Source organism: Hemicordylus capensis, chromosome 7 (assembly GCF_027244095.1).
Source record: "Hemicordylus capensis ecotype Gifberg chromosome 7, rHemCap1.1.pri, whole genome shotgun sequence".
In the NCBI taxonomy this organism is placed as follows: Eukaryota; Metazoa; Chordata; class Lepidosauria; order Squamata; family Cordylidae; genus Hemicordylus; species Hemicordylus capensis.
Genome location: NC_069663.1, coordinates 15,752,490 through 15,824,578, shown reverse-complemented (window position 1 = coordinate 15,824,578; position 72,089 = coordinate 15,752,490). Strand labels below are relative to the sequence as shown.

General features: G+C 46.2%; 1 long non-coding RNA gene across 2 annotated transcripts; it reads left to right on the top strand.

The window, feature by feature from the left end:
* Positions 1 to 34,324: 34,324 nt before the first annotated feature.
* Positions 34,325 to 43,217, top strand: LOC128333068 (uncharacterized). 2 transcript variants are annotated; one of them, XR_008310839.1, is made up of 4 exons: positions 34,325 to 34,386; positions 35,074 to 35,124; positions 36,661 to 36,718; positions 40,836 to 43,217. It is a non-coding gene; the product is annotated as an uncharacterized LOC128333068 (long non-coding RNA). The 2 variants fall into 2 exon arrangements; XR_008310838.1 differs by lacking the exon at positions 40,836 to 43,217 and having other exon boundaries at positions 36,661 to 37,372.
* The last annotated feature ends 28,872 nt before the right edge of the window (positions 43,218 to 72,089 follow it).

Here is a 72,089-nt window from a genome sequence, read left to right as displayed (position 1 = left end):
TATAACTTTTTTAGAAGGCAAGGAAACTTGTACAAATCTGCTTGGGATGCACAAGCAACAAAAACCTGTGTACAACTCAGCTAAATTGAAGGGAATAATTTGCAGCATGTTAACCACTTATTTCAAAAGAAAAGCCATTTCTCAGTATGGTAAGACTGCACAACACAGGGATGGCAATACATTGCAAATGCAACATTTCTGGGTGTGAATTCTTACAACAGTTTTTTTGTTAAAGCACCACACAAGTTAAAGGCAGGCACTTTCCAAGTTTGAAATCCCACAAACCTTATAATTAGATTGCTTGACAAATATGCAGATAAAGATAGAGCTCTGTATAGAGAATTAAACAGCATATGAGTGAATATTTCCATTTTATTCCTTGCCTCTCCCACTCACCCTTCAGTTTTGTCAAATTTCAAGATATTAAATCAACACTGTCTTTTAAAGGGATGTTTTGTCCACTTACTTTTGTGCCATTTATATCGGTTTTTTAAATGCTCGGGTCCCTTGCCAACAACTTTGCATTCTTCTGACTCCCTAGAACAGGGAAAAATCTAGACTTGGGTCTCAAAGAGGCCATTTGAGCATGTGCGGTGGCCATTTTTGTTTTCAGCAACCTGTTTTTTAAATTTAAAAAAAATGGCCACCACACATGCTCAAGTGGTCCCTGTGAGGTCCTGTGCCTTGCCAGGCCTCGCAGAGGCCTTTTGAGCATGTGCGGCAACCTCCAAAATGGCTGCCACACTGATCTTTGTAGGCCCAAACATGCCTGAAAATCAGCCTAGGACAGGCTGCAGCAGTGATCTAAGAGGCTGGCAGGGGGAGGGGGGCTTTTGCAGATCTCCCCCTCCCTAAAGCCCTTAGGAAGCCCCCCAAAGGGGCTACAGGTAATTTTTTGAATTTTTTTAAATCCACAAATTGGGGTGGGGCAGCATGGCACTGGTGCCCCCCAGTGGTGCCTAGGGCATGTGCCCTGGCTGCCCCACCCTAGTTTCACCTATGCACATCCCTATCACTTACTCTTTGCTGGGCGGGTCGATTGCCCACCCAGATGAGCGGCAGCTTACCTGTGGCTCTCCTGTGCCTCGGCCAGCCACTCCAGGGGTCAGGTATAGGGAAGCGCTGCCGTGAGACGCTCCACCCCCCCAGAGCCCCAATAATGCACTGTGCGAGATGCCTTGCCCAAAGTCTGGTGATGCAAACAGTATGGAGCTTGCTAGGATGCAGTCTTGGCAGACCAGGAAAAGGGAGGTCTCCCTCTGCCCATAACCAGGGGTTGGGAAAGCACAGTAGAACAATCATCTGCAGGATGATTCCTGCATTTGCCCAGCTTCATCTGGTTTGCCAATTACGCCCTTACCTTGATTGGCAGGCACTAACGACAGTGACTCATGCCTTTGTCATCTCCCGCTTAGATTACTGTAAGGTGCTTTACCTTTGAAGATGATTGGCAAACTTCAGTGGAGGCAGAATGCAGTGGTTCGCCTACTTACGGGTGCCAAAAGATATGACAGGGTAACACCTCTCATGCAGTGGCTGCACCCATTTGCTTGCAAATTCAGTTTAAAGTCCTGGTTCTTACCTTCAAAGACTTGCAGGGCTTGCAACCTGTTTACCCATAGAACCACCACTCTTATCCAGTTACATCTTGTCCTGTTAGATCATTTCAGATGGCCCTTTTGTAGGTCCCTGGTATTCGAGAGGTTTGGAGATCTGGGACCCGCGAAAGGGCTTGTTCGGTTGCTGTCCCACTTCTTTGGAATTCTCTTCCCCTTCAGATTCGTCTAGCCCCCTCTTTACTGGTTTTTAAATCTTTACTGAAGACCTGTCTTTTCTGCTGGGCATTTGCCCTGTAGTTTACTCCACTTCCTTTTCATTATCCATTTTAGTTTGTTAACTTTTTTTAAAAAAATGATTTTAATTTTTAATGTTACCTTATTTACATGTCATTGTACACCGCCCGGAGTCTCTGGAGTGGGCAGTATATTAAATGTTTCAAATGAATGAATGAATGAATGAATGAATGATTCACAGCTTAACCACAGGTTCATCTACCTGAGGTTTCACGCTATGTCCGAATAGGCCTATAGAAACAATTCATTTGAGTTACTGTGTTCCTAAACTCGAGGGTTTTATTGCAAAATCGTAGGCTAGGTTACTATTTGTCATACAATACTAAATAAACAAACATAAGGGGAAAGAATTGCAACACCTGTATACTAAAGTACTCTTTTAAATTATCCTTTCATTGCACCGGTCCATCAAGTAAGGCAGATATCAGATACAGGGAAGCCTCTGAGAGAAACAGCATCAGGACAGCTTTTAAGTGACCTTACAAGATAAAAAGGCAGAAAAGCATATGATCAATCAATGCTGGTACACAGAATACAATAGGCTGACTACAGCTATGGGATTAATCTCCTTTTAAAGCTGTGATGGAGAAGGGCTTTCTAGAGTTATTTCCTGCAAATTAAACAAGAACAAAATAGTAGTAAGAACTGTTGTGAAACAATGTTATGTCTGGCCCACCAAAATATTGAGGGGAGAAACAAAGATACTTGCAGGTGGCGTGTGTGTGTGTGTGCGCGCGCGCGTACGTGCGTGCATGTTTAGCAGACTGGTGCCAGGGTGCATTTGCAGGGCTTTGTTAAGAAATGTTCTCTCTGCCCTCCCTTTTTTCTATCATCTTGTAGGATTTGTTTTAAACTTGATTTTTGATAAGCCAAATCTTCTTAGGGCATTGTGCACCGAATAAGATCTATAGACAACCACATTGTCCCTAAAGTGATCTGCACATGGAAACCAGTTTTCTGATTTTGGATCAATAAACTGCTGCGGGCAGGGAGAAGCATTCAGCAAGTTACCGTAGCACAACTGGCATTAGAAGGTTCAGTCTTAACATCCTCTCCATAGCAGATCACCACTGAGAGTCTCTGCAAGAAGCACATTCCCCTTGTTATTATAACCCTTGCTAACCTTCTAAAGTTGTGATTATCTTACATTTAGCAGGTGGGGAGCAGGTCGCTTTATCTACCCCTAGCACAGCATATCCTAGCTTATGTTTCTTTTTAGAAGCTGTTTTGGGACAGGGAACCATAGTGTTTGTTTCTTTTCTGTGTTATCCACGTTGGGAACCTTTGTTGGAAAACGGTATATGAATATTTGTAGTAGTAGTAACTATCTGTTATGGGGGGTGAATGGAAAAGAAAGATCCTCTTTTCCTAAACTACTACTGCTGAGGAGGGTGGATGAGAATTGCAGTGCAATTCTATACTCAGTAGTAGTAAGTCCCATTGGCCGCCTTCAGATGTAATGCGGAACTGCAAGTCCAATTGACCCATGGTTCTGAGCGCCCGCCTCCCATCCACTTTCAGATGTTCAGGAGATCTGCCTCTCTGTAGTCAGTGAGACTGCAGAGAGGTGGAGGGGGGCTTGCTGTACAGGCTTCCTTCTTGATAAGACAGCCTGCACAGCCAATCAAGCCAGAGTGTGGGAGGAGCTTCCTCCCTCAAATTTAGTTCCATAGGGCCCAAACTTCAGTGCCAGTGTTCGGATGTAACACTGGCGCTGCAGAACGAGAGGTAAGGGCAGCGAAACTCCACTCAGTCTGAAGGTTCAGAGTGGAGTTTGGAAAGAGAAACTGCAGGCCCCTTCTCAGCTTAACTCCAGTTTCATCAGTTCAGATGACAAAACTGGAGGTGAACCATGGGAAAGCAGAGGTGAAGAGACCTTTGGTTTCCTAGTATGTCCGAATTCAGTGATTGTGTTTAACAGGGCTTTTCTACTAGCAAGTGCACAGTATTTAGGATTGCAGACTGTGTACAGGTCTTCCCTTTGCTCAGTTCCCATTCCATGAACATGGAAAATACCCAATGTGGCAGTCTGGTTACTTGCTATGTTCAGCCAAACTTGAACATATGTTTGGCTAAACATAGCAAGTCATTGGATTGCCACATTGGGTATTTTCCATGTTTATGCATTTGGCATGCTTATATCCATGTGTTGATAACATCTGTTTCTCACAAGCCACTCAGAACCTTCCCTTTAATATTTTGCTTAATCAGTCTGTTGAAAGTCCCTGGAGTGTTTCAAAACTGCAACACAGGTCACAGACCCATGTCCTACATCAGAAACTTGAGTGAAGTATTCTGAGAAGCAGCCAACCGCAATGCTCTAACTCCTGTGTTATAAGCCTAATATAGCCCCATCTACTATATGGGAGGAGTGCTGGTCTTGTGGTTGCAAGCAAGAATTGTCTCCTTTGCTAGCAGGACCCACCCTGGTTGCCATTTGAATGGGAGACTACATGTGTGAGCATTGTAAGATCTTCCCCATAGGAGATGTGGCTGCTCTGGGAAGAGCATGCAGAAAATTCCAAATTCTTTCCCTGGCATCTCCAAGATAGGGCTGAGAGTAGAGGTGTGTAGCACCATTTTGACCAGTTAGAACTCGAACTTGCCTCAAAAAAAGCAGCTGGTCTGGGTTTGACCCAGTCCATTATGGAGCAGTTCAACAGTCTGAGGGTTGATGCTAATCCAGTGAGGATTCCCCTTTACAAGCAAAGGGGTATGCTCCCTTTAAAAGGTTTCTTAGGGTGGCCGGGGGTGGGGAGGGGTGGTGATAGGGCACCTTTGACCAGATTTGATTGAATAGACCAGACTGCTGGCCGGTTCAACTGAACTGGCTCACGGACCAGCAGATCTGTTCAAATTCATTTTAAATTCAAACTGAACCACCAAAAACGGTTCTGTGCACACCCCTAGCTGAGAGAGACTACTACCTGCATCCTTGGAGAAGCTGCTGCCAGTCTGTGAAGATAATACTGAGCTAGAGGTACCAAAGGCTTGTTTCAGCCTCCAGGCAGGGGTCTTCTCATGTGTTGCTGTGCCGCGGCAGCACACAACCAACGAAATGGGGTTAGCGGAGCACTCACTCCACTAACCTTGTTTAAGGGGAGGGGTCGTTTTTGTGGTTTGCTGCCGGCAGCCACGCAGCTCCCGTGGCAGCAGACTAGTAGGGGAAATCGGGCTAGGCTCCCTTAGCCCAATTTCCCCTGGTCATGAGAATAGCTTCGGAGAGTGTGTCCCCCTTACCTTTTGCTGGCCTCATGTCTCCTAAATATCAATTGACCTTTGCGTCAAACAATTATAAACTTTTGCCTGATGCTGATGTTCTTCTGGATTGTTCTCCTTGCATGCTCTTTCAAGAGAGACCATCACACACATGAAGGAAAATAACATTTCACCAGGTTCCTGGAACACAGCAAGGCATCGCACGTGTTGTTTAACAATCCACAGAGCTATCTTTTAAATACACTTCTTTTAAATGGGTTACTACAGACTTTCCGTCTTCCCAGTTGTTTTCCTGATCTAATTAGTTGTGTAGAGAATCAAAACTCAGCCTTGGAAGACCAACAAACTCCCCTTGAGAGTACTTCAGCTATAATGCTTTTTAAATATGAAACAGCTCCTGTTCTCAGCTAAGGAGGTATAAAGCAAAGAAAGTAGCAATTAGAAGTAATTAAGAATTGTTGCTTATTGTCAAATATTACCAGATTACCATCTTTGGAAGGAAATGATGTCCACGTTCTCTGAACTCTGTAGAGAGGTCTGGAAAGTAACACCATGGTTCTGTGTGGGTACAGCTAACATTCAAACACTTATTCTAATGTGAGAACAACCTGGACGTTCATAGAGGGAAAGAGCTCCTCCCTTTAGCAATGGAGATTTTGCCTACATTTCAATATAGGAAGTCCTAAATAGAAATAATACTTTCTTTCTTTCCCTCTCAGCTACTTTTGGAAATCATAAGAACATAAGACAAGCCCTTCTGGATCAGGCCCAAGGCCTATCTAGTCCAGCATCCTGTTTTGCACAGTGGCCCACCAGATGCCTCTGGGAAGCTCACAGGCAAGAGCTGAGGGCATGCCCTCTCTCCTGCCATTGCTCCCCTACAACTGGTATTTAGAGGCATCTTGCCTCTGAGGCTGTAGGTGGCCTCAGACTAATAGACCTGTCCTCCATGAATTTATCTAAACCCCTCTTAAAGCCATCCAGGCTGTTGGCTTTCACCACATCTTGGCTGAGTTCAGATGTACAGGATAACCACAGTTATACAATCATCCCTCACCAACCGCAAGGGTCTCATTCTGGGAAAACCTTGCGGTTGGTGAATTCGTGGTAGATGAGCCATTCAAATCAATGGCAAACGGTGTTGGGGGAATCGCAGTCGCAAAAAGACTGCAAAATACAGTAAAAAATAGAACACCCCCCCCCCAATCCACCCAAATCACCAGGAGTGAGTAAGGGGGACCCCCAAAATGACCTCTGACCCTTGAAAATGACCCCAACCCCCCAAATTGATCCCCTGATCCCTAAAAATCACAACCCCACCCCCAAATTGCAAAAGACTCTTGCCAAACTGCAGATACCCAGGTCACGGTTGCCGAGACCTACCGCAATTTCCCAGGCCTGGATACTCAAAAATGTGATTAGGAAACCTGCGGTTGGCAAGGGATGACTGTAGCTGGTCAAGGTTGTAACTGCAGTATGTCCAAATGCGTGAAACCATGTTAGGGGCCAAAAGCTAACTCCAGTTTGCCTTGCCAAACTCCATTTGCAACCTTTGGTTATCTCTGAGTTTCACCACCAACTGAGATTTTGCTGCCAAAGCATTACGCCCAAATGCTGACTCAGCTATAACCGCGTTTTTGAGCCTATTCCAAACTCCAATCATAGAGATGGCCAGGATGTGCCTCGGTGCCTGGGCAGCAGGCAAGGGCTCCCCTCTCCTTCAACTGGACTTTGGCTGGCCATGGCTTGGTGAACATCTGCGGTGCGATAGGCCTGGGCTAGATAAGCCTTGGGCCTCATCCAGCAGGGCTTTTCATATGTTCTTATGCTAAGCCATGCTTAACTCCAGTTAACTTGTACATCTGAACAGGGTCCTTGTGGCAGAGAATTCCACAGAGAACACTTGGAAGGGGGAAACTGTGCCTTGGAAAGATTTATAGGGATTTGAAATATGGTTTTTTGTTTGGTTGGGTTTTTTTGCACCCATCTTTAGTTAGGAGGCATAGGGCTCAAGGAATGAAGTTAGAATGTTTATTTTCTGTTTCTTTGGAGCATTGAGAGGGAAGCATGCATCATGAGGAGCTTAAAACAAACCACCAGACTTTTACTGCTAAATGCAACCAGAGAGCCCAGGCTCTAGATTAACCCAACGAGCAGCTTGAAAGGAGGCCTCTGAGCAGCTTTATATGGCAGTAATATGAGGTGCTTTTTCTTCTATATAGTCTCAGCAACAGTCAGTAGTAAAAAAAAAAAACATTGTAGGGCTAAAACAAATCTAACATTAAAAAAAACGCCAACACCACAGCACACAAACTCCGAAACGGCTGAGGTGATGCTGAATGGGAACTCAGGATTGCACCGGAATGAGAATGTGGTGTGTGAATGCAGTATTGCACAGGAGGAGCAGGACATACACATTTTAAGAAAATAAACGAAATGCCGTTCATACGACTGCAAGGGAGTAGGCTAGGGAGAAGGCAGGAGCCTACCTGCCTTACCCCAGACGACCAGAGCCTGATCAGGGCTCTGCTGTCCTTTCCCCACTTTGGAGCACCACTTTTCTCGTTGCTGTGCTGAACATGTGGGCATGCCCACATGTGCAGCGCTGCGAGGGGAGAAGTGGTGATCAGAAGAGGGGAAAGGAAGCCAGGTATTTCACAATCCACAACACGAGCAGAAAAGCTTCCTTCTGCCTTGCTGCTCCTTCCTCCGAGCTCTCTGCCCAGGAGCAGCTGCCGGAAGTGCGATGACCCACGTGACCAGGGAGTGAGGTAGGAGATGCACGTTTCTCCGTGTACCTCAGTTTTAGCCTGGGTTTAAGTTCAGGGTTACCTGGAGGGTTTTCAGACAGCAAGCTTTACTGTGGGTTTACTGCGAGGCTTTAAAGCAAGTTCAAAGTTGCCCCGCAAAAAATCAATGCAAAAAGTGGATTTTTTTTTACCCTGGAAATAAATCGGGCTACACTCTCATGCACAATGAAAAACCCAAATTGTGTGTGAAGTGCTCCCCAGTAGCTCGCAGGGACTTCAGGGTAAATCTGGCTGATATGTGAATGCACACCCTCTGTTTCGGAGGAGATGTGAGCTAAAAGCCCTGTGTGGAAAATGTCCTGGGGGACAAGTGACAAGATTGGAAGCAAGCCCGGTACTTCACAAAACCAGCTCTGTCCTTCAAAGTAGAGCTGGTCATGTGAATGACCTCAATGCCTCTTTCAGCCCAGCTCCTCTGCTCACAAACCAGCTCCCATCCTGCAAAGCAGAAGGGGAAGAAAAACTGAAGGACGCCATCATGGGAGCCCCCAAACAGTGTCCCCTCTGATTTTTTTTTCATCTATGTGCAGAATGCGTTTTGTTCTGGGTGGCAGTATCAAGGCAGTTCGTGTGCACGTGTGCATTCAGAGTGGGGACTTCCTGATTCAACCTGAGCAGGATCTAAAGGTAACTGAGTGGACATAAAAAAATGTGTGAGTGCATGCATATGTGCATGCCTTAATTAGAACACTGCTCCCAAACCTCAACTTGATTTAATAATCATCTTTAGTATTTTGTACAGCACGTTTCTAGTGTTCAAGCGCTTCCCATGTATTATCATGATGTAATCCTTATGATGGGTTACTTTGGAGAGTACCTCCTTCTGCATGATCCCCACCACACAATAAGATCATTGAGAGAGCTCAGTCTCCATATAACACCAGCTTGTCTGGTGGTGATTCAAGGCCGGGCCTTCTCTGTAGTCACAGGCTGTGGAATGTGCTCCCTATAGATATTTGTGTTTTAACATCTTTACCAGCATTCTAAAGAGCCCTTAAGACACTTTTTTTTAGCCAGGCTTTTAGTAATCTTTGAATGTTTTAAATTTTTAATTGCTGTAATTTCTGAAGGTTTGACATTTTAAAATTCCTGTTTTTAAAAAGTTGGTTTTGTTGGTTTTTTGGTTTGGTGAACCTCCTGGAGCCTTTGGAGTCAGGCGGTATATAAAATAAATAAATGAATGAATGAAATAATATCTATAGTGGCTGTAGAAGTAGATGAGAGAAAGAGTCACGACAACTCCAGGAGTTGCTCCAGCTCCCCTCACCCTCAGATGCCCATTTTGTAAACAACAACAAAACATCTTACAACCACACAGGAACATGATCCTCCAAAAAATTCATGAACAGACTGGATTAGGCAGTTATACAATCAGGGAAACAAAACAACCACCTCGAGTATTTCCAGGCTTTCTCTTTTGCCTCCTTGAATTACATTTCACTTAATTTTTAATTTGCTAACCATGCGTCAGCTGAGAGAGAAACCATCCATCAGTGAGCACAACTCCCAGTCAGACTCTCAGTGTTATGCATGGTGGTGTGAAGCCACCACATCAGCCACAGTTATCTGCATGACAAGGAGAATTATTAGATCAGTATATCACCCAATTATCAGTGATTGCCCTTAATTTTCTAAGCAAATCTTTCTCACTCTGGAAATGGGGGAAGAGGCAGTCTAGGGAAAGCAGCAAACAGAAAATCCAGGCTTTGGGTGATAATGAAAGTGAGATACTGCTGACCTGTGAGCTTTCTCTTTTTTTCCTGCTGGGTAATTAAAAACGAATAACTGTATAAATCTTAGTTGTTGCTTTATTTCCTTCCGTTCCCAAGAAATGGATGGCTTGGCTATGTTTCTCTTCCGTAGGCTTGAAGATGGTTTTAATTTAAATTCCAGCTTTTATGGTTCCCTCTTGCTGAAGTAAATGCAGCTTCCCCTCCCCTCCTTTTTAAAAGGTAAAATAACAGACTGCTAAGAATTTCGTTAACTTGGTCTTTGTTGTATCATATAGTAGTCATGTGGTCCGGCACTAGAACAGAAATGAATTGCCTGGCCAGATGAGACCATAGCCCAGTATTCTGCCTCTATTAAAGGCAAGGGTGTAGCTAAGCGAGAGGGGGCCCGTATTCACCCCTCTCCCCGGCAACCCCGTAGAGTGAGGGAGAATGAAGAAAATAAACTAATGACAATGGGTACAGCAGCCAGCCTCAGAACTGATGATGAAGACATTGAAGTGGTGGCAGAGGCGGAACTAGGGAAAATAGCACCTAGGGCAGCCCTGCTCAACTTAGGCCCCCCAGCTGTTTTTGGACTACAACTCCCATAATTCTCAGCCACAGCAGCCAATAGCCAGGAATTATGGGAATTGTAGGCCAATATCTGCAGGAGGGCCGAAGTTGAGCAGGCCTGGCCTAGGGCAAGCACTGAAATTGCGCCCCTGTCCAAACAGGAATGATGGGACTTTGAGTCAGCAGTATCTGGAAATCCCTGTTAAAAGGAACACTGTACCATCTAGACATAGTTGTTGATCAAAACCTGAAAACATGAGCCATCTCTGTAAAAGACTTAGAACAACAGTCAGGAGTTATGCGAGGATTCCAAGTGTCATTTTCTCTGTCTCATCTCATTCTTTTTAAAAAACATGACTTTGTCCTAGAGGATCACCTGCCCAAATAGCCACTAGCAAAATAGGGGAAGAAGAAGGTGGTGGTGGTGTCTATAAACCAGTGAATGATTCCTGCCAGCCTTTGTCTTATGATGACTGTTGGCTTATGATGGGGTATATGTGCATTCACCACAGCAGTGCTTACTTTGACACCAAGAGGGAGGAGGATACATTAGTTTGCCACACTAGACAGAGGCATTTGCAACAGGAGCAGACAGCCAAATTCTGCCAGGGCCAAAACCAGCCCCTGCCAGACTAAGAAATCATTGTAATTTGCCCCTTCCTGTCACAAGCAGTGTGCTGTTCTTTTATTATTGACTCTAACTCTCAGATATCCCAGTCATGGATGGATAATTCAGGGTCAATTTACAAGAGACACATTTTCTACATGGAAGTTTCTTCTGTGCAGGTGTTGTGCAGAAACCCATGTGTAGTGACCGCCAGGGGCATAGCAAGGTCGGAATGGGCCAAGATGAGATTTTAAAATGGGCCCCCAGCGCCTCAGTCCAGGGCCTCCACACAGTCCAGGCCTCCAAGGATTTAAGTCTGATATTTCAAAATAAGTATGCTGCCTGGAAATACATTTCACTGAATACACACATGCACACTTCACAGTATATAGTGATATACATTGAGTACTATATATTTGTGCTACTTTTAATGCCTAGAACACACTAGCAACGCTAATTATTAAAATGGCCCCCTCGCTGCAGATTAGCAAAGGAGACTTTCAACCATGCAGGGTGAGCCTATGTTTGTTTTCTCAGAATTCTGAACAAATTCAGTAAAGTTTGATTCCAGGAGGTTTTTCACACGAGGCTTTTAAAGCCCTTTAACACACATCTCCGCTGGAATGGAGGTGCTGCATTCACATGTTGGCCAGATTTACCCTGGAGTCCCTACAAGTTATTGGGGAGCAGTTCACACATAAGAAAAATAAAATAAAATAAAATAAAACAAAAGTACAACACATGCTTCACAGTTCTCACTCAGACCTTCTGGGTTGCAAAACAACTTGAACATAAGTGCATTTATGAATGAATGAATGAAAATAAATAAAATATACTTGTTCCAGAAGTTTTTGTAATTTTCTGCCCTGAAACAAGCCACTTATAGGCCTTTTTAGATAGTTTTTGTTTTTAAAGGCAGCACATTTTTCAGTCTGTTTTAAATTAAATATTCAGAGACTTCTCAGTCTCACCCCACCCCACCCATATCAAAGCCCTATGGCAAGCAGATTCCTATGGGGTGGGGGGTCCACAAAAAGGAATTCACAGCCTACCTGGCAAAAGCTGTGCTGGATGGTCTGGGCAGAGGGTCTGCTGCTGCAGAGAACTCTGCCTGCTTCCTCCTTCCTGGCTTGCTTGGGGCCTGCCAAGTACAGGCTTCAGGGAGGCCTACTTGGAGGCCTCTCTGTAAGCCCTGCCCACCCATTGATCAGCTGAGAGGTGGGGAGAGAAGAGCTCTGCAGTTTGCAGGCCTTGCTGATCCTAGGCCTCGCCGATCAGCCGGAGCTGGAGGCAAGTGGCTGAGGGGCCCTGGGGCTGGGCAGGTGGGCAATGGGGTGGGGGTGGCAGGAACTGGTGTGGCGCCCCCACCTCAGTGGTGCCTAGGGCATGTGCCCTGCCTGCCCCCCCAGTTCTGCCTATGAGTGGCGGATAGCTTCTGCCTTTTAGGATCGACCATCAACATGATCTGGCAGTCAAGAAATACACCACAGACTAGCAGTTGGTAGGGTCGCAATGAAGGCCTTGAAAAGGATATTCAGATGCCATGATGTGTCTATGCCTGCAAAGATTAGAATTGTTCAGACAATGGTTTTTCCCTTGACACTATGGATGCGAAAGCTGGACTTTGAAGATGAAAGAGAGAAAATGTATTTACACTTTTGAACTTTGGTGCTGGAGAAGACTTTTGAGGATACTGTGGACAGCCAGGAAAAAAACAAACAGATAATAGAACAAATCAAGCCAGAATTTCACTCGAGGCACAAATGACCAAGCTCAAACCATCATACTTTGGACACATTATGCAAAGACCCAGCTCCCTTGAGAAGTCCATAATGCTGGGAAAATCCATGTTGAAAACAACGTGTGGATAGTGGTTATGTGTTTTCAGTTTTCTTAACTCTCTATATATGTGCATATCAAAATGATATTATAGAACTGGTAAAGATGCAGAAGAGGGTGACTAAGATGATCAGGGGTCTGGAGCACCTTCTTTACGAGGCTTCTTAGTTTAGAAAAAAGATGAATATGGAGAGTCATGATAGGGAATTATAAAATTATGTGTGGTGTGAAGAGAGAAAATTTTCTCCCTCTCTTACAACACTAGAATAAAAACAAGCACTTTCTCACACAACACATAATTAATCTATGACATTCTCTGCTGTGGGATATGGTGATGGCCACCAGCATGGATGGCTTTAAAAGGGGCTTGGACAAATTATTAATGGAGGGCATGTCTATCAATGGCTACTAGTTTTGATAGCGATAGGCCACCCCAAAGTTCAGGGGCAGGACACCTCTGAATACCAGTTGCAGGGGACCAACAGTAAGAGAGGAGGCATGCCTTCATCTCTTGCTTATGGGCTTTCCTTTAGCATCTGGTGGCCACTGTGTGAAACAAGGTGGACTGATCCAGCAGGGCTGTTGTTCTGAAAGGGTGGAAAAAATGGCAGGGAAATGGAAATTCAGAAGGAATGGAATGCAGGCTGGAATGAACAAGAGGAATACTAAAGCAGGGGTTCTGAAACTAGATGTTGGACTACTACACTATGACAACCAATATTTATATACCACTTTTCAACAAAAGTCCCCAAAGCAGTTTACATAGACATAAATACATAAATAAAATGGCTCCCTGTCCCCAAAGGGCTCACAATCTTAAAAAAAGAAAAGAAACATAAGATAAACACCAGCAACAGCCACTGGAAGGCTGTGCTGGGGATGGAAGTGCTGTATGGAATGCTAAAGGAAAGCCCATAAGCAGGAGATGAAGGCATGCCTCTTCTCTTACTGTTGCTCCCCTGCAACTGGTATTCAGAGATGTCCTGCCTCTGAACTTTAGAGTGGCCTATCGCTATCAAAACTAGTAGCCATAGATAGAGTGGTCCTCCATTAATAATCCCTTGCTAACTTGGCAAAGAGGCACCTTTTAATGTGGTGATTCTCTTTATTTAGCAGGGGGAGAGTAACTAACTAGCCCTATCCACCCCCAGCACAGTACCTCCAGTGACTGTTGCTGGGGTCTATCTTATGCTTCTTTTTAGATTGTGAGCCCTTTGGGGACAGGGATCCATCTTATTTATGTATTATTTCTCTGTGTAAACTGCCCTGAGCCATGTTTGGAAGGGCGGTATAGAAATCGAATAAATAATAATGAATAATAATAATAGGGCCAGTTGCTTGCCCCCTGCTCAATAAAGAGAACCACCACTTACAAAAGGCGCCACTTTGCCCAGTTAGCAGAGGGTTAGCAGGGAATACAACTCCCACCATCCCCAGCCCCAATGACCTGGGGTGATGGGAGTTGTAGTTCAACACCATCTGGGGACCCACATTTGAGAACCCTTGCACTAAAGGAATAGGATGGGAGAAAATATCTTATCTGTCATTTTTGGATATGTTCTGAAATTTCTCTAGGTCTCAGTGGCATGCTGCCCGGTGCTATCTTCTGTAGTCTGATGGCACCAACACTGTCAGCCTCAGTATTGGCTAGTGACAAGAAACAGAAATGTCACAAAACACAGCTCAGATGACCCTTCTTGAAGGCAAAGGAGAAAATCAATCAAGTTTCCACCTGCTCTGAAAACTCATACCAATGAATAGAGTGACAACGGAAAATGTGTCCCTTGGAACGCTATGAATCCTGTTAGATGTACATGATTTACCACAAAGGAAATATCTCCACATTGTTCAAGGGTAAGCGGTGAGGCTTAATCAATTATTATTTGTGAGATGCCTCAAGTTCCTCCGAGGCTAGGGATGAGCTAAATATTATCAAAACTGCCACTCCAGCTATAAATACCCAGCCTAGCCCCTGGGATGGCAGCTTCATCCACATAATACCAGGTCTTTCGTGTGCGGACGGGGGGGGGGGTCTGCATTTGCTGCCCTCCTGCCTGAAGATGGCACTGGAGCCTCTCATAAGTCAAGATCTCATTTCACAGAGCTGCCAGCAGAGCTGTACTGCTAATAAGAACAGCAGCAGAAGTGAAAGCCAGACAGAACGACTCTGGGGGCTTCACAATTTGCTCCGTGCAGCATTTTCCAAGCACATGAATGGGGAAATCCATCCTGATCACTGCAAATTACCCAATGTGCAGCTTTCTTTCTTGCATGGTTTGCCAAGGCTGGGGTATCTTGGTCCCCTGTAATGTATTAACCAGGTCCAAGTTCCTCTGCTGCTTTAAGTCTGCATAATAGTTCCATCAGCGGCTCACAGAGCAACATCAAAGCACATAGAGCGAATATCAAGGGGGGAAATGAGATGGGGAGGAAGCGGGCAAACAGAGTCACTTTTATTCAAGATGTTATTTTAATGTGGACATCAAGGCTCAGTTCAAGCAGTTACCTGAGCGGCAACACTTTCTTCATGGTGGGGGAGTAAAGTGATGACTATGGGGAGACATGGTCGAGGTGCATAAAATTATGCATGGAGTAGAGAGAGTGGACAGAGAGAAATTTTTCACCCTCTCTCACAATACTAGATCTAGGGGCCATCCCATGAAACTGAAGGTCAGGAAATGCAGGACCAACAAAAGGAAGTACTTTTTCCACACAGTGCATAATTAACCTGTGGAATTCTCTGCCACAGGATGTGGTGATGGACACCAGCTCGGATGGCTTTAAAAGAGGATTAGACAAATCCATGGACAAGTCTATCAATGGCTACTAGCCTGGTGGCTATAGGCCACCTCCAGCCTCAGAGGGAAGATGCCACTAAATACCAGTTGCAGGGGAGCAACTGCAGGAGAGAGGGCATGCCCTCACCTCTTGCCTGTGGGCTTCCCAGAGGCGTCTGGTGGGCCACTGTATGAAGCAGGAAGCTGGTCTAGCCTGATCCAGCAGGGCTCTTCTTATGAGTGCCTGCACCTCCTTTCCTCCACCGTGCACATTTCTTAATTTGTCTTATCTATTTACTACATTTACATCCTACATATTCGGACCCTGAAGAGGCAGGACCAGCACCATCTCTGGGCCCTGAGGGTAGCCCAGAGCCTCAGGGAACCCCAGAATATGACCCTGAAGAGCCTGTACTGGGCACAACCCCAGGCCTGATCCAGAGGCCTAGTGTTTAACCCCGAGGAAGGAAGACCTGAACCATCCCCACTGGAGCTGCTGGGAACTCCAGGGGTGGGGCCCCATGAGGCGACATCCTCTGAGCCTGACCCTCCAAGTGATCTAGCCCCTCCATCATCTCCCCCAATATTTGTGAGTCAGCGTGGACCAGGCCGGAACAACAAGAGAGGAGGAGAAGTGCCAGAAGAAATTGCCTTCTAGCCAGAGAGCGGGAGTCCAACGGGCAGATTGGGGTACTTCAGGGCTCAGTCTGCCTCTGTCTACTGTGGGGTCAACACATCCCATGACTCTAGCCATGGTGGTACCTCGCGGACTTCTTGAACCTTGCCTGAGCCTTGCCTCACCTTGCTGCCTGAGCCCTGCTGCTCTGTCTCATTCATTCATTCATTCATTCATTCATTCATTTTTACATTTTCTATCCCGCTGTTCCTCCAAGGAGCCCAGAGCGGTGTACTACATAGGTTTCTCCTCACAACAACCATGTGAAGTAGGTTAGGCTGAGAGAGAAGTGACTGGCCCAGAGTCACCCAGCAAGTCCCATGGCTGAATGGGGATTTGAACTTGGGTCTCCCCAGTCCTAGTCCAGCACTCTAGCCACTGCACCACGCTGGCTCCTACTTGACTGCCTTCACTGGCCACCAGACCCTGTGGGCCTTGTTCAGGACACTCACAAGGTTTGCTCAAGGCTGGCTGCAGCACCACAGACAGCTCCACGGGACAAGCAAAAGCTGCCAGAAGTAGACTGATCTTTAAGGATCTCTGAGCTCTGGCTGCATCTCCTGGAGACCATGGAGGAGTCCAGGGAAGAGAGAGCTGGGAGTAGGGCTGTGCACGGAACTGCGGAGCTGCAGTCCGGCACTGGGGTGGGGGGTTCCTTAAGGGCGGGGGAGGGTTTACTCACCCCTGCCGTGCTTTCCCAACTCCGGTGCCCATATTTCCTTTAGCAATCGGGTGGCAGGATACCTCCCTGCCGCCCCTTCGCCCGCTTGGCTGCAAAAGGCAAAGCCTCCCTGCAAAAGGCAGGGAGGTATCCTGCCGCCCGATTGCTAAAGGAAATACAGGCGCGCGCGCAGCCAAACAGGCGAAGGGGCGGCAGCAAAGTATCCTGCTGCCCTGATTGCGAAAAGAAACACGGGTGCCGGAGTTGGGAAAATGCGGGAGGGGTAAGTAAACCCTCCCCCGCCCTTAAAGGAAACCCCCACCTCAATCCACCCGAACCCGAACCTCCCATGTCTGGACCGGTCCGGAGGCGTGTAGAATGGCCTCCGAACCGGTCCGGGCACATCACTAGCTGGGAGGCGACTTAAAAGGAGGAGAGCTGATCTTGTGGTAGCAAGCAAGCATGACTTGTCCCCTTTGCTAAGCAGGGTCCACCCTGGTTGCATATGAATGGGAGACCACATGTGTGAGCACTGTAAGATATTCCCCTTAGGGGATGGAGCCACTCTGGGAAGAGCATCTCAGGTTCCAACTTCCCTCCCTGGCATGTCTAAGATAGAACCAAGAGAGACTCCTGCCTGCAACATTGGAGAAGCTGCTGCCAGTTTGTGTAGACAATACTGGATCAATGGTCTGACTCGGTATGTGGCAGCTTTCTATGTTCCAATGTTTGTTTGGTTTTTATACCACCTCACCCAGATGACTCTAGGCAGTTCACAAATATCAAAACAGATTTTTAAAAACCCCAAATGGATAATGCATTAAAACGAAATCAAAACCAGCTTAAAATCATTTCAGTACTATTCTATCTCTTCTGTCAGTTACCTGGTACAATCTATGTGTACAGTAAATTGACTTTCACTTTTGCCTCAAGTAGCTGGAAATGAAACAAGGGAAGAAAGAAAAGGATATAAGCTGATTGAAAACAAGTTTTCACCTTTGCCGCCAAATGGACAACCTGTCATCAGGTGCTTTCTTTCAGAACCGTGTAAACAGTGTTGTTTCCACTTTCAGTTCTGGTGGCCCGAACTCTTCAGATGTGGTTATGACAAAATTGCCAGTTTGTTCTGTGGATGGTATGTAATTTTGCGCCAATTGAACACCGTTAAAGTGTCAAGCACCCTGACCCAGACTTCCTAGAAGTGACATTGTTGTCTGAAGGTCTTTAGGGGCATCTCTCAGCAGTATAATGGCCTGCAATTTGGGCCGTCAGTCCATCAGAGCTGGGGCCAGCAGGCTGTGCATGGAGCCAGGAGAGAAAGGCAGAATTCAGCTGCAGCATCCATGCACAGGTGAATGGCGCTACAAGTCAGTTCCACAGGAAACAGAATAAGGGTTGTGTGAAATTGTTATTCCTATTTCTATGGATATTTTGTACCATCAGATATTTCACAAATGAAACATGCTTCTAATGATTGCATAGGCAGGACAGCTGCTAGAATTAATGCCTGGCATAGGAACATAGGATCAAGTCAGACCATTGGCCCATCTAGCTCAGTATTGTCTACACAGACTGGCAGCGGCTTCTCAAAGGCTGCAGGCAGGAGTCTCTCTCAGCCCTGTGGAATTCTCTGCCTCAGGATGTGGTGATGGCCACCAGCTTGGATGGCTAAAAGGGGCTTAGACAAGTTCATGGAAGACAGGTTTATCAGTGGCTAGTGGTCTTGATGGCTATAGACTACCTCCAGGCTCAGAAGAAGGATGCCTCTGAATACCAGGGGAGCAACTTCTGCTTGGCAGCTTCCAAGATGCATCTGGTGGGCCACTATGGGAAGCAGGATGCTGGACTAGATAGGTTTTGGGCCTGATCCAGCAGGGCTGTCTTTATCTTCATAGTGTAGCACTGGTGATCTTGCACTTTTGTGCAAGCGTGCAACTTCTTCCAAAGGAAAGAGTTATGGTATGCAAGGACAAGGCAGTGGAGTGGAATCATGAATATTGATAGTTTAATGAAATAGATGTTATGTACAGAGAGGCCAGTGCAGAGTGCTTTTCGGTGCTCTTGCTGCTGGCTGTTTGTTAGCTCCGCCTCTACTCCAGGCCTGGAATACAAGTAACGAAATCCCCATTCAAATGCTGGCCTGGATCCAGGAATAGATTAACCAAAAACACCACAGGGCATAGGGAGCTTTCTGGCAGCCTGGGGATAAGCTGCATCAGCTTAAGCTCCCCCCAATGCTGCTTGTGTTCACAGTTGTGAGTGTGTCTTCACACACCCTGCATCATGGCCAGCACCCAGGAGTGTTCGCATGCTCACAAACCATCGGCTTTATCCATCATTTTCCTGCTACTTTCTAGCCAGTAAAGTTCTTTCTTTCTCTTTTCCTTCCTTCCTTCCTTCCTTCCTTCTCTTTTCCTTCCTTTTTCTTTCCTTCTCTTCCTTCCTTTACTTCTTTCTTCATTTCCTTCCTTTCTCTGTCTGTCTCTCCCTCACTATAAGCAAGGGAGAGAAAGAAATGGGGGGGTTGCTTCTCTTTCCCACTTTACATTTTATTTATTCTCTCTCTCTTTTTAATACTTTATTTTTTTATTTTTTTCTAGAAAATTAAAGATTCATCCATCCAGCACTTTGTTCACCAGCTGGATGTAGGAGGAGGCCAAAGGGGTGCCCTGGGGGAAGAGGGGGGATACTGTGCTGACCCGCCCAACCCCAGTGATCCAGCGATCCAGTCTCCTCCAGTGGTGGCTATGACACTGACTTCCAGTCATCCACATTCTAGAAGAGCTAGTTGGCTTGCCCATGGTCAACAACCAATATATTGCCATCCTCTCTAACTCACACTTCCAGAGTCCAGGCACTGTGCTAGAAGTATATGTGATCTTGTGTGAAAAGAAAAAAGAAGGGCAGGCACCAAAATACGGTCCCCCCAAATGAAAAGCAATGAAGTACCTAGCTGCCAATGAGAGATATTGTAATATCAGTAGAATGAGAATATATACAATGAGTAAAAGATAGAACTGCAGAATAAGTGACCCAATGAGTAATGGTTTTTCCCGTGACACTCTATGGATGCGAAAGCTGGACTTTGAAGAATCAAGATAGAAAAAGCATTGATGCTTCTGAACTTTGGTGCTGGAGAAGACTTTTGAGGACACCATGGACAGCCCGGAAAACAAACAAATGGATCATAGAACAAACCAAACCAGAATTTTCACTCAAGGCACAAATGACCAGGCTCAAATAATCATAGTTTGGACATATTATGCGAAGACCCAGCTCCCTTGAGAAGTCAATAATGCTGGGGAAAGTTGAAGGAAAAAGAAGAGGATGACCAGCAGCAAGGTGGATGGACTCGATTATGACAGCAATGAATGCACCACTGAGAGACCTTAAAGGCCAAGTTGAAGACAGATCATCCTGGAGAGAATCTATCTAGTTGCTAAGAATCAACACCAACTTGATGGCACTTAATCAATCAATCAATAGGTAATGATGCAATTGACAAAAACCTGAGACTTGTAGTGGTCAAAGTTTTGAAAACCTCCTTAGTCAAATGAAATATCCAATATTCTAGTCACTATATTGTTAGTTATAGCTGTGAGCATATCTCAAAGTCTTTCTCAAATCCAAAAGTGAGCTAATGTTCTTGAAGTCAGTTTATTCACATTGTCTCTCTCAATCTTCTGATGAGGTAGGTAGGTAGTCATTCTTTCAAGTGGACGCTTGCAGCTTAAGGATATACAAGATACCAATGTAATAATTTTAAATCCAAAAGTACAAGCACAAACAGTGATCATAATTCTTTTTGCCAACACTTACTGTGTTGTCTTCTCAAGAAGCAGGTCTTGATAGTACCTTGCACCACCAATGGCTCTTCATTTACCATATACTAAAAAACAAAATGCACTTTTTCAAACCACCAGCTATGCTTTATTATCCTTAAGCAATAGTTGAACTTAGTAGTCAGTTCTTTCAAGAAACAAACTTATTATATTGGCACCACCTGCATTATGCTACACTGGATGTCAACCAGTGTTCCCAACATATTTTGTTCCATAGGAATCAAGGCAATATTCTGTCCCTTTATAAGCTGCTCAGCAACATTGCCGTGACCTCTAACAAAATTGAACAATTCAGAAGATCCATCTGAAAACGTGTCGTGAACACCAATCCTGCCTGCTGTCCTGCCTGTGCATTTGTTGTGAGTTCTTACAGCTGTCTTTGCTCCTCTTCTTTCATGGTTGCAAAAGACGTGAAACAGGGATAAAAACGAAGAGTAAAAACAGGGCTAGATAACAACAATTAGGGAAGGTCTGTAATAAAAATATGGACAGTTCAAGTATAAGATATCCCCACCTTGCCAGAAAATGACTTGGGAACATAGGAAGCTGCCTTGTACTAAGTCAGACCACTGGTCACTGCAGGTTAGTGTATATAATACTGTCCATCTAGTTCAGTATTGTCTACACCAGGGCTGCTCAACTTTGGCCGTCCTGCAGATGTTGGCCCACAACTCCCATAATCCTTTACTATTGGCCACTGAGGTTGGGGATTATGGGAGCTGTAGTCCAAAAACAGCTGGAGTGTTGAAGTTGAGCATCTCTGGTCTACACAGACTGGCAGCAACTCCAAGGTTTCAGTCAGGACTCTTTCCCAGTCCTACCTGGAGATGCTGCCAGGGAGTAAACCTGGGACCAAGGAGATACTCTACCACTGTGCTACAGCTCCATTCCCTAAGGGGAATATCTCAAAGTATATGAACATAGGAAGCTGCCTTATACTGAGTAAGAACAGGGGGATACCAGGGAATGAACCTGGAACTTTCTGCATGCAAGCAGATGATCCATCACTGAGCTATGGCCCCATCCCCAAGGAGAATATCTTGAAGCAGAGAGTACTCACATGTGGTTTCCCATACAAATGCAAACCAGGCCATACCCTGCTTAGCAAAGGGAACAATTCATACTTGCTAGCACAAGTCCAGGTCTCCTCCCCAGTGCTCCAGATATTTATCCTTAAAAGCTATGTAATTTATTATTGTTGTTGTTTTGCACAAGTGACATTTTCCAAATGGTGAGTTGGCATATTCGTTTGCAACATGGAATACATTCATATCATTTCCTAATGTGTTTGCACCTGGCACAATTGTGATTGGTGCTATTGCAATTGCTATTGGTGCTATTGCAATTGTGCAATTGCTGCCTTAAGTGGCGCAGCGAGGAAATGCTTGACTAACAAGCAGAAGCTTGACGGTTCAAATCCCCACCGGTACTATATCGGGTAGCTATGCTGGCCTTGGGCTGAAATAAACAAATACATACATATATTGGGCAGTAGCGATATAGGAAGATGCTGAAAGGCATCATCTCATACTGGGCGAGAGGAGGCAATGGTAAACCCCTCCAGTATTCTACCAAAGAGAATCACAGGGCTCTGTGGCGCCAGGAATTGAAATTGACTTGACGGCACATTTTATCTTTACTGGTGCTATTGCCATGTGCAATTGCTACTGGTGCTATTGGACATGGTGCTGTGCTGTTATTTCCAGCTGTTCCATCTCAAAGTGCTAATTAGCTGATTATTGCACACAGGGATCAAACTACTGTATGAATGCTATTTGTATTGCTCTTCCTCATTCTTTGCCATTGGCTCAAATGCACAGGATCGTGCACAAGCCACTTGCTTTTGGTTTCATTTTTTGTGGATCATTAGTAACCACTTGGAAACCTGTTGTTTCATTTTGGACACATATTGCTACCGTGAAGTGCAAAAATGTGAACTTCCCTTCAGGAAATGAAAACCATGGATGTTGGTTGCATCTCTGCTGAAAGGCATGGACAGAAATTCTGCACATGAACAGCCTTGTCAATGGAAAGAGTGAATCATCAATATCAACGTGAATATCTCCATGGGGCCTCACTTATTAACATAAAAAAAGTTGTTTGACCTTTTGTTTGACAAAGGTGGCATGCTTTGTGTATCTGTGAAGGAATTGGTCAAAAGATATTCATTCCATAGCCTTTGTTCCTCTCCACACCAGCTACCCTAGTGCATCAAGAAATCTGATTTAAAAAAAAACTTCAGAATAGAAGAATTGTTCCACCACCAGTCAAGAAAAATTGAAAACTGGGAAGCAATTGTGTGGGAAGGGTCCATCATGGTTGCTCAACAACCAAGTAGAGCGGCTGATGCTGGTTGCTGAGCAAACCACAATGGACTGAGCAAACACAGTGGACCTCTGCACTGAACAAACATGGTGTCCTCCCCCACATGGTCACTTCCCCATCCTTTTCGCCACACAGATGACCAGCAATTGGGAGCATGTATACCTCTTCCTTGTGCTGCTTCCCAACATTCTGTGGCACAAAAGAATGGGGAGGAGAGTTGGCCTTGTGGGAGCAAGCATGCATTGTCCCCTTTGCTAAGCAGGGCCCACCCTGGTGTGCATTTGAATGGGAGACTGCATGGGTGAGCACTGTACATAGGAACAAACATAGGAACATAGGAAGCTGCCATATGCTGAGTCAGACCATTGGTCTATCTAGCTCAGTATTGTCTTCACAGACTGGCAGAGGAGATGTCAGGGAGGGAACTTGAAACCATCTACACTTCCCAGAGCAGGTCCATCCCCTGAGGGGAATATTTTACAGTGCTCAGACTTATAGTCTCCCATTTATATGCAACCAGGGTAGACCCTGTTTAGCTAAGGGGACAAGTCATGCTTACTACCACAAGGCCAGCTCTCCTCTCTGCATGCTTGTATGCAGAAGGTTCCAAGTTCCCTCCCTGACATCTCCAGATAGGACTGAGAGACATTCCTGCCTGCAGCCCTGGGGAAGCCACTGCCAGTCTATGCAGACAATATTGAGCTAGATGGACCAAAGCTTTGATTCAGTGTAAGGCAGCTTCATATGTTCCTAATTTTGGTCACCAGATCACGAGAACTGGCCCAATCTAGTGTCATAGGAACATAGGAAGCTGCCATATACTGAGTCAGACCATTGGTCTATCTAGCTCAGTATTGTCTTCACAGACTGGCCTTCTCCAAGGTTGCAGGCAGGAATCACCTCATAACCTTGTGGGTTTACAAATCCTTGTGTGTAAATCTTTGTAGATATATCATGTACAAACAACCACTTCGTATATAATTGTGCTTTGGCAACGTACTGTATGCTTTGGTAGTTTGTTGGTTCAATAAAAAAATCTTGTCCTATAAAATAAATAAATAAATAAATAATCTTGTCCTATCTTGGAAAAGCCAGAGAGGGAACTTGAAACCTTCTGCTCTTCCCAGAGCAGCTTTATCCCCTGAGGGGAATATCTTCCAGTGCTCACACATCAAGTCTCCCATTCATATGCAACCAGGGCAGACCCTGCTTAGCTAAGGGGACAAGTCATGCTTGCTACGACAAGACCAGGTCATTTCACCCGGTTGCATTTTAATGCTTTGCTAACAAATGTGCTCCTTTGGAGTGCCTCAGTGGCAGGGGTGTAGCTATAATTGAGCGGCTGGGTTCAGGGAACCTGGACCACCCAGTTCCTGAGGGCCGCCAGCTCCATCCCTCTATATTGTTTTCATTATCTCCCTCACTCTGAAGGCCCACTGTGGGGAGGGGCAAGTAAAGGACTCCTCTCCCCTAGCTATACCCCTGTTCATTGGCCTCCAAACTCCCTCTTTGTCACATCCCAATGGCCCATTGATTGTCACAGCTGCATGACTACAGGGGTGGATCTATAAGTGAGCAGCTGAGTTCCCAAGAACACAGAACCACGTGCGGCCTTGCAGAGAATGGGATCTTCCTGGTGCTCTGTGTGGGGAAAGCCACTGGAGGCTCGATCATTCACCACCTCCACCCTCCTGCCTGCCAGTCATTTGTTGCCTACTGCCTTGGGCCCGCTTGCTGCCTCTGGCCTCTGTGGGTCCATTCGGTGCAGTGGCCAGCTTGCTACCCTTTACCAGCCGTGGTGATATGATGTCATGGCCACCAAGACATGACATCATTATGCTGCAACAGGATGGGTGCATGGTGGCAAGCGGCAGCAGTGGTGAGTGAGTGTGTGTATGGGGTGTGTGTGAGCGCAGCATTGGGGGCCAGCACCACTATGCCGCTGCATGACTCTCCTTGCCTTCCCTACTGAATCTGAACCCTTGGCCTCCCTTTATACCAAGGCTGCTCAACTTTGACCCTCCTGCAGATGTTGGCCTGCAGTCCTCATAATCCCTGTCTATTGACTGCTGTCTCTGGGGATTATGGGAGTTGTAGTCCAGAAACATGTGAAGGGCCAAAGTTGAGCAGCCCTGCTTTATACCCGACAATTCCTGCCTAACAGTAGTAGTAGATTCATTCCACCAATTTCTACATGTATTTAGAAAAGGCTTAGATTAATGCACTGTCAGAAGTGATGCAGTGTGTACCTTGAGTCCCACCTTCCAGTCCTGCAATTATCTCGGAATCTAAGCTTCGTGTTACATTCAAACAAAGAAAATCTTTCTGGCTTTCATGCTTGAGAATGTAATCCAAGGGCCCTAATCTCATGATGTGTATCTGTATCTGCAGACAGCCTGCAACAAACATTTGGAGATATATAAGAGGTTCCCATTTTTTAATCAGTCTTTCTCTCTCTCAGAGAGGTTCAGCAAGGACCAGCATGCAATTTTCTGGCCTTGTCGAGCAGGTTGGAGTTGTAAACCGGCCTCCCATGTACATTTAATGAAGGTGGGGGAAGCTGAGACTTCATTTTTGCGTGGAAAAGACCAAAACAGAGCTACAAAGAGGCAACCAGTTTCTGGTAAGAGATTCTTCCACATGAATTGGAAAAGCTATTAAATATCTTTTGTTAGACACAATGGGATATACTAGTAAAAGCTATTGGTCTCTTGACATTTCTGATAGGAAATGGCTCCAGTGATCAGTGAGGTGTGAAAGACTCATGTTTCCTCCAGTTTAATTTCATGGTAAAATATGAAGTGAATAATAGACTTTCTAACGGCTGCCAGAAAACAGAAAGCAATGAAGTCGGCCCAGGCGCCCCCCCCCCTCAGTTTCCCATCCCCACTAAAGAGACAATATGAAGCTATTAAAGCAAAGTATCCCCTTCTCTTGCCAGTGATGGAGTGTGCAGAGAGAGAGGAGAAATTGCTGCTTTCCATCTCTGCATATTTGACATATCTGACTGATTTAAGGCAGCCCAAGCCCTAGGTGTGACCTGGAGAGAAGCTCCTAAGGCACTCGCGTCTTCATGGCTGAGTGATGGGTAGCCACTAAAACAATTTGCTAGCAACAAGAAGAGATGAAGCTGAACATTGTTATGAAATATGGCATCAGGTCTGGAAGTGGACAGATATAGAGAGACAATCTGTGACTGATTGACTGGAATGTTCACCCAGAGACTATGTTGTCTCCAGCTATAATGCTCCCTTTACAGAGGTAGAGAGAGAAGGAAGATGATAGAAAGGTAGAGATGGCCCTCTCCTTCAGTTAGCCTCCCCACATTTACCAAATAGCGAGAGAGGGATTGGCACTGCACCAGCTGGCCCCATCCCAGTGTTGATGCACACACTGGCCATGCAATGTCTCCTTGGAGAAAGATGGGGAAGGAATTTTGGCAAAGGGGTTGCCAAAAACAGGAGTGTGAGCAACTAAAATATCAAAACACCCCTCTAAAGAGATGAGTCTTCAGCAGTTTCTTTAAAACCCTAAGGGAGGGAGCAGAGCCGAGCACTTGTGGGAGAACATTCCAAAACCAAGGGACCACAAATGAAATTCCAAAACCAAGTGGCCACAACCAAAAAGGCCCTACCTATAGTCCTCACCATCCAGATCTCCATTACTGGCAGGGCTATGAGCAGGGCCTGAGATGCTGAGCGGAGGGCCCTGGCAGGTCTGTATGGGTAGATGTGGTCCAACAGCAGTGTCCCCTCTAACAGGGATCCCCAGATTTTGTTGACTACATTTCCCAGAATCCCCAGCTGCAATGGCTTTTGCTTGAGGATTCTGGGAGTTGTAGTCAACAACATCTGGGAATCCCTGTTGAGAAGGAACACTGTCCAACAGATATGCCAGTCCCAAAGTAACCCATCGCACTGAAAATGTTCAGTGATATGAAGTAGGGATGTGCACAAACTGGTTCGCAGGCCATGTTAGAGGTTCGCAGGCCATGTTAAACTGGTTCGCTGGTCCGGCGGACTGTCGACGGTGTGTGTGTGTGTGTTGCTTTAAGGACAGGGGGGTGTACTTACCCCCTCCCGCCGCTTTCCCCCCTCCGGCCGCTCCCCCCCCCCCGGTGCTCCATTTTCAAGTAAAATCTTCAGGGCGGCAACGATCCTCACTGCTGCCCTTGCCCCCTTGTTGTCTGCTAAAACTGGAAGTAACTTCCGTGCATGCACCCACTGCCACTGCCGCCGCGTACATCACACACATCACTGTGATGTGCATTGTGCGTGTGTGCATGTCGGCGGTGCACGCACGTAGGCAGTGCCCGCAGCGGTGGCGGCGGCAGGCGCATGCGCGGAAGTTACTTCCACTTTTAGCAGACAGCGAGGGGGCAGGGGCTGCAGGGAGGACCGCTGCCACCTCGAAGATTTTACTTGAAAATGGAGTGCTGGAGGGGGGAAAGCAGTGGGAGGGGTAAGTACAACCCCCCTGCCCTTAAAACAACACCCCCCCAGCGTCGGAATACGCCTCCGTGGTCTGTGCATATCCCTAATATAAAGTTGCATATTCTTGTAAAACTTAGCAATGCTAGTTGAATTGTAGAAAAAGAAAAAGAAAATGCAGCCAGCATCTTCTGAGGCACAGGCTTCTTATTTTATATAGCTCTTGGCTAAGCAATCTTAGGTAAACAGCGGCAACAACACAACTGCTCTACCCCCATTTTGTGAAAGCACACAAAATGCTTTGATATTGTTCGACTGCTGCAGAAGCCTTTAAGAGGACATCAAAGCTGTTTAAGAAAATTGAATTAAGCTGTTGCTGTCAAAGGAAACTAAAAGGAAGTTGAATCTACCGAGGCAAATTATTCAAGGTTGAAGTTCGCAAAGGGTAAAACAAATTCAAATTGGAGCGACCATTAAAGGAAACAAATGTTCAGATTTGTAAAGTTGAAAGGGATACATTTTGTTTCCACTCCCAGTTCTTCATAAAAATGAGAGGATCCCTGTTTTGTCTTCCTTCTGATGCCCAATTCTAAATATCCTGGATGAGGGTAATGGAAGCAGAAGTGGGTCATGACTGAAACCTTGACGGCCCATAAGAATATAAGAACAGCCCTGCTGGATCAGGCTCTGGGGCAAGACCCATCCAGTCCAGCATCCTCTTTCACACAGTGGAATAGGATGGCCTTCAGTTTCATGGGGTGACCCCTGGTTCTAGTGTTGTGAGAGGGGGAGAAAAATGTCTCTCTGTCCACTCTCTCTACGCCATGCATAATTTTATACACCCCGATCATGTCTCCCTGTAGTTTCCTCTTTTCCAAATTAAAAAGCCCCAGATGCTATAGCTTTGCCTCATAAAGAAGGTGTTCCAGGCTCCTGATCATCTTGTTTGCCTTCTTCTGCACCTTTCCCAGTTCTACTAGAAACCGTGATGGGTTGGTTGCAATAGAGAGGTTTGGAATAGAGTGGAGGGGGGATGGACTACATGTTTCCTTTAATATGAATACGACAAATATTTATATGTCGCTTTTCAATAACAAACATTCCCAAAGCAGTTTACATAGATATAAAAATACATAAAACTAGCTTAACCTGCGCAGAGCATCTGCATGCTAGCACTTGATTGCCTCCCCTCCCTCACAGCCCCCCTCACCTCAGATATTTCTCCACCCTCACCTGAGCCGCACTCCTGCTCCTCCTACACCATCCAGTTACTTCCATCCTCCTCACCCCTCCTCCATCCCTTTACTCCACCCCCCTCACCCCTCTTGGTCATGGCTGCAGCATTGCTGGTGCCTATTGGCCAAGCTGCAGCCCCCTGTCCCCAGAGAAATCCCCACCTTCACCTGAGTCCTGTTCCTCCTCCCAACAGGAGCGGCAGCAGCAGTTGACTGGGTCCTTCCTCACTGCTGCTACCACCATGGCCACTCATTCCCCTTCGGCTGCTGACAGGCCCGGACCCATCCCTTGCCTCCCTGCCTCCCTCCGCCAATGGCCTCAGTAGCCCCAAACAGCAGCAGTGGTTGACTGGGCCCTTCCTTGCTGCCAATAGGTGCTGCCATGGCTACTCGTTCCCCTCAGTAGCTGACAGGCTTGGGCCCGTCCCCCGCCCTTCCTTCCTTCTCTCTTCCCCTCCCTCCTCTCTCTCTCCTCCACTCACTCTTCCCCTCTGACTTTCTTCCCCTCCCTTCCTATTCTCCCTCCTTCCCTCCCTTCCTGAGTTAACAAATCTTGTTCATCTTGTTTCCTGATCTAATTCACACAACGGCTTCCTCCTTCTCCCGAAAGGGCTCTTTCCTCCCTCACAACCCTTCTCTTCGCAGACCCCTGCCCACTATCCTTTTTTATATATAGATTCCTCTCCTCTACAATCAAGAACATCTTCCGACCAGTAACAGTTGCATTCCAACTGTCCTTAACCATCACAGGCTCCTCCTCCCTATCTGCATATGGAATCCCCACTGCCCAATCACCATGGTGGCACAGGCTCCTCCTCCTTATCTACATATGGAATCCCCACTGCCCACTCACCATGGTGCTTCTGCTCTCACAGGCTCCTCCTCCCTATCTGCATATGGAATCCCCACTGCCCAATCACCACAGTGCTTCTGCTTGCGAAATCTGGTGAGAGCTGCCACACACAGGATTAGCCATGGGCACACTATCTATCTATCTATCTATCTATCTATCTATCTATCTATCTATCTATCTATCTGAGAGCTCCCTGTCCCCAAAGGCTCACAATCTTAAAAAGATACATAAGACAAACACCAGCAACAGCCACTGGAGGGATGCTGTGCTGGGATGGATAAGGCCAGTTGCCTTCCCCCTGCTGAATAAAGAGAATCACCACTTTTAAAAGATGCCTTTTTGCTCAGTTAGAAGGGGATTAAAACACAGGAAACTGCACTCAGACCATTGGTCCATCTAGCTCATGCTCTACCACCATGCTCTGAAGGCCAGGCAAAGGGAAGAAGAAGAAGAAGAAGAAGAAAGTAGGACTAGTAGCCATGATCCACTTTTTTCCTTTAAAGCATCACAGGTGTGTAGTGATAGTTTAAGCAGAAACAGAAACAGAGCAGGAAGGGAATTTCCAAGCAAACAGTAAACAGAGCAGTAAGGGAATTTCCATGCAAACAGTCCTACCTCAAATATGTTTACAAATGTTTAGATGTAAAGCTTACATATTTTTGCATTTGGCCATTTCCCTGAGGTTCAAAATTAATCTGATTTGTGAACAGGACCCATTCTGAATCAGTGAAACTTTTCATTCATTCATTCATTCATTCACGCATTAGTATCTTGCCTTTTGACTTAAAAGGCCCTCAAGGCATCTCACAGAAGATGTGAAGAACCATCTAAGAAAATTCTCCACTCCAGTGCTTCTCCTTGGGAGGAAGCCTTAAGTTCACTTCAAATTTCACTAGATAGATAGATAGATAGATAGATAGATAGATAGATAGATGCCACCCCTTTCAGCGCAGGACCTGCAGTTCCAAAGAAATAAAATAAAATAAAATAAAATCTCTTTATTTCGGTCAGCAACCAGCATAAGGTTAAAACAAACGTAGAAGAGAAAACAGTCAAACTTCTACTACAAACAATAAAACCAAATAAACTAAAAAAGTCCTCCTGCACATAGATCAAGGTACTGAAAGTGGACCCACTAGAACTACTAAAAATACATATCTTAGAATAAAAGGAGACACCAGTATTTCATACTTATGCGATCATTACATACAGTTGCTGGACTTACATACAGTTGCTGGACTTACATACAGTGCTAGACTTCCTTTCTTTCAACAGCCTGCCAGTCATCTGAGGAGAGTCAAGACCTGGGCATGTAGCCATCAAAGGGTAAACGAGATCCCGACGCAGGTGTCTATAGAACAAACATTCCAATAGCACATGGGTGACTGTTTCCACTTGACCCTCCCCACATGGGCAGAGCCTCTCCCCATAGGGAATCCCTCTATATCTGCCCTCTAAGAGGGCTGAAGGGAGGGCATTGCATCTTGCCAGGGTAAAAACACTTCTAAGTGGGGGCACCTCCAAGACAGTGAGATAGGATGCTGGGGCCCAACTATATCTGACTGATTCCTGGCTCTGAAAGTCAGGTGTCCTCGCTATATCCGTTTGTCTCTCAGTACCAAAGAAATCTGTATTGAAGCATCCCAGGCTCTCAGTGCATCTGTATCTGCCTAAACTCCTCATCATATTCCCACTGAAAGATTCAGGGCCATTAATAAATTGGGGGAGGGGGAGCACCCACCATCCCTTGCTACCCCCTGGGGTCAGTCCTGTTTGTGACTCAGACTGTGATCCTGAGTGGATCAGAAGAATGTCCATGATTGCATGGCATATTTTCACAGACACTTGTGTCAATATTTTGTCAATTGTTCCGGGTCTTTTCTATAGCCACCCTGAGGCTTTGGAATGAACTCTCTGTTGTTGTACCAGCTTAGACACATGTTGACTGACCAGGAGAAGGGTCTTGGGGTCATGGCTGACAGCTCGTTGAAAGTGTCGACTCAATGTGTAGCAGCTGTGGAAAAGGCCAATTCCATGCTAGGGACCATTAGGAAGGGGATTGAAAATTAAAATGCTAGTGTTATAATGCGCTTATACAAATTTGTGGTGCCACCACATTTGGAGTACTGTTTACAGTTCTCGTCACCATATCTTAAGAAGAATTTTTGTAGAACTAGAAAAGGTGCAGAAGAGGGCAACCAAGGGGCCTGGAGCACCTTCCTTCCAAGGCAAGGCTACAACACCTGGGGCTTTTTAGTTTAGAAAAAAGCCAACTGAGAGGAGACATGACAGTGTTCTATAAAATCATTCATGACGTGGAGAAAGTTGATAGAGAAGAACAATTCCTACCACATAGCACTAGCACCAGGGGTCATCCCATGAAATTGATTGCCAAGAAATTTAGGACCAACAAAAGGAAGTACTTTTTCACACAACGTATAATCAACCTACAGAATTCTCTGCCACAAGATTTGGTGACAGCCAACAGCCTGGATGGCTTTAAGAAGGGTTTAGATAAATTCATGGAGGACAGGTCTGTCAATGGCTACTAGTCTGAAGGCTATAGGCCACCTCGGGGCAAAGCTAAGGGAGAGGGGTCCTATGTTCACTCCCTCTCCAGTTGCCCCTTGGAATGAGGGAGAAAATGAATAAAACAGAGAGGGGTGGAGCTGGCGGGCCCTCAGGAGCTGGGGTGTGTGGTTCTTTTAACCCATCTGCTCAATTATAGCTACACCCCTGGGCCATCTCCAGCCTCAGAGGCAGGATGCCTGTAAATACCAGTTGCAGTGGAGTAACAGTAGGAGAAAGGGCATGCCCTCCGCTCTTGCCTGTGGGCTTCCCAGAGGCATCTGGTGGGCCACTGTGTGAAACAGGATGCAGGACTAGATAGGCCTTGGGCCTGATCCAGCAGGGCTGTTCTTATGTTCTTCCCCATCTCTAGCAGGTTTTAAAAGAGTGCTCAAGACATATTTATTTCATCAAGCCTTTGACTAGGGATAAGTAGATCATCATTGTTGTTCTGCTGTTTTAAATTGTTTTAGAATTTTTACAACTGTTTTATTTGGTTTTAATTCTGGTATTCTGGTTTGTTTTGTAAACTGCCATGAGATGTTGGTATGTGGTGGAATAAAATGTAATAAATACATAGATAGATAGATAGATTAAATGCCGTCAAGTCGACGTTGACTCTTAGCAACTAGAAAGAGAGATTCTCTCCAGGATGATCTGTCTTCAACTTGGCCTTTAAGGTCTCTCAGTGGTACATTCATTGCTGTCGTAATCGAGTCCATCCACCTTGCTGCTGGTTGTCCTCTTTCCTTCAACTTTGCCCAGCATTATGGACTTCTTGGGGGAGCTGGGTTTTCACATAATGTGTCTGAAGTATGATAGTTTGAGCCTGGTCATTTGTGCCTCGAGTGAAAATTCTGGATTGATTTGTTCTATGATCCATTTGTTTGTTTTCCGGGCTGTCCATGGATCTTTTCTGTTAGCAGATTGCAGTGAACGCATAACACTGAATGTGGCTAAATTCTGTGCAGCAGCAACCAAGATTAGATCCAAATTGTTTGAGTAAATGGTATTAGAATGATTGGTTAAATAATATTTTCTCGTATATGTGAAATGAGTTGTATTGTGTTGTTTCTGTAATGGGTCATTAACCATAATAAACATTCATTCATTTGTATGGTATCTCCAAAAGTCTTCTCCAGCACCAAAGTTCAAAAGCATCAATGCTTTTTCTCTCTTGCTTCTTCAAAGTCCAGCTTTCGCATCCATAGAGTGTCACAGGAAAAACCATTGTCTGAATGATTCTAATCTTTGTAGGTGTAGACACATCACGGCATCTAAATATCCTTTCCAAGGCCTTCATTGCAGCCCTACCAAGGGCTAGTCTGTGGTGTATTTCTTGACTGCTGGATCCTTTACTGTTGATAATCGATCCTAAAAGGCAGAAGCTATCCACCACTTCAGTGTCTTCGTTATCGAGTCAGAGGCTGGTTGCTGTACCCATTGTCATTAGTTTAGTCTTCTTTACATACATAAGCTGAATCTAGGCTTGCAGCAGATGCCCCCATCCCATAATGCATATGTGTGCACAGGCAGGCATATAAAAAATCAGCTCCAAAAGGCTAACATTACATATTATAGCTGCAGATGACAGTTTTGCAATTGCTTTGTTTCTGGCTGTCACACAGTCAAGACAATTGCTTTTCAAGAACCTCAGACTATATAAGTTATAATTTGATGGGAAATAATACAGTGACCTATTAGAAGCTAGGCAGCTGAAGGTCTTGTGGGTCACCAAATGCATGTCAGGCAAAGCTATGGCTATAATCATTTAAGACTGCAAAGTGGAAGTAATAGATGAACAGAGGATTTCAATTATCCTTAGATAATTCAATTTTCTTTAAATAGATAGCTGACCTACTAAAAAAAAATCTGCTTCTTTCAGGTCTTACATTTTCTGACCAATCCTGATAATTGACTATTTGATTCTGCTCCCCACCCTTTTCTTTTCTTTTTTTTTATCACACAGAACAATACACTTAGCAGAGATTGCTTCCTTAGAGCTGAACTTGCAGTAACCTGCTGTTCTACAGCCCATCCACGTTAAATTCAATAGTTACAATGTTGATGCTCACAACATGATTGTTGAGGTTATATGGCTGGCATTTTCATTACAAGCTCTCCCCTCCCCTCCCCTCTTGGTCCCCCTCCGTGCCTCCCTCTTCTGACTAGGACTGCAGGAAATTGCTGAACCAAGAGATTATGGCTTGCTTGGGGACTCGTTTTGTGCACATTTACAAAGACCAGCTAATTTGAATGCACACCATCACAAAGAAAGAAAGAAAGAAAGAAAGAAAGAAAGAAAGAAAGAAAGAAAGAAAGAAAGAAAGAAAGATTACAAAGACATCCAGAGACTGCCTTCGTTAAGTCTACACATCTAAGAGGAGCAGCTATGTCTCCAAGCAGGTATGAATTAGAATAGACTGTGGGATGATAAACGATGTTCCTATAAATGCTGGGAAATAATAGGAATGTCATGATACTAACTGCCCCTTCACTAGAGCCTGTTCAGATGTTTCACTGAAAGTGCAAACTCATGTACGTGTTTTTGCATGAATGACTGCACACTACTCACTGCCTACATTTATGTAGTTTGTTGCTGAGCTATGTGAGCCCAGGAGTGCAGACGGAGGAAGTTTTATTCACTAAAATCCTCCTCTCTACCCAGAGGTGCACCTAGCTAATTTTGGAGCCTAGACCTAGAGGCCTTTGGAGACCCCCCTCTCCCCAGCAAATTAAGCCAGGCGAGCACACCATCCGCGACAGACGAAAGAGGATTTTGGGGGCCCCAAGGGCTGTGGAGGCCCTGGACTTTGGCCCCAAAGTCCAGGGGTAAGAACACCTCTGTCTCTACCCAGCTTTTTCTCAGTTATAATTCCCCTCCAGCATACAGAAAACTATGAGCTGCCTTCAATCTTGGTCTGCTCCACTTTTATTACCTCCAAGCAAGACTCCATCTCCTTGTTATCTCCACACCCTTCTTTTATTGCCTTTTATTATCTCCATGCCCTTCTTCCTGTCCCTCCCTTGTTTCCTCCCTTATTTTAGCCTTGCCTTGGCCTGTTAACAGTTTCTTTCCCTTTCTCCCTTCAGATGTGCTATTGCCTGCCAGCCTCCTGAGGCCTTCCTCAGAGTCCTTGACTAGTAAGTATTCTTCTGTCCTTTCTCCTGTTGGTCTTCACCATTGCTTCTCCCTGGCCCTGCCTACTAGTTGGGCTGGCTGAAGTCTTCTGGCCACTTCAGACTCACCAGCAGAGGAGGGGACCCTGGTGGTCTCCTGATAATTCATATGCCACTTCTCAACAAAATTCTCAAAGCAGTTTATATTGAACAATAAATGAGGTGGCTCCTTGTCCCAAAAGGGCTCACAATCTAAAAACAATCTAAAAAGAAACTGAAGATAGACCAGCAAGAGCCACTGGAGGGATGCTGTGCTAGGGCTGGATAGGGCCAGTTGCTCCCCTCCTACTAAATGTAAGAGAACCATGACTTGAAAAGACACCCCTGATCACTGAGCAAGGGTAATTCATTTTTAAAATGAACCTGGTACAGACCATCTAAATGCAGAGTAGAGCTAGGAAGGGTTAGTAGTCTGTACTGTATCTGTACAAAGATTGTATGTGTGTTGAACATAATTTCAACAGGGCATAGCATTTAAGATGAAGTGGTAAGGTGGTCTAAAGGCAGTGATCTAGGGAGCCAATGCTATGTCAAGCAGAGGCGTTATTGACCATTGCATTGATGCCATGTAGGGATCCCAGATGTGGACCGTTACCCCAGATTTGCAACTATTTAAAAACCCCTTGAACTATTTCTGTATTGGAGGGGCTGTCCAGAGTTCCAGTGATCCAGCTGTAAGCTCAGAATCACTCAGTGCTATTACCTTGAGTAGGCCCATTGGAAACAATGGGGTTACATGTCTGTTAAATTTGCTGTGTGGTGGCAAGGAGGAACTCATTTGTAATGCTGCTGCTGTGCTGGCAATTCCCATCCCATTTCCCCAGCCAAGTGTTTTTTGCAGCAGTCGGCCTCCGTATTTTCTCAGTGATTCACTGTGACGGGCCCAGGACCCCCAAGGAGGGGTGACTTCTGACTGTGTCATGCACTGGCGGAGGAAGCCAGCCGGCAGCCCGTGTTCCTCCCACCAGTGCCCCCCCCCACCATGTCTCCCATGCCTGATCTCAGAGAGCAAATACCGGCCAGCACGGTGTTCGCAGCATGGTCGAGAGCTGCTCTCCTTGCCTTTAAAGGGTGAATACGGCGCTGGGCAGAATATGCTCCCAAATGGGGCCGTGTGGCAAATGCAGTGCTGGATGGTATGTGCTCTCAAATGGGGCTGCATGGCCCCATTTGGAAGGAAAGCCATGCCCCTTGCATCTGACATGGTGTGGCTGGGGTGCCAACTGTGGCCCCTGATTGGCGGCGGCCAGGGTTCTTTGAACCTGTCCGCTCAATGGTGGCTCCACCCTGGTGTCATGAGTCTCTGCTACTCTACAGCTGTGTGAGCAGCCAACAAGAACTCTCCAGGTCAGGGAATGTATTCCCCTATATGTGCCACTCTGGAGGGGAGGCTAGTGTTGGACAGTGGTGAAGGGGTGTGTCCCCCCGCTGATGTTATTGGGTTCTGTGGTGATTTACCTCTGCCTTGAAATTGAAAAAAATGCACCATTTGTCCCACAGGGTTCTGTGGTCCCGTCAGTGGAAGGCTGGTGTTTGAACTCTGTGGAATAAGGGGCTTGTGAGTTACATTCTCAAATCATCCTGTTTTTTAGCAAAGCATGCATATATTATACGAATTAGCATATGTAAATTTTATGCAATCTTTGAATGCAAAAGTGTAGACATTTTAGAGACATTTTTGGTGAACAGCACCAACTATTTCCACTTCTTTGGTTACAGGTTTTTTTTTACTGTTTTCACCACCTGGACCTGGCAACCCAAATGCCATATGTACCAATGGATCATTGACTGAGGCTTACACTGAAAAGAAATCCCAGTCTAACTTGAATTTATTTATAAATGTTCTACTTTACATTCTCCTATTATTTTCCCCAATTACAGATGCTGTTGGATTTAAGGATTTTCAAAAATCTCAAAAGGATTGTGTTTGACAAATGGCTACTTAACATTTTTACTTTAACATTCATCAACTTTAGAAAAGACCCACATAAGTCTTTAAAAGTGACATTTGATTATGTTTGAAATGCAAGAACTCAAACCAGATTAAAGAATGGGATCATATCTTAGTGGTAGAGCACCTGCTTTGCATGCTGGGGATCCCAGGTTCAGTTCCCAACATCTCCAGTTAGGGCTGGGAAACACATAGGAGCATAGGCAGTTGCCTTATGCTGAGTCAGACCATTGGTCCATCTAGCTCAGTATTGTCTACACAGACTGGCAACAGCTTCTCCAAGGTTGCAGGCAGGAATCTCTCTCAGCCTCATCTTGGAGATGCTGCCAGGGAGGGAACTTGGAACCTTCTGCTCTTTGTAGAGTGGCTCCATCCCCTAAGGGGATTATCTTACAGTGCTCACATAGAAGTCTCCCATCATTCAGGGCCGTCCCTAGTGCGGTGCGGGGCTGGGGGCCAATCAGCATGTTCAGGTACTCCTTAACATTTTGTATCATTACAGAATCATATTGATTGAGGACATACAGTGTAAATAGTGTGAGTAAGGTTTTTGAACATGTCCAACCAGCTTGGATATATAATGCATTTCTAAAGAAATAAAAATAGAAAGCACAACACGTGCTTCACAGTTCTCAGACCTTCTGGGTTGCAAATCAACTTGAACATAGTGCATTCATAAATAAATAAATATTATAAATTGTTTGTTCCAGAAGGAGGAGAGCTGGTCTTGTGGTAGCAAGCATGACTTGTCCCCTTTGCTAAGCAGAATCCACCATGGTTGCATCTGAATGGGAGACTACATGTGTGAGCACTGTAAGATGTTCCCCATAGGGGATGGAGCCACTCTGGGAAGAGCATCTAGGTTCCAAGTTCCCTCCCTGGCAGCATCTCCAAGATAGGGCTGAGAGAGATTCCTGCCTGCAACCTTGGAGAAGCCGCTGCCAGTCTCTGAAGACAATACTGAACTAGATGGACCAAGGGTCTGACTCAGTATATGGCAGCTTCCTATCCCCCCCCCCCGATGTTTTTGTAATTTTCTGCCATGAAACAAACCACTTATTTAAAAGTGGTTGTTGTTTTTTTAAAAAAGTGGATTTTTTTTTAAAAAGTGGATTTTTTTAAAAAGTGGATTTTAAAAAAAACCCCACAACACCAAGCAATTTGTCCAATCCATTTCAATTTAAATATACATATTCCTCCCACCCTGCCCTACATCGCTGCTCAATACTGAAGCTGTATGGCAAGCCAATCCCTAAATATTCAAGTGGGGCAGGGAATAACCACAAAAAGGAAATCACATCATACCTCCATTACTAAGGCTGGGCTGGGCAGAGGGTTGGCAGAGAGCTCTGGTTCTGGACACTCTCTGCCTGCCTACCTTGCCTGCCTGCTTCCTTGCTTCCTTCCTCAGCTTCAGGCTTCAGCGAGGCCTGCATGGAGGCCTCTCAAAGCCCTGCCCACCCGTCGAACAGCGGAGAGGCGGGGAGAGAGATAATTCTAGCAGCTTGCCTGGGAGCCTTTCAAGCTGCACAGAGACACAAAAGATCGGCTGTGGGAAAGATAAGTTGCTGAGACTGGGGGAGAGAGCAGGGCAGACTGGACTGCAGTGTGCCCAGAGTGGGGACTGTGCCAGCATGGGACTCGGGGCAATTGCCCCGGTCGCCCCCTCCTAAGGACAGCCCTGCTACCATTCATATGTAATCAGGGCAGACCCTGCTTAGCAAAGGTGACAAGTCATGCTTGCTACCACAAGACCAGCTCTTCTCCCAGTGATGTTGACAATAGTCCTATTCAGAGGGTTTTTTTAGACAGATGCTGCACTCATGTATAACCTCTCAAAAGAGGGCAGAAGTCACTCACCTACCCTGCTGTGCTGCTCATGCAACCTTGTTTTTCTGAAGAGACAAACACTGTGGCTGTGCTGGTAGGACAAGAAGGTGAGTGATGCACTAGGGCCGGACTTCTGCATAACTGGACATTTCTGGAGATGAGGTGTGATGAAATGGCATTGCATCTAATGGTGCAGTGGGGAAATGCTTGACTTACAAGCAGAAGGTTGATGGTTCGAATCCCCACTGGTACTATATTGGGCAGCAGCGATATAGGAAGATGCTGAATGGCATCATCTCAGACTGCGTGGGAGGAGGCAATGGTAAACCCCTCTTGTATTCTACCAAAGAAAACCACAGGGCTCTGTGGGCACCAGGAGTTGAAATCAACTTGATGGCACACTTTACCTTTACTTTTGTGCAAATGGGGTTGGAACCTCACGGAGCTGAGAATCAAAAGAATCTGTTAGTGGGAGTGGGTGTTGACAGAAAAGTCAGTTGTTGTTGTTGTTGTTGTTAATAATTATTCATTATTTTTATTTTATTTATATACCACCTGACTCCAAAGGCTCTAGGCAGTTCACAAAAATAAACACAATAGAAACAGAATAAAACCAATTGTTAAACAACAATTTAAAAATCGACAACATTCATAGATTACTAAAAGCCTGGCTTAAAAAGTGTGTCTTAAGGGCTCTTTTGAAGGCTGATAAAGATATTAAGCCACGAATGTCTATAACAGTGGCTCCTAAACTGGGAGCTTCCAGATGTTGTTGAACTACAGCTCCCATCACCCCCAGCCACAATAAATTTTAGCTGGAGCTGATGGGAGTTGTAGTTCAGCAACATCCGGAGCTTAAAGATGCACAAACTTCAGGAAAAAAAAAATCACCCCTTTCACAAATTTATTTGAAATCTGGGTGATAGCAGGCACCCATTGGGGCACTACCACTTGATCCATTCTTCTGCCCCCGAAACCCCTTATCTGCCCTGAATCTGCCACAAAGACACACCAACTTCAAAAATTATTTAAAAACCACCCCTCTGCCCAACAAATCAAGAGTGATTTGATTCGGGTACAAATTTAATTGAAAAAAACTATTCATGCACATCTCTACAAAAGGAAGGATTTTTGGTGACAGGGACATAGCTCAGTGGTACAGTATCTGCATGCATACTGTCCCAGGTTCAATTCCTGGCAGCATCTCCAGGTAGGATTGGGAAAGACCCGTGCCTGGAACCTTAGAGAATCTTCTGCTTGTCAGTGTAGACATTACTGAACTAGATGGACCAATAGTCTCACTCATTATAAGGCAGCTTTCTATTTTGGGGATAGGGCTGTAGCTCAGTGGTAGAGTATCTGGCTTGTGTGCAGAAGGTTCCAGAACTCAGTCCATGCCATCTCCAATAGGGCTGGGAGATACTCCTGCCTAAAACCTTGGAGAACCACTGCCAGTTACTTTGGACGATATTGAGCTAGATGGACATAAGAACAGCCCTGCTGGATCAGGCACAAGGCCTATCTAGTCCAGCATTCTGTTTCACACAGTTCCCCACCAAATGCCTCTGGGGAGCCCACAGGCAAGAGGTATGTGCATGTCCTCTCTCCTGCTGTTGATCCCCTGCAACTGGTATTGAGAGGCATCATGTCTCTGAGGCTGGAGATGGCCCATCGCTATCAGGCTATTAATAAACCTGTCTACCATGAATCTTTCTAAGCCTCATTTAAAGCCATTCAACTTGTTGGCCATCACCACATCCCATGGCAAAGAATTCCACAGATCAATTATGCACTGTGTGAAAAAGTACTATCTCTTGTTGGTCCTAAATTTTCCAACCTTCAGTTTCATGGGTGGACCAAAGGTCTGACTTGTTCTGTTTTCCGATGTTCACAGGAGCTGGGATTTTTGAGCAATTTGATCATGGTTAGAATGCTGGGACCTTGCAGCAGTGCCTGGTTTTGGGAAGCAGAAGATTGCATTGTTGCTTGACATTCTTCCCCTTTGACAAAGGGAGTGTTCTTTTTTTCTTTTTAACATGATTCATCAAAATATCTCACAAAGCACACCTCACGAAGATGAATGGACTCATTTAGGTGAAAACACCTGCAAGGTAACTCAGAATTACAGTCAAGGTCAGAAAAGATGCCAGAACCAGAGTAGAAGATTGAGAAAGAGACACCTACAGAGAGTGACAAAATGCTTGTGAAAAAGAAATATTGAGTTTTGGCTCAGAAATATAGAAATGTCAAAAGGTCACACCATGTAAGCATGATCTGAACATTTTCAAGTCTTGATTTCTAATAATGGTAATGTAATGTAAATATTTCTTGGAATTATCCATGGGAGGTAATCCGGAACAAATCTTGCTACAAAGGGCCCTGCCTGGACCCCAAGATGTATCCTGCATTTTCCAACATAGGAAGCTGGCTTATAATGAGGTCATTCACACAATCAAAACCTGTGTTCTACCCAGGTTTGGGAGCTGTGTATGTTCCCAATTTTCAGTTGTGTAGAAGCAAGATAGGAGGAAAACCTGGGTAGAAGTGATTGTGTGGAAGCACGGTAGGAGGAAAAGCTACCCAGGTTTTCATCCTACCTTGCTTCTACACAACTGAAAATTCGGAGCAATTTTGGGTGAATGTGGCTAGGGGGGCTGTCAAGGAGAGCAGCTGCACTTCTGAATTTGCGACTACATCACTGGGGGCAACAATCAGGTTATACCTGTAGTAATGTTACAATGAGGCTTTCCACATGAGCAGTCTGGAGAGCCTTACCAGGCTCTGCAGGGAGAGTGGGCTTAGCCTGTTCTCCACACAGACAAGCAGGGAACAATCCCTGGGCGACCGGATCAACCACCCACATGACTACGGGCTTCGTGACGGAGCTGGTGGGGGCAGTGGGGATGAGGGGCCACCTGGTCCCCAGAAGTCCCAGAATGCCCCACGCAAGTCCATGGGGCATTCTGGGGAGACCCCTGAGGCTGGGAGACCCCTGAGGCTGAGGCTAGGGGGTCTACCCATGTGTTGCCACTCCATGGAGCCACGCCATGGTGACACACGATCAGTAAAACGGGGTTAACGGAGCGCTTCTTCCGCTAACCTCGTTTAAGTGGGGGAACTTAAATGGGCTAACTGCCGGGAGCTCCTAGCGGTTCCCACAACTGCAGGAAAGCGGGCTGGGCTCCCTTAGCCCGCTTTCCTGCTGTCATGAGAATAGCCTCAATAAATATTTTTACCCACCTCCCAAGCATCCTACATGCTCATCTGCAAAATGAGCTCTTACCAAGATTAGGACTCTTAAAGAAGAAAGATCATTTAGCAAGAGCATGGCAAAGCCCCCCACCCCATCCTTCTCCACTCCCCACCTATCATAACTGTGTCCATGTCAAGAGATTTTGGCCAAGGCTGTCTGAGTCGCATTATTTTTACTGGGTCCTTCAAGAGCACTTTGCCTTGGAGTAAAATTCTGGGCTCATTAAGTTTCCCATTAGATCTCAAGGAGACAAACTGTTGTGGGGGCGGATGTGACACAGTGCATGACATGTGTGTGGGATCTCTGAGCGTGCATTTTTCAACATATATATTTTAGTTACTGTGATTATACTCAGGAAAGCTTCCCCCCCTTCCTATTAAGAAAATTAAGGCTGGACCCTAATGATACTATTTATTTGGCTTTCTTCAAGCATCATGCATATTATCAAGCAATATGGTGGAGCCAGTATAGTTATACAGAGTATATATCTCGTATAGTGTTTACAGTGTTGGACTAGGACCGGGGAGGCCAGATTTCAAATCCCCATTCAGTCATGAAACTCACTGGGTGGGTGACCCTGAGCCAGACTCTTATCTCTCAGTCTAACCTACATCACAGGATTGTTGTGAAGATAAACACAGGCATGTATGCTGCTCTTCTTGGAGGAAGAGGGCTATGCAAATAGGCTATGTTCTCCAAGGGTTTTGGAGCCCTGGATGGCCAGAATTCGAGAATGCATAGCTTCAGTGTCTGGCTCTACAGATAAGTGGTGAGCCCAGGGAGTGTGAGAGGAATGGCTGTGGCACATGTTTGTAGGGAGTGACATGGCTATTCAGTGCATCCGCATAGCTTCTCTTCCCAGATACACAGGCTGACCTACCACACAAAGGTACATCAGCCCAGTAGGAGTGTGCAAACACATTCAAATCTGAACCAGTTCAATATTGAACCGGTTCAGTTCGAAGGTTCGGAGTCGAGCCGAACCACCTCTGGCTTGACCGCGGACCAAACACACACACACACACACACACACACACACACACACACACACACACACACTCCAATTCGTGGGTTTGTCAAACATTTTTGAGGGAAGTTCTTTTTTCTTTTTTCTTTTTAATTTACCCCCTCCGGGGGCCTTCTCCAAGGTGGTGGTGGGGGTGTCCCCAGAGGTTCCCCCTCCCCCCCACTGGCTTTCCCTTTTGTAAGAATCGCCTGGTTCAAGCTTCGTCAGCCCTTTCTGGGTCTATTCCCCAGCGTGGTGGCCATTTTTGAGATTGCTGCCCCTGTGCAGTGGGACCCTGCATGGCCAGGTCATGATCTAGGCCATGCAGGATCCCACTGCGCAGGCATGGTGGCCTCCAAAATGACAGCTGCACAGGTGATTATGCCCAGAAAGGGCCAAAGGTGCATGAACGTCTGTAAAAACGTTTTGTAAAAATGCAGGTGGTTTTTACAAAAAGGAAGTCTGGTGGGGAAAGGGGGAACCTCCGTGGAACACTTCCCACCACCACCTTGGAGAAGCCCAATGGAGGGGGTAAGTTAAAAATGGGGAAAAATCCCCCCAAAATGTTTGATGACTGCTCCCCCCACAAACCGAACCAGGCCAGGTGGCTTTGTGACACCCGTACAGCCCAAGGGGTGCTGAACACAAATTGTGCAAAAGTTGGGCAAATGACATTTTGCAAGAGTAAGCCCGTTCTTTCCAATGGACTTACTGTTATGCAATGTCATTTATTTACTTAATTTAATTTATACCCCACCCCTCCAGAGCACCACTGCTTGGGATGGTTCACAAAATTAGCAAAACCAATGAAATGTCAAATTAATAGCAATTAAAAGAGTCAGTGTCACATTTAAAAGTTACATATTTAAAACGTGAAAAGCTATAAACTCACCAGATAGTGATAGTGGATAAAACACTCAAAGGCCTCTTCAAAAAGATGGATCTGTGGTTTATTTTTATTTTTATTTTTATTTTTAAAAAACCCTGATGGAGGGAACATGGCAGAGCTCTTCAGGGAGGACATTCCAAAGCTGAGGGGCCACAACTGAAAAGGCCCTGTCTCTAGTCTCTGCCAACTGGATATCCATTTGTGACGGGGCCATGAGCAGGTCCTGTGTAAGGGGATGTACACAAGCAGAGTGCTTTGGAGAGTGAGAGAGCAGAGGTCATCATGGAAACCATGTATGGAATGTTCCGGGCAGTGATTCAAATGACAGGTGGTGACAGATGGGGCAATTAGGAGATAGATCGGGACTGGCTAGGAGAGTAGAAGGAGCTGAGAGCAAGAACTCCTGTGTGGGACTGAACAAGGAAGTTTGTTCAGGGTTGTTTGGTGAGAAGCCTTTGTAGTTTATTGTTTAGAGTCTGTAAGAGCAGTACTCTGAGTGTGGGGTTTAAAGCCTGAGTAGGATTCATATGAGAGAAAGGTGTCTAGGAGCAAAACTCCACATTAAACAGATGTGAAGTCTGGGTAGTTACACCAAGTTCCACAAAGGAAAATACACCTGTCCTTTTCTCTCTCTCTCTTTTTGCATATCTAAGAGGTATAGCACAGCGGGGAAATGCTTGACTAACAAGCAGAAGGTTGCCGGCTCGAATCCCTGCTGGCACTATATCGGGCAGCAGCGATACAGGAAGATGCTGAAAGGCATCATCTCATACTGCATGGGAGGAGGCAATGGTAAACCCCTCCTGTATTCTACCAAGAGAAAACCACAGAGCTCTGTGAGCACCAGGAGTTGAAATCGACTTGACGGCACACTTTACCTTTAAGAGGTATGGCACTTTAAAAGGATAAAACTCACTGAGGTCATTCACACATTCAAAAACTGTGTTCTACCCAGGTTTGGGAGCTGTGTATGCTCCCAATTTTTGGTTGTGTGGAAGCAAGGTAAGAGGAAAACCTGGGTAGACGTGATTGTGTGGAAGCAAGATAGGATGAAAACCTGGGTAACTTCTTCCTACCTTGCTTCCACACAGTCACTTCTACCCAGGTTGTCCTCCTACCTTGCTTCCACACAACTGAAAATTGGGAGCGCACACAGCTCCCAAACCTGGGTAGAACACAATTTTTGATTGTGTGAATGACCTCTCTGTGTGGCATTTAACAGCCGACTGAAACAGCAACATTGTAATGAAGTCTATGTGCCCTGCCTAGCAGAAATTCTGTTTCCATTTTATGTAAGTAATAAACTTATCATTTGTTTTTACACTTTAAGGTTTGTTTCTCTTTATGCACTGAACATTTACCCCTATCCTGAGCTCTCAAATCTACATAACCAGGGAGAGATATTCTCTGACAGCAGTGTAACAAAATATAATTAAGCCGCTCTATTTAGAAAGCCTAATGACTGAATAGCTGTATACAATGTATGTGCTAAAAAAGCTTTCGGACTGAACTCTAGAGTCGCCACCAAATTTGGCCATCTTGCCACCAAATTTGGCCATCTCCAAAGGCCCAGTAGAACCTCCTTCAGACAACTTCTAAAGATGCTATACCCACACAAAGCATCTAAAATGGTTCTGGAAGGAGTCCCGTCCTGGGCCTGTCAGTCATTCATGGCAGCTGGCCCACTCAGAGGTGAATGCCACATCCGTTACGGCGGGTGTCCCCATGTTGGTGGTCTTTAGTATAGAGTTTAGTATAATGCCTGCCAATCACACCCACCCATTCAACACTCTCCTCCTCCCTGGATTGCTGCACTGGGCAGATGTCCAATCTGTCAAATAATAGGGACAGCCGTAAATTAATTGAATTTTTTGGCAACAGAACATTAAACAGCACAGAATTTTAACCAACTATTGCTTTATTCTCTGGCTGTCACACTCAATTTAGCCCTTTAATGTGTGCTAACAAGGAGTAATTAACACCATCCTATCTGAACATATTCTGATTTGTTTGAACTTATGCATTGCTGTATTCTTTCTATGGGTTTTTCTGGGAGGTCCATTTGGTGTGAGACCAAGTCACATTCAGGATCAAATGAATGTCTAAGTCACCTTGAAGTAGTTACTGATTGTGTTCAAGTTTGGTGTTAAGCAGAGGGTCACAGAATGGGTGGGGAATGTGCCAGGAAAAGGCATGGAGGAATCTTGCACATTATGGAATTGTAGAAGGGAACATCCATTCTCCTACATCCAGAGGCCTCATAACTATGTGGAGCAAACCGCAGGGATTGGGCTGTAGCTCAGTGGTAGAGCATCTGCCTTGTATGCAAAAGGCGCCAAATTTAGTCTCTAGCATCTCCAGGTACGGCTGGAAAGGACTGGGCCAGTAGTCTGACTCAGAATGCAGTGGCCAGGTTGGTCTCTGGGTCATCTCTGAGAGATCACATCACTCCTTTGTTGATAGAGTTACACTGGCTGCCAGCAGGTTTCCGGGCACAATACGAAGTGCTGGTTATAACTTATAAAGCCCAAAATGGCTTAGGCCCTGGGTATCTAAGAGAATGTCTTCTTCATTATGAGCCACACCACCCATTGAGGTCATCTGGAGAGATCCATCTCCAGTTGCCGCCAGCTCGGCTGGCAGCCACATGGGGACGGGCTTTCTCAGTTGCTGCCCCGAGACTGTGGAATGCACGCCCTACTGAGATATGATCCTCCCCATCTCTGAAATTTTTTTTAAAGCATTTGAAAACCCACCTCTTCACCCAAGCTTTTTCAGTTCTTTAAAATTTTAAGGTTTTAATTTGTAGGTGATTTTTAAATTGTTAAATTGTTTTAAGTTTTTGTATACATTTTACTGTTTTATGCTATTGTTAAGAACCCAGAGATGAAAGTTTGGGGCGGTGTACAAATTTGATAGATAGATAGATAGATAGATAGATAGATAGATAGATAGATAGATAGATAGATAGATAGAAGGCAGTTTCCTATGTACCTACAGTATCTCCATCTTATAGCTATTTCTGAAAGAACTGGAAGTGTTATGAAACTCATGGACATGTAACAAAAGCACCTGCAGGCAAGACTCGGGGAAATCCGCAGATATGCCACTTTCAAAAAAATCTGAAGAAAAAAAGACAGATGGAAGAAAACTAAAAAACAAATCCTAAAACTGCCCCAGTGTAAATCAATGGAGCAGAATGTTCAGACTCAGAGGGGGCTTAACAGACAACCAGGTGGGCAGAGCTAATGGAACTCAGAAGCGAGGAGCAGGGGGAAGAAGGACTTGAATTGTACCAGAACTGCCTATTCTGGGGGGTGGGAGGATAATTGGGAGCAGAGAAACAGAGGGCTCCCAGTTGCCCCTTCACAAAGCAGCTTTTCCATAGAAATATAAAAAGACAAAAAGCCCATCCGGCATCATATGTCTGCATGCCTCATAGTCTGGGCCCGAGGCTGAACGAGATTGACTTTCCCAAGGCTCCTCAGGTGCCACTTTCTCCTTGTGTGCACTCCTGTGATTGATTTTTTAATATTGTGTTGAAATGGAAATTCATATATGCAATTTGCAGAATGCACAGCAGGCCATCCGAAAGCCAACTATGCCTCTAGCACCGCGTAAGTCCTAATCACCATCCTTCCTTCAAGATACCTCAATGCTGCCTCAAAATCTTCTCCTTTGCTAGTCTAAGAGCAGAGCATTCATGGGCAGTATACTATTCGAAATGCTATGCTGCGATCTTTTTGCATGGAGCTTTTGGCTTCCGATTTCCAAAGCAGGGTTATTTATCTCATAGTCCATGAGCCAGGCTCACAAACTCCCCCCTCCCTTCCCCAGGCCAAGGAATTTTGGCCCTTTTGTTGTTGTGAGGAACCAAACCCCTAGATTCCCCTAGGGGTAAGTTTTTTTTTATTTGTGCTTTCCATAAAGTAAAAGTAAAAGGTAAAGTGTGCCATTGAGTCGGCACACAGTTGTCGAGTCGACTCCTGGTGCCCACAGAGCCCTGTGGTTTTCTTTTGGTAGAATCCAGGAGGGGTTTACCATTGCCATCTCCCACGCAGTATGAGATGATGCCTTTCAGCATCTTCCTATATCGTGGCTGCCCAATATACAGTAGGTGTTTTCCATAGTCTGGGGAACATACCAGCAGGGATTCGAACCGGCAAACTCTGGCTTGCTAGTCAAATCATTTCCCCGCTGTGCCATTAGGTGGCTGTGCCATTAGGTGCTTTCCATACTTGCACTGACCTATAGGTGAGAACGGAACTCCCACAAATAAAGGGGCCCTCCTGTACATGATCCTTTCCATGCATATCTTTTTGTCTTTCCTATTGTAATAATTTTCTTAACTTCTATGATGTCTCCCCTTAGTCACTTTTTACTAAAGCTGTAGTCTAAGGAAGACTACAGTTCTAAGGAAGGTGTGCCTACATTTGGTACTTTTTTTAGTTTAGTGGGGGGGGGGAATGGAGAGATACAATAGAGGTTTCTGTTTCATTCATGATTGAATGGCATTCAAACTTTGGGCCATTTTTAAAGGATTATCATCTCTTTTACACTCAGCCCAAGATTAAAAGCTCATCCCTGGCACCAAGCTGTTCTCTCTCCCCCCACAACGTAGATCACATATCAAGTGCACTGTGTTAATTTTGTTGGCGTTGGGTAAGATGGAAAAATAAAGAAGTATAACACCCACGAGATGTTTCCCCCGCTATAATTAAAACAATACCACTCAAAAACACTTGGCTTAATGCTGCAAAATAACAGGTAAAAAAAGAGAAAGGGTTGCAATGAGAAAGTAAATATCTGTAGATGGTTTGGCCTGGGGGATTCTTCAGCATTGCCATTTTATAGGAACAATTATCTTGACTATTCTTGATTGGCTGCTAATGTTATTCAAACTAGAGCTCCACAAGGAGTCTGTCTGGTAAATAGGCTAAACATATGATTAGCGTGCATACTGAAAGTTGGATGTTCCCAGATTCTCTTGACAGGGTAGTCTTTGCAGCAAAAACAACAAAGAGGCATGTGGCACTTTAATGACTACTGTATATACCCAAAAAGATTACCCTGAATTTAAATAAAAGTAAAGTTGTGCCAGCGAGTCGGTGTCACTCCTGGTGACCACAGAGCCATGTGGTTTTCTTTGGTAGAATACAGGAGGGTTTTACCATTGCCATCTTCTGTGCAGTATGAGATGATGCCTTTCAGCATCTTCCTATATCGCTGCTGCCAGATAGAGGTGTTTCTGGGAAACATCCCAGCGGGGATTCAAACCAGCAACCTCTTGCTCCCCCTTAAAAAAAAAAGAGGTTAAATACAAGTCATACTTATATGTACCCAAGAATAACAACTCTAGGAGTGTCCATGAACCATTGGATGGTGAACTGGTCAGCCACAAAGCAGGCCAGTTTGATAGTTTGATTGCAAACCAGACCAGCCTCCAGCAGGGGCAGGCCGGTCCGAGATCAAAATGATCAGGCCCAGTTCGGCTTGTACTAGTTTGCCGGTTCGAGGGGTGATTGTAAAGTTAGACCAATGTAATCCTCACCTCCGGCCCTGCCTGCCTGTCTCTGCTCTGTCCATGGTCGCCCTAAGTTTTATCCTATGCCTAACTTGACAATACTGTTATCTAACTTTATCTAACCTCTGACTTTACAATCCTTTGGGGCTATTCCCATGGTCAGGCGAAATCAGGCTAGGGGAGCCTAGCCCGATTTCACCTGATTGTGGGAGCCACCGGGCTTGCAGGCAAGCCCAGTGGCTTCCTGGCAGTTAACTTGCCAAACTAGCCCTCCCTTAAACCACATTTGTGGAGCAAGCGCTCTGCACCCCCCCTTTTTTTGCTCATGAGTAGCCATGGCATGGCTCCACGCCGCCCCGACCAGGAGGCTTAAAAGAGAGGGGGTCTCTCTAGTATGCCTTGCGTGCTCGTGCAGGGCATACTGGAGCCTCCGGGGGCCATGCGGCCCCAAACTCCCCAGCCCCCGCCAGCTCCATTACGGAGCTGGCAGTCATGTGGGTGGCCGATCCAGCCACCCAGGGCTACCGCCCTGCTCATCTGCAGGAAGAGCAGGCTTAGCCCGCTCTCCCCGCTAACCTGGCAAAAGTGGGTCTCACTAATCGTGAGACCCGCCTCTTTATCTAACTTTACATTCCTTTATCTAATTTATCAGGCAGGCAATCCCTGTTGCCTGTACTGGCTGGCTGGCTGGCTACTAACACTGCATGCACCTGCCTGTAGTCACCCATCACCTGGCTGGCTGTGGTGATGGTGGTAATCCTCATCACCAGGCTGGCTAACTGCAGTGGTGCACACATGTGACCCATGCTGTCAGTGCCCCTCCTCGTTGGCACCCTAGGCAGCCACCTAGGTCGCCCAGCGGGCAAGCCAGTGCTGCAAAGAAGTAGTAGCCTTTCACTCTTCCCCACTAACTTAATGATGCATACATGTGCACTAATAAGATACAGTACCATTAGCAAATGATGTGATCTCATCAATAGTATTAGTCATGTGCACGGACCGGTTCGGAGGCCATTCTAAAGGCCTCCAGACCGGTCCGGCACGGGGTGGTTTTGGTTCGGGTGGGGGGTTCTAAAAAGAATGGGGGGGGCTTTACTCACCCCTTCCAAGAAAGTCCGTATTCTATGTAGTAATCGGGCGGCAGGGTGCCGCCCGCTTCAATCTCCGGCGCGGGCTCCTTTTTGTAAACATAATCGGGCGGCAGAGTCGCTCCCAGTCCCTGCCGCCCGCCCTCCTCAACTTTAAACTTCAAGCCGAGCAGGCCTCCCTCGGCTGGCGGCTGCCCCCTGTAGGTATCAGGGGGTTCCCCCCTCCCCGCCGCCCCCTTCTTGAAAGATGGTCCCCCATTACCAGGGGACGGCAGGAGAACTCCCTGCCGTCCCCTTCCCCCTTGCCGGCTGGGCTGCAACTGGCTTCTAGGAAGCCTTTCGCGCGCCTGCGCGAAAGGCTTCCTAGAAGCCAGTTGCAGCCCAGCCGGCAAGGCAAGAGGACGCAGGGAGCTCTCCCGCCGCCTGCTCGCTAAAGTAAAGTAAAGTACTGGGAGCGACCCTGCCGCCCGATTATGTTTACAAAAAGGAGCCCGCGCCGGAGATTGAAGCGGGCGGCACCCTGCCACCCGATTACTACATAGAATACGGACTTTCTTGGAAGGGGTGAGTAAAGCCCCCCCTATTCTTTTTAGAACCCCCCACCCCAGTGCCGGACCGGTTCCGTGCACACCCCTAAATAGTAGTTCTTTGTGCTGTTTTCCAGTGCATAAGAAATGCATTTCTGCAACACTAAATCAACATGCAAAGAGAATATTGATTCAGTCATACTTATGGTCACATCAGAATTGTTTGGTGGTGGTATTTCTACAGCAGTTTAATGATTTGCATGCATGCATTGGTATGTGGCAAGGGACAAGCTCTGAATGAACTGAAGAAACTGTAATTTTAGAAATTCTCCTAACTGGAATTCAGGAGGAGTGGAATAAAAGGCAGAGAACCAATCTGCTCAATGAAGAATCTCCAAATTCTTCTCTAGCATTAACTGTAGTTCTGTGATATTTAAGAGGGGAAGTTCTTCCAGTAACAGGTTTTAGGATTTTTGTACATTCAAATAATTACATACATTCATACATATAATATTTCCGGCAAATCATATTTGCTAGGGTGTTATTTTGATTTCCATTACCCCATAAAATCTGTCAGAGCAAACAATCTGTTCCTTCCTTTCTCCAGAAGAGAAAATGTTAAGTGCAGTATTTCTTTTAATACCAGGAACAGAGAGTGATGCCAAGAGCTGCTGAAAATGACAAGCATCCATCCAAAATGGAAACCAAAACTGTCTTGGAAGTGGAGATGTTGCCACCAGTTTTGAATAGAACAGTTTTTGTACCACTTTGCCATCAATAATTGCTGGTACTGCAGTGAACCCTAATATTGTTATTGTTGAGCAATCAGTATATTGTCTGCAGTCTTACTGCCTTCCCCAGTTTCTGAACATATGAAGCTGCCTTATATTAAAACAATAGGAACATAGGAAGCTGCCATACATTTGGTCCATCTAGCTCAGTACTGCCTGCATGGGCAGCAGCTTCTCCAAGGTTGCAGGCAGGAGACTCTCTTCGCCCTATCTGCAGATGCCAGGGAGAGAACTTGGGTCCGTTGTTGACAGTAAGAATCACCAGGCTCGCAGCTGAGCCTGGTGGTTCTTGAGCAGGTAACCCGCTCGAGAACCCCTGCTAAAAAGGAGGTTTGCGGAACGAGCGCTCCAGCAAACCTGCTTTTTACGATTGTGAGTAGCCGCAGTGCGCCTTCGCGCCGCACCTACTCATGAGTAAACCCCCGGCCAGGAGGCAAAAAGCTGCCTCCTGGCTCCGGGGGTCTCCCCAGTATGCCTCGCGCAGGGCATACTGGGGCTTGTGGGGGCCGCGCGGCCCCCGCTCCCCCCACCCCCCACCAGCTCCATCACAGAGCCGGCCATCGTGTGGGTGGCCAATCTGGCCGCCCAGGGCTCCCTGCCCGCTCGTGAGTGGAGAGAATGGGTTTAGCCCGCTCTTCCCGCTCACCTGAGGAAACTGAGTCTCACTGATTGTGAGACCCGGTCCATAGTCTCTCTCTCCTATGCAATGAGGGCAGACCCTGCTTAGCAAAGGGGAGACATCATGCTTGCTACCACAAGACCAGCTCTCCTCTCATGAGCTGGTCAGAGGAGCCCATTGCTCAACCTAGTTTGCTATTGGCTAGGCTGGTTACCAGTCCCTTGCACCCCTGCTGCCGGAGATCCTTTTCATGGGAGGAGGCAGGAAATGAACCTGGGATCATTTGCATGCATGTGCCCTACCAGTGATATATGGCCCTCCCCATTAAAAAGGGTGGTCATCCTGCTGGGCTGAAGGTTGCAGTATTCTTGCTGGCCTTCTGCAGCGATGGAGCTACAGAGCAGCAGAGATCTTGTGGTATACTTTGCCAGCATGCTACCCTGGTAGTTAAAAGCATATAACCTCCAGACCCTGCTAGTCCAGGCTCTACTAACTGGGCCTGGATGCTTTCTGCATATTACGCCAATGCTTCATCAGCTGCACTGGCTCCCAGTCCATTGCACCCACAGGCCCCCCAAGAAGACAGGACACGCTTAGTTGGAGTAAATAAGGGCCACTTTTATTATTGTACAGAGGTAACAACACTTGCAATGGGGCCCCAATTAACCAGAATGCGGGTACTAATCTCGCGTGGTGGCCCTTCCTAGTGAAGGGCACCCCACACCAGGGTGAAGGGCCGGGTCCTGATTTGGTCAGGCTCCAAGTCCTGACCTCCTCTCACCATGGAGCTCCACCCCGCCGAGGGGGTGGTGGTGGACCGACACTCCCCCAACCCAAGCCATCAAAGCTCTGAGCCAGTGAGTCGCGCCCACCCCCCAAGTGGGGGCCATTCCCAACCTTATGGGCCGTCGAAGCCCTGAAAGGCTGTTTCTTGACCCCACCCCTCACCCCACTGGCCCTCCAGCCAAACACTGATCCCTGAATCTACCTACCCAACACCGGCACTCTCCTGCCACAGAAGTGGGGCAAACCTCTGTTTAGCCCTGCTTTCCCCACCCTGCTAGTACCTCTAGAAGACCGCGTTGCAAGTCCCAGAGGAACACCTCGTTCCCCTGGTTGGAGGGATGCACTATACAGGGTTGCATCCTGCACTGGTATGTCAGGGTGCTGTACTACTGTCCCCCATAAGGTGGTGATCGCTATTCCAGCCGCCCTATTTACGTTCTTACATGCCCTATTGAAGCACAGGGGGGCCCCCTGGCTCCTCCAACATGTCCATGGTTGGACCAGACCAACCACATCCACTTGTGGCCAGCTGGTAGACCAGACCCCCTGCAGGGTGTGAACGGAGAAAAAAAGGAGTGGCCCACCATTAGAGTGAAATCCCCCTTACTGCAGGAGGGAAGATAATACTAGAAGCTCAGTATTTTCTACACTGTCTGGCAATGGCTCTCCAAAGTTTCAGGCAGGGGTCTTTCTCACCTGGAGATGCCAGGGAGGAAACCTGGAACCTTTTGACTTCAAGCTTGCAGATGCTGTACCATTGAGTCATGACCTCATCCCCTAAGGGGAATATCTTACAGTGCTCACATGTGGTCACTCAACCAAATGCAAAGCAAGGCAGACCCGGCTCATCAAAGGCAACAGTTCATGCTCGCTACCACGAAAACAGTTCTCCTCCCCAAAGATAGTTATAGATACATCTATGTATATAATTATCTAAGGCATACCCATGGCTAATCCTGTGTATGACAGCTCTTGCAAGAGTTTACGAGCAGAAGCACCTGATTGGGCAGTGGGGATTCCATATGCAGATAGGAAGGAGGAGCCTATGATGGTTAAGGTCAGTTGGAATGCAACTGTTTCTGGTCAGAAGATGTTCTTGATTGTAGAGGAGAGGAATCTATATATATAAAAGGATAGTGGGCAGGGGTATGCGAAGAGAGGGGCCGTGGGGGAGGAAAGATCCCCTTCAGGAGAAGGAGGCTGCTGTTGTGTGAATTAGATGAGGAAACAAGATGAACAAGATCTGTTAACTCAGGAAGGCGGGGAGAGAGAGAGAGAAGGAAGGGGAAGCAAGACAGAGGGGAAGAGTGAGTGCAGGAGAGAGAAAGAGAGAAAAAGAAAGGAGGGGAAAAGAGAAAGAAGGAAGAGTGAGGGACAGGCCTGAGCCTGTCAGTGTCCTGAAGGGAACGAGTAGCCATGGCGGTGGCGGCAGTGAGGAAGGGCCTGGTCAACTGCTGCTGCTCCTGTGGAGAGGAGCAGGAGTGGGGCTTCGGGTTAGGATGGGCAGGTCTCTGGGGATAGGGGGCTGCAACTTGGTCAATAGACATCAGCAGCACTGCAGCTGCGACCAAGAGGGTTGAAAGGGATTGGGTAAAGGGATGGAGGAGTGACCAAGCGGGGTGAGGGGGATGGAAGCAACTGGATGGTGGAGGAGGAGCAGTAGTGCGGCTCAGGTGAGGGTGGAGAGATCTCTGAGGTGAGGGGGACTGTGGCTGGAGGTGAGGGGAGCAATCAAGTACTAGCACACAGATGCTCTGCACGGGTTAAGCTAGTATTAACTATTATGTTAGATCTAAGAACAGCTATACAGGTGATTATCTGGCCTGTAAAGGACAATGATTTCATGAACTCACTGCACTAGAAAGATACTTTAGTTGTGAAAGGAGAGAGGGAAAGAACCTGGTGTTAAAGGTGAAAGGTGCTCATTTCAGAGAAGTTCAGCATTCCTAGTAACAAAATCTAATTGTCCTAATCTGTAATGAACCAAAAAGTTACACGCTACCTATTACTTTTCATTTACAGCAAGTTATAATAGATGAAATTAACTTGTGTTTAATTTTCACAGGCGCTGCGGTTGGAATCCAATTTTTCCACTTCTCCTTTCCTGATGCTAGAAATTAGCTGCATGCATCTAACCGTAGTAGAGGAAGTCAAAATGGAATGTTAGCTTTAATTGTTTGCTAATCATCTCATGCTCGGGTATAATCCATGCTTGCTGCTGAATCTAAATGAGCTGGGAGCTAATTAACTTTGTTTATCCTTTAATATTGAAAAGTTCTCTGCACTTTATGCCATTATGTTCTTGAAACTTCCCCAGTCTGATGTGAGGGATTGTGTGCTTCGTAGAAAAAAGAAGAAGAAAACATCATCGAATGGTGGTTCCTAGTGCTGCATTTTCATCATACATGTTTTATTGTGGTTCTTCCTTACTCTCTGTGGGCTGCTCGCAACTCTGATAGACATGCTTGCTTGCTTAGGTGCTTAGGAAGATAGGAAGCTGTCTTATACTGAGTCAGACCATTGGTCCATCCAGCTCAGTACTGTCTACACTGACTGGCAGCAGCCTCTCCAAGGTTTCATTCAGGAGTCTTTCCTAGATCTACCTGGAAATGTCAGGGTTTGAACCTGGGACCTTCTGCATGCAAAGCAGATGCTCTTCCACTGACCCTGTCTCCAAAGGTGGCCTATATGAGTCTCCTAATCCATATGAATGCCAGGAAAATTAGGGCTGACAAAAGAAAGCACTTTTTTTCACACAATGTATAATTAACCTATGGAGTTCTCTGCCACAGGATGTGGTCAAGTTCATGGAGGTCAGGTCTATCAATGTCTGGTGGATATAGGTCTTAGGTTCTTATGTGGTGATGGGCTTGGATGGCTTTAAGAGGGGCTTAGACAAATTCATGGAGGACAAGTCTACCAATGGCTACTAGACTGAGGGCTAGATGCTACCTCCAGCCTCAGAGGCAAGATGTCTCTAAATGCCAGTTGCAAGGGAACAACAGACTGGGCAGGCCCTCATCTCTTGCCTGTGGATTTCTCAGAGGCATCTGGTGGGTCACTGTGTGAAACTGGATGCTGGACTGGATGGGCCTTGGGAGTGATCCAACACGGCTGTTCTTATGTTCCTATCCAGGCATTGACCACATCAAGACCTGCTTAGCTTCAGAAAGGTGACTGTATTGTGTGTTCTTAGACCATCTCTGGGACATTTTAAGAACATAGGAAGCTGTCTTATTCCAAGCCAGATCACGGGTCCATCTCGCTCAGTATTGTCCAGGACTTCACAACTTTGGCCCTCCTACAGAAGCTGGACTACAACTCTCATCACCCCTGACTATTGACCACTGTGGCTGAGGATGAAGGAAGTTGTAGTCCAACAACTGGAGGGCCACAGTTGTGCAGATTCAGTCTACACACTGACTGGCAGTGGCTTTCCAAGGTCTCTCCCAGCCCTACCTGGAGATGCCAGGGAATGAACCTGGCACTTTCTGCATGCAAGCAGATGCTCTTCCATTGAGTTACGGCCCTTTTGGAGGCCACTGAAAATGCATCCCGGCCATTTTCATGGCTGGGCCATGACCGAGACCATGCAAATGGTCAGGGTGCCTTGCGCAGCAGTCTCCAAAATGGCCACCGCCACCGGAAAAAGGGCCGGAATGCCCCAAAATGGGCCCCAAAGCCCCTTAGAAGACCCCAGGAGAGAGGCTAGCATGGAGAGAGGGAAATGGCAGAGAGCCCCCCCCCCCACTCCATGGCTGCAGCAGCACTCCCAAGGTCGCCGGACCCAGTGGTAAGTGTTTATTTATTTATTTTTAAACTTTTAAAAACCCCAAACCAGCTTGAATTTGGGCTGAGCTGGGGTCGGGGTGGGTGTTGTTCAGGAGCACCCAACCGAACGTGCCCAGTTCGGTTCGAATCTTTTTTTGGACTCAAACCGAACCAGGCAAACTGGTTTTGTGCACACCCCTAACCTTTGCCATTACTATCTGGTCTGAAAAGGAACAGGTGGTGATGGGGGTGAGGCTTTGATGAGAGGTGTAAGGCAAAGTATAGACTACCCCACCTGTGAAGAAAAAAAAACCCAGATAGCTTTCAACCTTTCCTTCTTAGGGCCAATAATCTTAGCTAGACAAAATGGATGTTGATCTATTGACTTTAGCAGGATGATGCCTGTTTCTGCCTGCTGTGGATAGCTCATTATTTCACTTTGTTGTGTGGTTTGTGATTTTCAGCCAAATACTCAAAGAGCTGCCTTGCTGGAATGAATTGGCCTTAAGCCGGCAGCTAAACTGAGGATTGGATTTTTTTTTATATTAGCTCACAGTGTTTGAAGTTGGCAGATCCTGCAGTGTAGATAGCCGAGAGAGCTTGGGATGGAGCAGCAATCTCACTGCAGCCCTTCTACTGTGTCTCTGTTCCAAAAAACCCCAAACAAAACAACACACACATGCACATAACCAAGTTCTACTTAGTTGCTTGAGTTTTCCAAATGGCCTTTGTACATGACATCAATGCGGATTGAACAATTAAGGAAAATGCAAGGCTAGCAGGAACATCGAAGTTCCAAAGGATGATAAACACTCAATATATTAGTTGCCTTTCCTCTCCCTTGCCCTCTTATGCTTTGCTTCTGGGCAGAACCACTTAAACAGGGGTGCAGACATCAGAGGAGTTTGAAAAGCAACTCTACAATTAATTTATTTTGAGGGGAGGGGAGAGACACACGTTGTGTGGGGAGATGTGGGTTATTGAGGGGGAAGTGAGTGCCAGTGTTGTGTAGCGGTTAAAGGGATGGACTAGGACCAGGGAGACCTGAGTTCAAATCCCCATTCAGCCATGAAACTCACCAACAAACCATCACCATGAAACCAACAAACTGTAGACCCACAAGTTACTGGCTACTATTTTACTGGCTTATATTTTTGTGTATATTATGTGATATCCTTTTAACACATATTATCTCTTATTATTCTAAATGATGACTGTCATGATTTTATATGTTTTAAATCTTTTGAAAACTTTTTTTACTTTATAAGCATGCACCACAATCTAGGGTACTGCTATATGGTTTATTCCTAGGCTTCTTATTGCAGCCATAGGTTAATCAAAATGTAGCCCAGAGTCTACTATGTCTCTTATTAGAGCCATAGCAAGATTTTTAGTGCAGTCACATGCCTATTTTTTTAAATATTTTAAATCATTTTATGTTCGTAATGTATTTTAGCATCTTTTATATTTCTTATTGTATATTTTAAATCATCTTAAGATAGTCTTAGAGTGTAAAATCTATTGCTACTTAGGTTTTAAAATGTACTTCATGCTGGTCTGTGAATGTAATAAAGATTGATTGATTGATTGATCCCTGCCTTTAAAAGGCATTGAGAGTCGCTCTGGCTGCACTGCTAACACAAGGTGGCCAATTTTTAGCTCAAAAATGGGGCTGCACAGATAAATTTCTGAGCTAAATCATGCCCCCCACATCTGTTGTCAGATGTGGGGGGGAATGTCTGGGGCAGCATGTTCTTTGAATCTGTCCGCTCAATTGTGGCTCCCCTCCCCCCCAACCGACTGTGTCAGACCATTGGTCCATCTCGCTTGATATTGTCTAAACTGACTGGCAGCGGCTCTCCAAGGTCCCAGGCAGGAGTCTCTCCCAACCCTACCAGGAGATGCTGCCAGAGATTGAACCTGTGGCCTTCTACATGCAAGCAGATGCTCTACCACTGAGCTACGGTCCCATACCGTAAGGGGAACATCTTACAGCAGACAGTGTTGAAATAGTGTTAATGGGCTTTCTAAAACAGTTAACTAACAGTTTGCTAACTGGGCAAAGAGGCACCTTTTACCGTGGTGATTCTCTTTATTTAGCAGGGGGAGAGTAACTGGCCCTATCCACCCCCAGCACAGTACCTCCGGTGACTGTTGCTGGTGTCTATCTTGTGGGGGTTTTTTTTAGAATGTGAGCCCTTTGGGGACAGGGATCCATCTTATCTTATTTATTATTTCTCTGTGTAAACCACCCATAGCCATTTTTGGAAGGGTGGGATAGAAATCAAATTCATCATCATCATCATCATCATCATCATCATCATCATCATCATCATCCCAGTGGTAATTGGCGCCCTAGTTGCAATTCCAAAAGACCTTGAAGAGCACCTCAACACCATAGGGGCCACAGAAATCACCATCGGCCAATTACAAAAAACAGCTTTACTGGGAACAGCCTATATTCTGCGATGATATCTATAATAATAACAGCAACAACACTGATAATAAAATTCAGCCATCCCAAGTCCTTGGGAAGGACTCGATGTCTGGATAAAACAAACCAGTCAATAACACCGGTCTGACTGTGTAAAGAAGAAATAATAATAAAATCAGAAAAAATCATAGACTTTCTACTTAAAAAAACAAAACCCTACTCTGGTGGTAGAGCATGCTGCTCTACCACCAGAGCATCACATTTTAATTTTTTTTTTTTAAAGAGAGTGGGGAAACCCTTGGAAAGTCTGTTAGAAATGTCAGAGCAGCCCGTGGAGAAGGAGGTGGGGAAGAAGGCGGTAGTGGGGAGTGTGTGTGTGGCAGCAGCAATGTGAATGGATCAGATTTACTCTGATTTTTGCTTGCTTAGGCTTATAAGTGCATAAAGTCAGTTTATATAGTCTCATCCTAAATTGTGCTAAATTAAGGCATTTTGCCCTGCAGTAAAGCTGGCGGTCTGAAAAAGCTCCATGTGAAGCTCTCTCAAATGCAGGGAGAAGGTTATATAAACTGGTATTTTGGTCATGTGTTTTGTCTCAGCCTAACCTACTTCACAGGCTTGTTGTGAGGAGAAACGTAAGTAAGTAGTACACCACTCTGGGCTCCTTGGAGGAAGAGCGGGATATACAATGTATAAATAAATAAATAAATAAATAAATAAATAAATAAAGTGTAGAGTGATGGCTCAAGATGTGGAAAGCTGGTCTTGTGCTAGCAAGCATGACTTGCCCCTTAGCTAAGCAGGGTCAAGATCTCTGGGGAAAATATCAGAACAAGCATGATATTGGTGTATCACTCTTTCTGGACTGGTTTGGGGGAAAGAAAGGAGAAACTGCCCCATACAAGGAAGAGAGTGGAGTATTTTTTCCACTAGATGTTTTTCTCTGGCTACATTCACATGTAACACAAAACCGGAGGTGAATGAGCCTCCAGTTTCAATTTTTGAATGTCTGAATGCGGGCAACTGGTAGAAAGAAAATTGACCCATGGTTTCCTTCCCTAGACAGTGATATCTACCTGCAGCTTTTAGGGAGGTCCGCCACCTGGACCTGTGGTTCCGTGGGGCCAGCGTTACGTCTGAATGCTGGCACTGCAGTCTGGTTGCTTTGAAACCGGAGTTGAGGGAGGAATTTCCTCCCTTGCTCTCCCTGCTATTGGCTGCCAGGGCTGTCCTTCAGTAAAGAAGGAAGCCCAGGCAGCAGTTCTTCCTCCTCCCTGCAGTCAGTGAGACTGCAGAAGGAGAGATCTCCTGAGTGTCCGAATTCAGACGGGAGAGTGGGAGGAGGGGAAACAGAACCCCAGGTCCTGCTCCCACAGTTCCACATTACATGCTCTCTCTCTCTCTCTCTCTCTCTCTCACACACACACACACACACACACACACACACACACTGTGATACTGACAGCACATCAAGGATAATGATGCTGGACAGATAACAAAGCCAATATGCCTGCCTCTGACAATGTTAGAGCAATACAATGCCGCCACCATGCTTTAGTGTATTTCCCTGTGTCATCCGGGAATTTTTAAAGCAACATTAAGAGATCTTCACAACACTTCTGAATCTTCCCTCCATTTTTGCCACTCCCCCTCTTCTCCATGAGAATGGGGAACAACAGATTTCGATCCAGTCCTCAAACCTGATCCTCTTAAGTTAAACAGGAGGCTGGGGGATCCTTTTCGACTGTAAATGAGCTCATTTAGATGGTAAATCAAAATCAGATGTTTCTGCAATCCATGCTGCTTAAAGTCTGATAATTAAGGATGGCTTTGCTAGGAAAGCCTCCTCTCTGGTCTATCAACACTGCCATACGTCTTTGATGGAAAGCATTTTAAGTGGTTTCAGAAACTGAATCAAGCGAGAGGGGGGAAAAATAACTTGTGGTAATACTGTGCCCGAGAAATAAATAATATGAGCTTGTAATGTAGAAGAGCCACATTTCAGCTTGTCAACTCTTTCAGAAGTGTTGCATGCTGGGGAGCTGAGAAATGGCACGATGGTGCAATTTTGGTTTATGATACGATGCTTCTACACTAGAGGTATAGTGAGTGATAGTGGCTTTTTTAATTGACGTAATTGTTGACAACACCCAGAATGGGGGGCCTTCAGAGGCAGTTGGTGAGGGCGCCATTGGAGGGAGGAAGAGGTACCTTGAAGTGTAAATTACCAGGGGCTTACCTTCAGTACTGTCAAACCTGAAAGCTGTTTCTGAGCAGTGATGCTGTGTCCAGCACTTCCTGTGACAGGGGATCAGCTTCTCCACTCAACTGGACTCAATGGGGTCAGCTGAGTAGTGGAGCTGATCCCCTGCTGCAGGGGTGCTGGGCGGTGTGCCGCTGCTTGGAGCAACTTTCAGGTGTGGCAGTACTAGAGGTAAGCACCTACTAATTTACACTTAAAGGGGCCTCTCAACACCCCCCCCCCCGGCAGTGCCCTCACTGGCCGCCACTGGGTGCCTTGTAAAATTTAAAGTGACCCCCCCCCCTTGGATTGTACCATTCCTCCCACTGAACAGAAATTTAATTCCTACCTACCACATTTTCACAGATGGAAATGGAAACAAGTGCTTAAAAGGAACATAGGAAGCTGCCATATACTGAGTCAGACCCTTGGTCCATCTAGCTCAGTATTGTCTTCACAGACTGGCAGCGACTTCTCCAAGGTTGCAGGCAGGAATCTCTCTCAGCCCTTTCTTGGAGATGCTGCCAGGGAGGGAACTTGAAACCTTCTGCTCTTCCCAGAGCGGCTCCATCCCCTGAGGGGAATATCTTACAGTGCACACACTTCTAGTCTCCCATTCAGATGCAACCAGGGCAGACCCTGCTTAGCTATGGGGACAAGTCATGCTTGCTACCACAAGACCAGCTCTCCTCTCCTTACACATACTGCCCAAGGAAGGAAATGTGGTAGAACAACTGGTCTGGGTGAGTAAAGAGGTGGCAAATACTGTTATTAGGGGACTGAGGATTTTGCTAAACATTAAATACTTATAGAAGCACTAGAATTAATGTAGTTAGTTTATCTCATTAACGAAGCTTGCTTGACATTTTCAAACTTGTTCAGAAAATGGGCCTGATTCCTCTCAGAAAATACTGAGGCTATTCACACAAGCAGCCCAACCCAGGGTAGGGCAGCCCAGCCTGGGTTGGGCTGCTCGTGTGGAGCACCATGATTACTCCCAATCCTGGCACTTCCACCCCTGCTAGCCCAACTTTTAACCTGAGCCCATAACTGGGCATGAGCGCGCCCCCAACCCAGGGCTGGGGTTGTTTGGGATCCCCCCCAATGCAACGTGTTTGTTCGTGTGGTGCATTGTGGGACACCTAGAGACTGGGATTCATTTCCCCAGCTTCCATATAAATAATGCAAATAATTATATAATTCTTTATATTTTTTTTAGTACTCAAAACCGCAGAGAATATCATTTTTTATGACAGAACCTCTCCAACAAATGCTTTCTATTACCTTAAGCAGATAAAAGCTGATAAAGGTAAGGAGCGATTAAAGGAATCTATAAGCATAGCATGAAAACAAATTATCCCAATCAGAAGACAGGTGCAGAAAACTTCAAACTGGTTAGACAAATGAAGGTCTATATGCCAGTCCTGAAGATGAGCGGCTTTAAGAGGGGAAGCTGAGTTTCAATATATCCCCCCCCATTTCTTTCCATCTTAGAATGTATCTAGGTGTTCATTTGCCACCCTGACCTCTACAGGAACATTGACTGGTTTAGCCAAACAGGTAATGAAATGTATGAGAAGCCATTATCCTTTGTATTCCTTTTTTCCCATCCCTTCTCTGAAAGGGGTAAAATAATAGCAGTGGAAGGATAGGTAGTTCTTTCTACCTATCATCAGACAAACCAATGACAAACAGAGCCACTGGGGGTGGTTCTTTTCTCTCCTGTCACATCTGTGGGCTACAAAGTTCAGGGATGGGGGGAAACCCATGCCTCACATCTCAAGTCACTCTGGCGGTGGTGGAAGCATGGAGGATTGAGGGCTGCCTCCCACTGCCCAGAAGGCAGCATGGCCCAGAGGTGCACCTAGGTAATTTTGGAGCCTGGACCTAAAGGATTCCCCCCACCCCACCCGCTGCTGCAAGATAAGCATCATCCCCCTACACCAGTGTTTTCCAACCAGGGTTCCACCAGATGTTGCTGAACTACAACTCCCAGCATCCCCAGCCACAATCTAGTAGCTGGGGATGCTGCAAGATGTAGTTCAGCAACATCAGGAGGAATGTTGGCTGGGAACCTCTGCCTTACACACACACGTGTGCACATGCACACACACACAATGTCACATGCAGTGTTGTATACACCACAATTTTCAATGCAGTATTTTCACACCACCATATGCCCAAGGAATGGAATATGCTCAACCCACTGACCTGCAGATACCACATTTTGCATTTGACAATCCCGACTGTGCACAGTGGGAGGGAGATTGGGTGGGCTGCTGGTGGCCACTGCACTCAGATGCTGCCCTCACCACAGTCATGCTCGGCCGCCCAGCACAAAGTAGGCCAGTGGTGGGGAGCAGCCACCACACTACACAAGACAGACTAAAGAGGACTTGGGGGTCCAGGGGGTGTGGAGGCCCTGGATTTCCACCTGGAAGTAGAGGGGTAAGAGCATCTCTGGCACGGGCAGAGAGTGATTGGTGGGCATGTGGCCAGTGGCAACAGCAAGAATGGATGGATGGCTGAGGGAGAAAAGAGGAGAGGATGAGACGAGTAAGGCCGCTCGCAGACACTGGGTGGCTCGTGTTCCTCGAACACATCCACCCAATTATAGCTCCGCCCCTCTGATCCTATAAGCTTATGACTGGCACTTCATATTTGTACTGGCTTCCTCCCCACTCCTAGAAGTCTGAAAAGTCACCTGCAGCCAACCCAGCTTTGGGGCTTCACAATGACTTCCCATCATGTGCAAGTTGCATGAATCTGAAAAACATCTGGCAGATTGATAGGGAATTTTATGGCACATTAATGACACCTTCAGTAGCTGCTTTTTTTTTTTTTTTTTGGAGGGGGGGAAGCTATCAGAGACATCCTTTGCATTCCTTCCCACATGTGCAGCCAAGAAATAAATCCTTTGGAAATGGAAATCAGGCTTGAAGTAAACAGATTAGTAATGGTTATGGTAACACTTTATTAATTAAATGTCTTAAATACACTTAAACCTAGGCATTTCATTTAGATTTATAAGGATAATTTAGATTTATAAGAATCATTATTATACATTAAGTACAGTAAGTACCAATTGATTTTTATAGACAATATTTACTGAGGTGTAACAAAAGCATGAACAAATTAATTCTCTGCATTCATACTTTGTTAAAAAAGATGGCAAGCAAGGTGGAATTGAGGGCTAAAGTGATCCATGATGGAGAATGGATGCTGTTTTGCATCATACAACGCATTTTGTTACTAGGCCAAAGAGTATTTTGCATCCCACTGAAACAAAAAGTACATTCCACACCAATTAACCCTTTTGTGATTCCTAAAATATCTTATGGTGGGATATGCTCTTTGGGTATGGCGCAAAGCCAGCATGGTGTAGTAGTCAAAGAGGCTCTACACATGATACATGTGTAGAACCTAACTGGGCTCCCACAGACAAGCAGGGAGCTCACCCTGGGTGGCTGGCTTGGCCGCCCACACAACTACTGGCTCCGTCATGGAGCCGGTCAGGGTGGTGGGGATCAGGGGCTGCCTGACCCCTGTAAGTTCCAGGATGCCCCCATGAGTGTGTGGGGCATTCTGGGGAGACCCCTGAGGCAGGGAGGCTTGTAGGAGCATCCCAGTCGGGGGTCTTCTCGGGAGTCGCTGCAGCGTGGAGCTGCACCGTGGTGACTCACAGTCAGTGAAACAGGGTAAGCGGAGTGCTCGCTCTGCTAACCTCATTTAAGGGTAGGGCAGTTAATGAGGTTTGCTGCCAGGAGCCCCTAGCCTGGCTTTCGGAGGTTGTGATAATAGCTTCAAATTGTTGGACTAGGACCAGGGAGACCTGAGTTCAAATCCCCATTCAGCCATGAAACTAGCTGGGTGACTCTGGGCCAGTCACTTCTCTCTCAGCCTCACCTACCTCACAGGGTTGTTATGAGGATAAACAGAACCATGTAAATTGTTCTGGACTCCTTGGATGAAGTGTGGGTAATGGAGCAAAAAGGTGCCCTTTAACATGGTGATTCCTTTATATTTAGCAGGGGGAGATCAACTGGCCTTATCCAACCCCCAGCACAGCATCCCTCCAGGGGCTGGTTCTGGTGTCTATGGACAACAGACAATATAGAGGCTATTCACACCATGGTAGAAAATAGCTAGCCTCTGCTAGCCTGATTTTCTGCCATTGTGAGAACCACCAGGCTCGGCTACGAGCCCAGTGGTTCTTAAGGGGGTCACCAGCTTAAATACCCCTGCCCTAAGTCCAGGTTAGTGGGGCGAGCGCTCTGCTAACCTGGGCTTTCTGATCTTGAGTTGCCGCGGTGTGGCTCCACCATAAGTTGCCGCCATGCTGCCCACGATCCTCCCAGCCCCTGCCAGCTCCGTAACGGAGCCAGCAGTCGTGTGGGTGGCCACTTCGGCCACTCGGAGCAGACTGCTGCTCGTGTACGGGGAGAGTGAGCTAAGCCCACTCTTCCCGCTGACTCTCCCCAGGCTCTTCTCACTAATCATGAGAAGAGCCTCATTGTCTTTTTTCCACCAAGACCTCTTTATAACACAAAGATAAAATATCAGATGTTAAGTTAAAAGCCAAACCAAACCAGTTTCAATGTAAAAACACCATCATCCGTTGCTTATCAAACCAAATACCAAAGCAGTGCTTAATTGTTCCTTCATGCAGCTTGTATGATCCTCCTTCTTGTCTTCCGTGCCTTAATTGGTAATTGCTAATTTGTTGAGGATGTATATTGCCCCCTTCCCTGCCTACTGCTTATCTTGAAAGAAAGGAATTTAAACACTACTTTGATACTTGGTTTGGTAAGCAACTGATGATGGTGTTTTTACACTGATGGTTTTGTTTTTAACTTGCAACATCTGGTGTTGTTTCTTTGCGTAATTGGTGCAAATTGGTGTTGTTTCTTTGCGTCTTGGTGGAAGAATTGCTCAACTTATGTTTCTTTTTACATTGTGACCCCTTTGGGGACAGGGAACTATCTTATTTATTTATGTACTTTATTTGTCAATGTAAATTGCTTTGAGAACTTCTGTTGAAAAGTGATATATAAGTAGTAGTAGTAGTGTATTAGTAAAAAATAAATAAAATAAATAGCTCCGTGGCAGAGCACATGTTATGAACAAAAGTCTCTACCTACCCCTCATTATCTTATTCTTTGCTAATGCTGTAGTAGAAGAGAAGAGAGAAATGTTTCATGGCATTGAAAACTTTTTATAGGGACATTTCAACCAATGCTTGACTAGAAATTCTATGCTAGAATATCAGTGGCTGATATGATGCACAGCCTTCTGTGCCCTAATGCTCTTACATTTAGGGTTAGACAAATGGCTATAGGTCACCTCAAGACACAGAGGCAAGATGCCTCTAAATACCAGTTGCAGGGGGAGCAACAGCAGAAGAGAGAGCATGCCCTCGGCTCTTGCTGGTGGGCTTCTCAAAGGCATCTGGTGGGCCACTGTGGGAAACAGGATGCTGGATTCGACAGGCCTTGGGAATGATCCAGCAAGACTGTTCTTATGTATGTTCTTATGTTCTCTGCCCTGGGGTTCCTGCAGAGCCCCAGACAATGTTGAGGCTGCTTAGAATGAGTGGTTGTGTTAGCTGGGCTTCAGCTGTTCTCCCCATTGCAGTGAATGAGGCAGCGATGACTCTAGAACAGGGATTCTCAATGTTGGGTCCCCAGAAGTTATTGGACTTCAACTCCCATAATCCCCAGCCCCAGTGACCTTTGGTTGGGGATTATGGGAGCTGAAGTCCAATAACATCTGAGGACCCAATGTTGAGAAACCCTGCTCTAGAACAACTAGTTGGGGGATCAAATGGGTGGCAAACAACTTTATTAGGAGAGTGAGGATTTTGCTACACATTAAATACTTATAGAAGTACGGTAATTAATGTTCATAGTTTATTTACCTTTTTTATTTACCTTGGTTGACATTTTCAAACTTATTTGGAAAATAAGCCAGATTCCTCATAGAAAATACTGAGGCGATTCTCATGATCAGGAGGAACCGGGAGCCCAGCCCGGTTCCTCCTGGTCGTGTGCTCTCACAGGAGCCGCATGGCTGCCGGCAGCAAACCTCACAAAGGACCATTCCCCTTAAACAAGGTTAGCTGAGTGAGCACTCCACCAACCCCATTTAGTTGATTGTGTGCCGCCACGACACAGCTCCGCACCATGGTGACGCACAAGCAGAAGCCCGACAGGGAGGCGACAACAAGCCTCCTGGCCTCGCGGGGCATCCTGGGATTCCTGGGGGCCAGGCAGACCCCGATCCCCACCGCTCCTTCTGTCTCCGTGACGGAGCCAGTAGTCATGTGGGCAGCCAATCTGGCCATCCAGGGTGAGCTCCCTGCTCGTCTGTGGGGAGAGCCCAGTTTGGCTCTCCACACTGCTCATGTGGAAAGCCTCACAATCTTTTTTGGATTATGCCAAACCTTCCAGTCTGCTTTCCAGGCTAGTTTTCTTGTCCTGTCCAAGACCATGTGCTAGGAAAGGCTGGGGTGGAGAGAGGTCAGTCCAAGAGCAGCTGAAATCTGCAAGGGAAATGACCCTGCACCCTGCTGCAGAGATGGTCTCACCCAGCCCAGATTCTGGCCAGGAAGGAAGCGAAAGGGATGGCCTGGCTCCTGGGAGGCTGGAGGAGTCTCCTAGCTTCCTGGCTGCACTTGCTTCTTTTGCTTGTTCTGGAGTAGAGGAGTGAGTGAATGAGGCTTCTTTAAATACCGGGAAACTTTTAAAAAGAACTAATTCAAGCTATAATATACTACGGCAGAACTGTCTGACACTTTGCTATAAAGTTCCAGTCTGGTGGATGGTGGAAAGTAAAAGGAGAAGTAGGAAATATTAAGGGGGGAGCACCCACTACCCCTTGATACCCCTTGGAGTCATCCCTGGAACTGGGAAAATATCAGAAGTGATGTTATTACAATACTTTGTTCTGGACATCCCCAAACCTGTCTTGGGACTCCAAAGCAAGTCTGGAGTGGAGCCTTAGGGAGAGGGAAGCCTGCACGTAATGTCAGCCACTGTCTCCCAAACTCTTTGTTTAGACCCATCCTTATTATATCACTTGAGAGCACTGAGAAAATAGTATGGGCAATCCAGCTTCTCTGCTTAGTCAAGATGTGTATCAAGATCACCAAAGTTCCAAATCATTACGGTCTTGGACTAGGAACATAGGGCTGGGAGAGACCCCTGCATGTGGATGGGTGACCACATGTGAGCACTGTAAGATATCCCCCTTAGGGGATGAGGCCATGACTCAGTGGTTCAGCATCTGCATGCTTGCATTCAAAAGGTCCCAGATTCAATCCCTGGCATCTCTGGGAAAGACCCCTGCCTGAAACCTTAGACAGCCACTGCCAGTCAGTGTAGACTAGGCCTGCAACTCCCCCCCAGCTGTTTTTGGAGTACAACTCCCACAATCCCCTGCCACAGTGGCCAATAGCCAAGGTTTATGGGACTTGTAGGCCAACACCAGCAGGAGGGCTGAAGTTGAGCAGGCCTGGTGTAGACAGTACAGAGCTAGATGGACCAGTGGTCTGACTTAGTATAATACAGCTTCCTATGTTCTTAACATCGTGGCCTGTCTTGCGATTATGGTTTACTATTTTGTGATTTCATTGTTGTTGGGGCAATGTAATAGAAGCCAGTGAGGTTGAGGGCATGGACTGAATCGATCACCTGCATCTTCCACTTCTTCCCCATTCACCCATCTCAAGCATTTCCAGTTTTGAATCTGGAGAAATGGCTGGTGAGAGTGGAATGTGACTCTCTATGGCTGCATTCACATGTAATGTGGAATCGTGGGTCCAATGGACCTGTGGTTCTGCTCCCCACCCCACACTCCTGTCCCCATGCAGACAAAATGCAGAGAGACTGCAGAGAGGAAGGGGAAGTGGCAGTGTGGGTTTCCTTCTTACTTGAAGAACAGCTCATGCAGCCAGTCACTGCTGGAGAGAGGGACACGCTTCCTCCCACAACTCTGGTTAGAGTGGATGCAGCCTCCAGTACTGCATCCTCACGTCATCCTCCAAAACTCCAATCCTGGTTAAGAGCAGCAAAACGCACTACAAGCCAAGGGTTTAAATTAGAGTTTGCGGAGCACAACCTCGGGTCGCTTTACAGACGGGAACGGAGTTGCACGCATTCGGATGCAATGGTAGGGCAACCACTGGCCCCTGTAACTCCGGTTCCGCATTATGTGTGAAAGCTGCCTATGTGTGCTTGATGTCCTTAGTTCACATTGCTCACATGATCCATCACTGGCTGAGGCAATTTCACAGGTACATTGCTCAATCATAACTAATAACAGTTCCCTTGTGAGACCATGAGATGAGCATATGGCAGTGGGTGCACTTTGAACCAAGAAACTGTGTACATTGATACAACAGAGACCCAGGAGGAATATAAAAAGTAATGTGATTAGGAGTAATATTGTGTGTGTTTGTGTACTGTGATGAATTTGTCAGTATAGCTCCAGGGACCAAAATATTTAAATAATCATAAGTTCAAACAAATAGAAGGGACGTGTTAGATTAGATTATATTTAGAGCAGAGCTGCCTTGGAACCTCACAGAATGAATCTGAATTGGGTAATGTTTTAGATAGCTTATGCAGTGTGGTCTTAGCGTTGGAATCTAACTTTCTTCAAAGTGAAATTCAAAAGAGAATTTTGTGATTCCTCCCAGGAGAAACATAGTAGGATTGGCAACATCCTGATGCAAACCTAAACATTAGGGATGTGCACGAATCAATTTTTTCAATTCGATTTGTACCCGAATCGAATCAACCCCAATTTGGGGGGGGGGGTCCCGAATCTGGCCAGCTAGCACAGGGGTGATTTGTTTTGTCCACAAATCTCCCATAACAGGTAGATTTGGGTACAAATTGTATGGTACTCAAATCAATTCGCATAGACAGCAGGCGCAGGGAATGATTCTCTCAGAAGTACGAAGGGGGTGAAAAAAATTCTCTTCTCTTTTCCTCAATCAGGAAGCAGGAACAAAAAGCAGAGAATCCACTCTAGGCAGCAGGCAGGCAAGGCAAAGCAAAACTCCTCTGGCTCTCTCTCTCTTCTCCCATGAAGCAGAAAGGCAGAATGGTGGCTGGCTGGCTGCCTCCTTAAGTACATTTGGAAATCCCTCCTTTGAACTCCTCCCACTCTTGTCCCTCATTTGACCCTTCCCCTAGCCAATGTGGGGTCAGTCACCCCTGGCAACACAAGATTTGAATTGAAACGAGCCAATCTGGAACCAGGGGGAAATCACCAACCAATCATTGCACACTGTAAGTCACCAATCTGAAAGTTAGAAGGGTGGGTTTGTTTTTGTTTGTTTTTTTAAATCCTGATACAAAATGGAGACATCAAGAGCGATCACCACAAAATGGAGCTCTGAATCTACAACTTTTTCAGGTCCAAGAACTAGGCGATTTGTTTTGGACCTGAAACTGGCCAGCTAGCACAGGGGTGATGTGTTTCGTCCACAAATCTCCCAAAACAGGTAGATTTAGATACAAATCACTTCATAAACCTTTGGATAAAACTACAAATCAGCCTTAATCCTTAATCCTCTAGATCAGGCCTGCACAAGATTGGCCCTCCAGTGGCTATTGGACTACAACTTCCATCATCCCTGATCATTGGCCACTGAAGCTGTGGATGATGGGAGTTGTAGTTCAACAACAGCTTGAGGGCCAAACTTGTGCAGCCTTACTGTAGACTAACCTTCTAGAACAGTTTTCTTCACTGTAAGGCTCAGTGGGGGGGCAGTGGTGGCCCCCATCAACCCTAAGGTTGACACCCAGGCTAATTGTTTATTGGGCCAGTGTGAAGCTTCAGCCAAAGCTGAATACTCTGCACAGTCCCCGTGGCACCATGTGGAGGCAGTGTTCCCTCTAACTGGGTTTCTCAGATGTTGTTGACTACAACAAGCAAAGGCTATTGCAGCTGGGGATTCTGGGAGTTGTAGTCAACAGCCTCTGGGAATCCCTGTTAGAGGGAACACTGTGTGGAGGTGACCATTCTTACTGTGCAGTGCTGCACATTGCTCAGTGCTGGGGGAGGGGGCGGGCTCTATCAAGGGAAATGGAGCCCTCCTGGATCCCTGAATCACCTGGGAAGCTGTGCATGGAATGCTGGGAAATGTAGCCCTTCCCAGTGCTTTCCCCACAGAGCTCTTAAGAGAGGGCTCCTTCTCTTTTAAAGGGC